The sequence below is a fragment of the Equus przewalskii genome, chromosome 17 (assembly GCF_037783145.1).
Source record: "Equus przewalskii isolate Varuska chromosome 17, EquPr2, whole genome shotgun sequence".
Classification (NCBI taxonomy): Eukaryota; Metazoa; Chordata; class Mammalia; order Perissodactyla; family Equidae; genus Equus; species Equus przewalskii.
In genome coordinates, this window is record NC_091847.1 from 36,436,508 (window position 1) to 36,508,596 (window position 72,089).

Sequence of the window (72,089 nt, forward strand, 5' to 3'; positions counted from 1 at the left end):
CTCACCAGCTGAACTCAAACTGCTTCCAGTGGAACTTATGGACAGGTATGGAGAAAAAGACTTTTGCCAGATCAATAGCTACATGCCAGATACCAGGGAATGTGTTAATTTTCTCAAGCAATAAAACCACATTTGGTATAGTAGTTGCAATTGAAGTTGGCACCTGGTTAATCTTATGACAATCCACCGTTGTTCTCCAAGATTAATTTCTCTTCTGCACAGGTCAAATAGCCAAGCTGAATGGGGATGTGGAGGGAATCACCACTCCTGCATCTTTGAAGGCCTTGATGATGGAACTGATCTTTGCAGTCACCGTAGAGTTCCAGTATTACTTCTGTTTTACTATTTTTCTATGTAGAGGCAGTTCTATTGGCTTCTATTTGCCCTTTTCTATCATGTTAGCCCTCATTCTACAAGCCAGGGAACCAAGATGGGGGTTCTGCCAGGCTCTAAATATGTCTATTCCAATTAAGTATTCTGGAACTGGGGAAATAACCACAGGATGGACCTATCGTGAGACTGATCTGACATTCATAAGCCCCAACTCTGACTGAAGGACCACAGTAACATTTTGGTTCTCCTGGAATTAGTGTCAGCTCAGAGCCAGTGTCCAGACTCTCTAAAAGGTCTGATTATTTCCTTTTCCCTAGTGCACAGTTACTGTGGTAAAAGGCAGTAGTTCCCTTTGGGGAAGGCTGGGGAAAGATCAACCGTATCAATATTTGGTAGTGCACTGAGATTCTTCATCAAGGGCACTCAGGCTCCCCTTCATTCAAGGGGTTCTGGGTCTGTAAACTGCTCAAGTCTGGGAATTGATTGAGGGACCCTGGCTCTTTGTTTTTATTATTTGGGTTAGAATACAAAGCCAGAGTAACCAATACGGTGTTGTACTAGCATAAGGAGCAATATATAGATCAACGGAACTGAATTGAGAGTTCAGAGAGAAACTCATGATATTGGTCAATCTATTTTCAACAAGGCTTACAAGACAAATTAATGGAGAAAGAATAATCTTTTCAACAAATGATGTTGAGACAGCTTAAAATCCATACAGGAAAGAATGAAGTCACACAAAGATCTCACACTATATACAAAATTCACTCAAATTGAATGAAAGACGTAAATATAAGAGCTAAACTATAAAACTTTTAGAAGAAAAATTGGCATAAATCTTAGTGATGTTTGATTATGCCATGATTTCTTAGATGTTACACTAAAAGCAAAAGCAACAACAGAAAAAGATTAATTAGACTTTATCAAAATTAAAACTTTTATGCATCAAAGGATACTATTATTTATTTATTTATTTGCTGAGGAAGATCAGCCCTGAGCTAACATCTGTGCTAATCCTCTTCCACTTTATGTGTGGGTTGCCATCACAACATGGCTTGATGGATGGTGTAGGTCTGCACCTGGGACCCAAACCTGCAAACCTAGGCCACCAAAGAAGATCATGCAGAACTTAACTGCTATGCCATGGGGCCAGCCCCAAAGGATGCTATTAAGAATGTGAAAATCCACCCCAAAAAATGGGAAAGATATTTACAAATAGTATGTTTGGGACTTGCACCCCAAATATATAGAAACTCATCACTCAATAAGTAAGGACAAATAATGCAATTAAAAAATGGACAAAGGATAAGAATAGACATTTCTCTGAGGAAAATATAAATATGGCCAATAAGCACATGAAGAGATGTTCAACATTATTAGTTATTAGGGAGATTAAATGCAAAACGACAATGAGATTCCACTTCATATCCACTAGGATAGTTGAAATAAAAAAGACAAACTTTAGCAAATGTGGCCAGGATGTGGAGAAGCTGAAACTCTCATACATTGCTGTTGGGAATGTAAAATATTATAACCACTTTAGAAAAGAATTTGGCAATTCCTCAAGAAGTTAAACATCAAGTTACCATGTAACTCAACAATCCCACTACTAGGTACATACCCAGGAGATCTAAAACTATATATACACTCAAAAACCTGTACATAAATGTTCAAAACAGCATGATTAATAGTAGCTGAAAAGTGGAAATAATCCAAATGTCTATCTATTGATTAATGAGTAATAAAATATGGTATATCCATACAACGGAATATTATGAAGCTAGAAAAGAAATGAGGTACTGTTATAGGCTACAACTTGCCTAAACCTTAAATACATTGTGTAAGATAGAAGAATCCAAACAAAAAAGGCCATATATGATTACATTTATCCGAAATGTCAAGAATAGACAAATCTACAGAAACAAAAGGTAGATTAGTGGTTGCCAGAGGATAGAGGCAGGAAGGAATTGGAACTGCCGGCTAATATGTGTGAGGGCTGTTTTTGGGGGCAGACTGACGATGATGGAAATGCTTTCAAATTAGACATGGGTGATGGTGGTACTATTTAGAGATATATTAACCACGGAATTATATACTTCAAAGGGTGACTTTTGTCTTATGTAAATTGTATCTTAATTTTTTAAGAAAGAAATGGTAGGCTCCCTAAGCTAAATTCCGCAAATGGACCTCCTACCTTTAATGCAAGTTAAAACTCTTATCATTTTCCTTATTTTTTAGTGTAAATTACCTAGTATTTATGATTATCAACAAAAAAAAAATACTGGTGTTTGCTTTGGCTCTAACTAGTTCTCTGTTACCTTTTATACTTAGCCTCCACTCACGTTCATTTTCCTTGCTTTAGTATACTTAAATAGTAACTTTGAGCCATGGAGTAAACATGGAAATTTTAGAAATTTAAAATCAAGTGGTGGACAATTACGTTGTGGAGTATTGAATGTCTCCGGCAATATATTCTTTATAAAATGGACTCTGTTTTGAGTAACTACTAGAATTTCGGGCACATTTTTTGATGTTCCTTATTTCTGGTCACATCTGTACTAAATAATGAAAAATTCTTTAGTATCATGTGGTTTAACTATATCGTCTTCTTTTTGCTCAGTATCTGGCACAAATTGCCTCCAATTGCAACGAGTTAATACAAAATTGTACCTCTGATTTCTTTTGGTATTATTGCATTCAACATATCACTTTTCTCATACATCCACTATTAAATCTGGATGATAGCAGGGTCTGAAAGAAGGTTTTGTGTGTTTGGTCAAGTGTTCTTTATTTTTAGAAAGTACTTCCCTACCTCACTTTCAGAATCAATATTTCAGAACAAAATTTCTCCACTAGATGAAATTTTATTTTAAAAGTATTCGTATAGTAGTCATGTTGTTTTCTATGCTGGTTTTCTCTATTAACATTTTCACATATTGATGACTTTCTATGTTAGAGAATGGACATGGGAGTCAGCCACACTTCGATTCAAGGTCTAATTACTCTATTTTTTTTATCACATCCTAGTCATTCAACGGTGAGGTTATGGGGATGGCTGAGCACATGACACCTGATATTAGATGGATGAAATCTACAGTGGGTTGTTAGCACACATACTCACAGAGTGGTCTGTGGCCACACTTTGATGACTGCTGTACTGGATAAATTCTCTTTAAAATCTAGAATAAGACCGTAATGAACATTGTATTGTCCAGCTTTGCTATGGAAACAAATTCTAAATTTCAAAATTTAATCACAAAAGTTTATTCCTTGTTTCACAGAGTTGGTGGTTGGCCTGGGCTTGCTGTAGCTGGGTCTGTCACTCGTGTGCCTTCTTTATTATGAAGCACCGCCCAATCTGGGGCGTGCTGTTCACATAGCAGAAAAGAAAAGAAAAGAGAAAATGAGCTACTGAAACCATACGACGGCTCTTAAATATTTCTGCTGTGAACAGGCATGTAGTCATTTCCACACTTACTCCAGTTGCAAAAGTGAGTCATATGACCAAGCCTGATGATCAGAGGGCTGGGAAGTACGCTCTTCTCACACAAATAAGCCTGCATCATGGGAAAGAGCATACACTCCTCTTTTAGGTTAATTGAGAAATCTAAGTCAATCTACTAGGCTCTGCATGCTTGATTACAAGTATTCATGTCTTTTCTTTCTGCACACAAAGTACATTTGCTTCCTAACCAAGGAAGACCCCTAAAAATTCTCATCAAATCACAGCACCACACTCAAAATTGCAAATTGTCTCTATTTCACGTCTTAATATGGTTTTTCTTAATCCAGAAACCTATGAAATAACAAACAAGGTTTTAATTCCACAGATATGACATACAATACTGGAACAGCACAGAATAATTTCGAAAAATCCTGTTTGGAAAGGGAAGAATGGATAAAAGGTTTATGGTCCACAGGTATACTGAAATCCCATGGGACACATATAGCAGGGGGCTCCTTTTCTCAAGACATGGAAACATTCTTTCATTAAGTGCCCTGATTTCCCTTCCAGGCGTTTGTTCCACTGTCCTTGATCTGCCTCGCTCTTGGCTTGGCCTTTTGGAGGTTCTACTTTTCTGTTACTTAGCCACATCTATGTTAGCTTTCAGTAAGTATTTTCTTCTAGGGGCGAGCAAACTTTTCGCCATTCTATGCCTATAGAAACTTGGAAACTCAAAGTTTATTTTAGATATAAAAGCTACAGTCTCACTTAGTGCTCTCTGAAAGTTTTTTGTCAGTACAACTTACTAAAACATGCGATCAGGTTTTTGTTTCCAGTTAGCACCGTAAGCCAATAGCTGTATCCGTGATAGCTATTAAGGATGCTTTTCTCTGGTCTTAATTGTTGGTACTTTGAGTTTACCCATTATTTTGTTTTTTCTGTACATACAGGGTCTAAAATGTATTGTTTGGCGTATATTAGACACTCAATAAATATTTATTAGATAAATGAATGATGAACAGTGAAAAAAATAAGAAATGTGAATGCTTAATATTTATTAGAAAATTATTTAATAGTATTAGTAGTAAAGAATTGTAAATTAATGAAACAATGAGATATTATTCTTTTCCAAAGATATTTGATCCATTGTGGACTAGAGTAATAGAGAAATGGATAACCATGGAGCATAAATTGATACTTCTTGGAGGACAATACAACAATGAATATTAAAATTCCTAAAACTAGGGTCCGCCCAGTGATGTAGTGGTTAAGTTCACATACTCAGCTTTGACGGCCTGGGCTTTGTGGGTTCGGATCCCAGGCGTGGACCTAGCACCACTTGTCAACCCATGCTGTGGCAGGTGTCTCACATATAAAACAGAGGAAGATGGGCACAGATGTTAGCTCAGCAACAATATTCCTTAAGCAAAAAGAGGAAGATTGGCAATAGATGTTAGCTCAGGGCCAGTCTTCCTCACAAACAGAACAAAACAAAACAAACAAACAAATATTCCTAAACCTGTTATATTCTCTTGTATCCTGGAAACTCCAATTTAGGAGATATGGGGAAAATATATGAACAAGGATATAATTTATAGTGCTGACTACCTTAGCCTACAATAAGGAAATAATTATGTGAATTATGTCATATTTATTTAATGGATTAATATGCAATCATTAAAACTATTTATTTAATTACATATCTCTTTCTCAAGGTATATACTATAAGTGCATATGTATAGTTAGTTATTTATGTATCTGCATATACTTTAATGTGTATACATATGGATAGATAAATAATCATGTATATGTGTGAACAAACAGAGAGAAGTAGTTGGGTGGTGACATTCCATTTTCATAAAAATGTATATAATTATATAAGTATTCATATAGAGAAAGAAAAAAGTCTGAAAACGTAAATATCTAAATATATGCAGTGGTTATTGGATCATAAATGATTTGCATTTTCTTTCTTTTGCTTTTCAGTATATTCTAACTTTTATAAAATGAGCATAGATTAATTCTAATTAAAAATTAAATAGATGTAAAAGTAGTAGCAAAATATTAAAAAATAATTATTGGGGCCAAATCCTCCATGATTTATTGATTCATACACATAAAATCTAGGTATGTAAAAATAACTAATATACCAACAAGCTTATTTTATATAATGGTAATTTATAAAGAGTGTAATCCCTTTTAACACCAAGAAAGTAGCATATAAGAGATTTCTAAATTAAAATTTATAGTTTCATGCATAACAATAATTTGGCTTAGGAAAACATATCAAAAATAAAAGACTCAAATTCAGATCACAGATTAGATTGTTTTCTGTAAAGAAGTTAATTTCACTTTAAACGCTGATTTTTCTTTACTTTAATTTCCATTGATGTTTTTGCCATTATCATTACAAAGGATCTAGATTACGAGTTGAGTGGATTTAAGTAACATTAATCATGTCTTATTTACCTTTTAAATCAGCACAGGCTGCAGTGGAACCCCTGTTCCTCAGGGCCCAAGAGCCACAGCAGTGAATCTGGACCAGGGTCCAGGCAGGCAGACTGAGTGTGAAAGAACAACTGTGAAAATCCACACAATCTCTTTCAAGGAATAATTTCAATTATTTCAACACTTCCTTGCATTTCCTTTCCTGCTCATTCCCCTCAAAGAGATCATATTTATTCCTGCTTTCAGGCTTCAGTTCAATACTCTTCTCTCAGGCAAATCTCCTCTATTAGTCAGTTCTCCAGAGAAACAGAACCAATAGGATGTGTGTGTGTAGATACTGAGGCTGAGAAGTCCCCAGATCTGCAATCAGAAAGCTGGAGACCCAGAACAGCCAATAGTGTAATTCTAGTCCGAAAGTCATCAGGCTTGAGACCCAAGAAGAGCCGATGTTTCAGTTCAAATCCAAAGGCATCAAAAGACCAAAGTCCAGCTCCAGCAGTCAGGTAGGAGGAGTTCCCTCTTCTGCTCAGGAGGGTCAGCCTTTTCGTTCTATTCGGGCCTTCAACTGATTGGATGAGAGCCACTTACACTAGAGAGGGCAGTCTGCCTGACTCAGTCTACTGATTCAAATGTTAATCTCATCGAAAAACACCCTCACAGACATACCCAGAAGACTGTTTGGCCAAATATCTGGGCATCCTTTGGCCCAGCCAAGTTGACACATAAAATTAATCATCGCATGTGCTGATTCCTATGCTTACCTTGAAATACTCATATCCTTCAAGGATATAAATTTATTTATACATATTTATTTCATTAACAATTAATGAATACCTCCCCTGTGCTATCACTGTCCAAACTCTGGAGACCCATTGAGAAATCCAGATCCCCACTCTGGAAAATAAATCATTTTAATTGCACCTTTAATGATGGAAATGATTTTAACAAACAATAATGGTGACAGGAGATAAAAGAAGGTAGGACCATTGTGTGCCAAGTCACAGAGGAGAGAAATACATGACATGTTCATGAAGAATAGAAGCCAGTCCAAGTAAACTGAAGTATAGGATGCCACAAAGGAATTAGAGGGGTTAAGCCTGGGAAGATAGATTTCGGTCATACTGTAGAGGATCTTAGTTATTAAGTTCAGGTATTTGGTATTATTATCATTAGCAGTGGAGAGCTATTGAAAGCTTTGATCAGCAGACTAGATTAAACAATGTCTTGGGAATATTGGGTGATTCCCGTGGCCGAGTGGTTAAGTTCACGTGCTCCGCTTCAGTGGCCCAGGGTTTCACCGGTTCGGATCCTGGGCACAGACGTGGCACCACACATCAGGCCTGAAGGAGCGTCCCACATAGCACAACCAGAGGCACTCACAACTAGAATATACAATTATGTACTGGGGGGCTTGGAGGAGAAAAAACAAAAAAGACTGGCAACAGATGTTAGCCCGGGTGCCAATCTTTAAAACAAACAAACAAATAAACAAACAAAAATCAATGTGTTGGGAATAATAATGCAATATTATGTGTAGAAATATTTAATAAAGAAAATATTAGGGGGAGGAAGACTAGCCCTATTCTTTCTTTTTTTTAATGTGCTTTGTTTTCAGTGAGGAATACTGTCCCTTACCTAATATTTGTTGCCAGTCTTCCTCTTTTTTTCTCCCCAAAACCCCAGTACATAGTTGTAGATCATAGTTGTAAGTCGGTTTAGTTCTTCTACGGGAGATGCTGCCACAGCATGGCTTGATGAGCAGTGTGTAGGTCCGGCCCAGTATCTGAACGGGTGAACCCGGGCCGCCAAAGCAGAGCACGTGAACTTAACCACCGGACCACGGGGCCGCCTAGTGGCCTATTCTAACAGGCCAGGTGAAAGATAATAAGTGCATCAAAAAGCCCTGGTAGTTAGTAAGGATGGATATTCCTTAGGTAAAATTAACAAATCATGACACTATGTTTTAAATAGTAGTATGAAAGGGAGGGAAGATTCAACTAGAAAGCTTAAATTACTGGAGAAGTGAACTCTTATGCAGAACAGAGAAGGCAGCACCAGTACCTTCTGACTTGTGGTGGGACCGAATATTTAATCTGAGTCATATTAAAGTTGCTGTGCTAGTAGTATATATAGGTAGACAGGAAGTCCAGCACTTAGGTGGTGACTTTGACTATCTTATGACTTTAGTAACACATCTATGTACACATATAAACTGCAGCCTTTTGCAACAATCATATTCCTCATTTCCCTCATCACAAACAGCCTGCCTGGGTTCCTTTTCCTCTGCTTTCTTTCTCTACTTCCAAAACTTCATAAGACATTGGCAAACTAGCCTGTGTGAGTAACTAATAATATACTTGCCTTATTCCACTAAAAATGGTTGCTTTTCAACAGAAGATTTCTGCATACATTGTTGTTGTGCTCCAAAAGACTGTTTCCTCTAAGCTGAATTTAGATAACTAGAAATTGTCAACAAGGAAAGTATTGGGGGGGCCAAAGATATTAGAGCTGTGTCTTGGTGCCCATTGTACTATGTAAAGTAAGCCACTGCTTGACTTACCTAGGGGTGACTCTTGCCATTGTAAGGTTGACCCTAAACTACACACCAAAGGATACGTATTTTACAGACTGTCAAAAGTCTGATTAATGTTTTTGTAATGAATCAACTTATTCTTATTTAGCTTGGAAGTTTAAAAGAATGTCATTGGATCCTGTCTTCATATGAATCAGTTAATTACATTAAGCCCCGATCTTGAGTGTGGAAAGGAAGAAAAAAAAATTGGATATACAGCATTAATTCAATTTTGTAAAAATTATATACGCATATATATTTGAAAAGATGCCCAAAGAAATATTAAAATTGGTTGCCTCTGAGTGGTAAGATTAAATGTGATTTCAAATTTATTCTTTATTCTTTGTGGTTCAAATTATCCATAATGAACATGTATTACTTTTATAATCTGAAAAAAATAAATTTAGAGAAAGCAAAAGGTTATTCATCACATAATACGTTTGTGGAATAGAATTCACTTGGCCTTAAAGGCATAAAAAGTTCCCACCCCAAAGTCAGCCTTGAAGGAAATGTATCAGTGCCAACACAGCAACCCCCGGACTTCTGTGTAGATTGGCACCATTGTGCGGTAACATTACCCTCACAACGACCTGCTCGGTCTCTCGTGGCAACTATTGAATTCTGACTGAGGCCACTCCTGTTCATTCTCTTGCCTACTAGCGTAAGTCACTTGGTCGGGCACAGCTTAATTCTTGACTATGGATTTCGTGAACTCCTCTTATAAAATGGTACAATTACTGCAGGTCATGAACATCAAATGCCACTAACACTTCCAGCTGTGACCACGGAATAGCCTCCCAACAGAAGTACTGCAACATGGTAATAATAACATCCCAGCTGTAGCCACAATCACCGAAATCACTGACAGTGTCAATAATGTATAAAACCCCATGGAAACTCAACGGTACTTGCCAAAAGGCATTCATCAATTTCACTGCCTTTTATCTACCATTTAAAATGGTCTGGTTTTAGTGTTAGAGTTTTAAAATAAATGACTAGGGTAAATAGGCCCTGGCTGAATTGCTCACTATCTGCTTTGAATTGCTTCTCTAAATGTTGGGGACGTGAAGTTCAGCCTTAACCACTCAAGTACATTCTGTAACCACTATGTGTTAGGTGATGGGATGTGAGCAAAGAGAGTTGAGTATCTGGAGAGGTGAAATTTACTAAGCCCCTTTTACAGCTTAAGTTCATTTAAAACGTCGCAAAGGACATGGCGAGAATACAGGAGAGAAAGCTGCTTTGATTTCTCAGAGGCCATTCAGCTTTTCAGAAAACCTAAGGGAGTGAAAATGTGGGAAGGTCTGTTTAACAGATGTTAGGAATAATCAACTGTAACTATCACTACACTCCAATAATGTTTTCCCGTATTTGCTCAAATACATTTAGCGGAGATAGAACAATTGCTTGGAATATTTGAGCAAACTTAAATGACTGTTACTGAAGACAGAAAACAGTAAAACAAAAATCAAAGAAAGGATTGCTTGTTGTATAAAAGAACTATTGACTATCATATACTGTCTATATGGTGGTCATTATTATTATTGTAATTTGAATTTGTATAATTGTTTAGCTTATCATAGCTCTTTCAAATATATTACCTAATTGATTCTTCATCACAATTCTGTCAAGTTTTATTACCCCCACATATTACCTATAGTAATATAGATAGAGAGGCTAGAATGATATGCTCAATATCACATGGCTAGTTAGAAAGCTTACTGAATGCATGAACGTTGATATTCCGTGACACCAACTACTCTTATCTCTGAAGTCCTCTCTTTCCTTGACTATGTGCTTCTTGTTGTAGATAAACACCTATCAAGCTTCAGAAAAACCTGCCCTTTGTAATCTCAGACTTTAGAATGTGACAGCCTTCAAATGGTTTTCTCTCCTCTGGGTAGAGCTGTGAACTCTTGGCGAGCAGGACAAATCTCCAGAGTGAAAAGCCAGGCAAAGATCCTTACAGAATAACACCAAGTAAGAAATAAAGAATTTCCAGAAAGAAACAATAGTGAATATACAGGTATTTGGGCAACTTTTTTATATATTCATTCATTTATTTATTAATCCTTTTAGTAAAAATTTACCGAGCAACTTAAATGACAAGGACTGCATTGATGCTGAGGATTTAATCAGGAATATGATTTTGTCTCTGCCTTTAGGTTTATAATTTAGAAGAAGAGATAGACATAAAAATAAATATACAAATATGTATGAAATTAAGAAATTGCAAAATTTGACAAAGCTATGAAGGAAACTGGTCTCAACAATAAAGAATAAAGAAGATAAAGAGCACAATTTTGAAAGGATAGCCAAAGAATGCATCTGTGATGGGCCGTCCCGGTGGTACAGTGGTTAAGTTCACACATTCTGCTTTGGCGGCCCAGGGTTTGCCAGTTCAGATCCTGGGTATATACATGGCACCGCTTGGCAAGCCATGCTGTGGCAGGCGTCCCACATATAAAGTAGAGGAAGATGAGCACGGTTGTTAGCTCAGGGCCAGTCTTCCTCAGCAAAAAGTGGAGGATTGGCAGTGGATGTTAGCTCAGGGCTAATCTTTTTCAAAAGAAAAAAGAAAAAAAAGAATGCATTTGTGAGAAGGTGGCTTTTAAGCCAAAATAAAAGATATTTACCTGAGTAATAAACATATAGTTTTCAATGGAGAAAATAAATTTTAAATATACTCAATTTTAAATGATTTCAAATATTGAAAATATATCTAGATATAATACAAAATTTTGAGAAGTCTATTGTGGAAGCTAAAATCACTTGATCAAAATACTCCCCTGGGACATTATGAATAAAAGTGTGAATTCTGTTAAATGTAAAGTTCCCTAAATGTGAAGAAATGGAAAACATAAAATTAGTGTCTGTTGTATCCCTTGTTAGCCCTCCCAAAACCCCAAATCTCCACTGCCAGTCAATGGGATCAAAACTGTTTCAGCTGAAAGCTTTGTATGTTACTTTCCTCCCAAGGGATTACTTCATTTCACGTGTCCCAGCACAGTGTTTCAAACGTGGTACTTTTGGTCTATTGTGTCTTAGAAGCTGTCAAGTTGAATATGCAATGTATTCCAATAAGAAAGAGAATTATGACTTATTTCCTTGAGAGAGTTATACTTGTCCTTGTGTTGTTAAAAAACAAGGACATAAAATTCTTATTGAGTTCATTACTCCAGAACGCAATGATCTTTTCAATTTACATGAATAACCTAATATTTGATATTATTTAATTATAGAAACTTCGATTATAAAGTTTTAAAAATAGCGTGTTCTAGAACTGCCCTAAATCCAAAGCTGAAATGAGCTAAGCTAATTACATTCCCCACCTTCCATAATATTTTCATGTGATTTGCTTTTAAATATTTTATTTGTTTCAAATTTGTAGCAAATTTCATGATCCTACACAACATCGAGCCCTGGCCACTGTCTAACTAATGTGGCAAATACAAATAGCTGAAATAAGCCAGAGAATTATTTATCAGAGTTTTGCAAAGATGAAAAGTCCATCTTGCAAAGTTGAGATTTTACACCCCGGATGTTTTCAAACACAGAATGAATGTTCATCTATCAGGGAATGAAAGTTATATTCTTCATGCTCTGAAGTTCTTTCTATAAGTCTGTCACATAAGATAAGTCTATTTGAAATTACACCACCAGTTGAAAGAAGAACAATGAATCATTCAGTAAAATATTTTTGAACCACTTTGAGCACTATGTTCATAGACATGTTATTATTTACAAAATTCAATCAAGTTAAAAATTTGATATATTAGTTTTAATAATGTGGCTCTATTTTAATTAACATAGAACACAGTAATAGACTAAATATGTCTCACCTTTAATTGTTTGTAATAACCAGTACAAGTAGTTACTTCTGAGATAAGATGTGCCAGAAATCGAGAGCAAAGAAGCATAGTACACTGGAAAGCAAAAAGATTGGCAATAGAAAGCTTAGTTTTATTTTTAGCTCTACCGTTGCTTAGTTTTGCAATACTGTGCATTTCCTTAACCTCTCTGGTCTTCACTTTGGGTACCTAGATAGGAGATGGAGGATGTCTAAATTTATTCCAGCAATGTGATTCTCAAAGGGAGAATAGAGAAGGGAGAGTAGAGATCTTTAATGATAAGCAAGGAAATAACTACTATGTATATGTCATTTTCTCTTTGATTTGATTTCTCTGCTTATAAGACATAGTATTTCAATTTGTCAGTAAGGTGTATGATTAGGAATATGGGTTATGGAAACAGACTACTTGGGTTTGAATCCTTGCTCGCTCACTAAATGATCACTAAGTATGACCTTGTATAAATTTCTTAATTTCTCTGCACCACAGTCTTCTGATCTGTGCCGTGGAGATAACGATACTACTGAATGCATAGATTGTCATGGGGACTAAATGAGTTTGCAAGTGTAAAAATATTTACATGTTTTCAGAACCACAGTAAGCATTCAATAAATGCGAGCTGTTTTTGTCTTTTTCAATGTTTTATTCTTTATTCTTATCTCATTTTAAGGTCAGAATGATATAAAAATGGAATCATGGGTTTATGTTTTCTTAAAAGCACTGCTCTATATAAACGAACCTGGGCATAAGAGATGATAATTTCATACCAAAGGACTTTAGGCCACTTTCAAACTAAGCATTTTAGCAGAAAGAATTTTTAAAAGTTAGTTGTCTATGCATCACTTTGTAATCAATTTTATATAAACATAGAAATTTGGGCTTTTTTTCTTTGGCCATAAAATGGACTTTAATTTCAAAAATATACTCAGAAATAAACTGATACGTACAGTGCAAAATACACATAAAACGTCTCCTAAAAACATTGCCTAGAAATAACAGCGCTACGTATTTATCTAAATTTGAATCAATTATTGTTCCAGGCTTTATAGTTGCTAATGAAAAAGAAGCTTTTTCCAAAAGCCACAATAACTTAGAAATGGACTTCAAATTGTTTTCTCTGGTCACGTGCCATATTTTCCACAAACACCACATGGTTAAATCCTTGAAATAATGCAGCACTTTTGGTCACCTAAAATAGACGCTCAAAAGTGGCAACTTTGTCCAAACACCTTAAATACGTCTTCTTTTATTCTCCCTCTCTTTTTTGCCCTGGCTCTGGCTGCCAGGGCACATGAAAGAAATTACAAAAGCTTCTCAGTCACAGCGACGCGAGTTCCTTTTGCTCTACAGCATTTGTCATTGCCAAAACAGCAGAGTTTAATTAAGTGTTGTGAGCAGCCTAGTGAGAAACACACTTTAAATTAAACCTCTGTACATGCAGCTATTGGTTCTTTACCTCCTGAACAATCAGCGGGGTGTTAGGCATAAATTCCGTCTCTCGAGGGAAACGCAGCTCCACGCACCTCTAGCGATTCATAAATGATCCTGCTTTCTCAGAACCATATCTTATTAAAGCACATTTAATTATTTCTAAGTTTTAAACACTGATAGATGAAGGCGATAATTAATGTGCCTACCCCTAAACATTTTATTTACTCTTGATATATTAATGGTATTATCAAGAAAATACGCTACAGTTTCAGGTTTAACAAAATTACATGGCAAATTATCTTTTGATGCATCAAGCAATCGTTAATATAATGGAATAAATTATTTTAACACCTCAGTAGTAATGGATGGGTAAAAGAATATAAGCATTTTAATTTTCAGAATGTTTTTGCAATTACACATTTCAGGGGACACAAATCAATGATGTAAGTGTTTAGAATTTTAGAAACAGAAACAAAAGAACAATTTAGAAGGGTAACTTGTGGGTTTCTTACATGCAAGGGATTTGTCAGTGGAACTGGCTGTCTCATAACAGCAAAGTTCTGGTACAATGTGTTAAAAACAAAATTATTGCTTCTTTAAATTAAATTCCTTTCTGTTCAGTCCTACTTAAACTTTCAGATTTAGATTTTTGCTTAAAAGGGAAAGGAGAGTGACGTTTATGTTTTAAATCCACTTGGTAAAATACAGTCTCCTATAAAATAATGGTGATGATTTTTCTGAACTGAGCAGAGCCTATCAGAGCAAGTGAATAGACAGGATAGATGACCACATCCATAAAACATTCTTGACTTGTTCCACAACACCATGGGGCAATTTCACACTCTGAAGGACATTTTCAGTATAGGCTTGTTCTACAAAGATGCTGAAAAGATGGAAAGATGATCTATTATTCGGTAGAATTAGGCACAAATATTTATCTGTTTTCCATTAATCTGGGTCCTATATCTTACCTTTCATGTTTGGCAAATTTCAATAAAGTTGATGTTGCTAAAAGCTTTCCGCTGATTAGGAATCTCTTGCCTGGAACTTTTAAACACAAGGAAAGAATGGAACATCGCCTTTTGTAAAATCATTTAACTATAGTTTTACCAGAAGATACTTCTCTAAAGTCTCTGTCGACACTGTGATTTTAGTCTTTTCATTCGACACTTCTTCCGAGTAGATGAAGTAGATTTCAGTGATTCTATTTAAATGTGCAGAAGGAGATACACATGCAGAAGCACTCACTTGAAATTAGACTGGACTCTGAAATATTTCAGGATTAAAGTATTGGTTTATCTTGTAGTGCTACTGATTGGCTTAATGTAATATAATTTGTCCTAGCGATCTGTAAGTTGCTAATTGAAATTAGTGAGTTTATATATTGTATTTCACTTCTTTGATGAGGACTTCAAAGAGAATATATATATATGTTTAACGATTTTAGGACTATATCCTAGACGATCACTGCAGGTGCTAAAACAATTTATGTTTTTATAAGATAGCTAATGTATTTATGTATCATTTCTTAACAGTTCTCCTCAGGCTGTACATGCAGTCCTCTCAAATGGCTAGCTTTCTTTATTTTCTTTGCATTCTCCATATTCTCATCTTTCTTCATTTCTTCTCCAGAATTTCCCCTCTTACTGCAATTGAGAATAGGAGGAAAAAAGCAATAAGCCCAAACATAGAAATTTAGATTGGAATATGCACAATTCAAACAGCTGTATAAAGGCAGGAGTAATTTAGGGAGCTATAGGTCACTCTGTTTAATGGGTGGCCCCTCCACTCAAAAATATTTCCATCTTAGATTCCTAAATTATTTCACTTGCTGGTTTTACAGAAAAGGACAGTTCAGCAATGATAGATTAATCTGTTTTAATAAGCATCCTCTTTAAAAATGGAAATACCTTTGGGAAGGTTTAGTGACTAATACTCCCTACATTAATATGAATAGGTTTAATTAGGCTGCTTCGTCCTGCCCTCCTAGCTGGTATCTGCTGCACTGAGAGAAAAGGCAGTTTGGGTGGTGAAAAATACATAGTCAGCAATCCTAAAACTTCATGATAGGTTGAAGAATGAGCTATGGACAATGGAATAGAAGGTGTTTCCTAGCATAGTGCCCAAGCACAGAGGGACTTGGAAGCTAGATTTTTCTGAGTTCAAATCCCAGCCCGACCACAGGTTAACTGTATAACAGTGGACTAGTTAGTTAGCTGCATTCTCCAAAGTAAAGTAGGAATGATAATAATAATAATGACCACTTCACAGGGTTCTTTTGAAAATCAAATAAGTTAATGGGTGTAAAATCTTCAGCACACAGGAAGCTTTAAAAAAATGCTAGCTAATTCCATTGGATCTTTTTGGTGAGGAAGTTTATTAGGCACTCATTCATTAATACTCTTAAGTCACAAGAACTAAAGATTACAAAAAACAAAAGCACTCATCGTTTGGGTCCTTCTCCAACCTAGCTCTCTACACAGAGTCATAGGTATTCCATGGCAAAGCCTTGCACGGCCTGCAGCCCTCTGCCTCGGTTCATTCTGCAATCTCTCCCACATTCGGTCTCAGATCTTAATTTCTATTACTGTCTTAGCTCCACCTCTCACCTCAACCTTGGGTTTGTCTTTCTCTAATATGTACCTTCAGAGGTTTCTCTTTCAAGCATTAGACATTGCCCATAGAGTCAGGGAAGCTGCAGCGGGGGCATAGGGATTAGATTGGTTCAGAATTGAAGGCTAGGTTAGTTTAGAGGAATTCAGGGCTCAAAATGAACATTTTCAAGGCCAAGTATCTGATATCAATAATGCTCTGCATTTCTCTCTTAATGATCACACTAAACTAGTCGACCAAGTGGGTAAATGTGGGTCAAGGTTGGGATCCAATCCAAGCTTTTCAAAAAGTACATTGATTCAAAACAACTAGCATGCTAGTGAAATTTTAGTATACATCCTTTTTATTTCTCAGAAGTGCCTTGATTTAAAGGATAAGATTCTAAATAACAACACTGGAAAAATTGATTTAAGGTTATAACATACAGCAAAAAGAACAGCCATAAAGCTGCGTATTGGGAAGTTGAGGAAATCAACTAGTAAGCTTTTCTAAGTTGCTCTTTTTACTCAGGAGTCAGTCTAATAAATCAGAAACTGTTCTTTAATATTTTGTCTCATAATTCTTCTATAGTTTCAACTCTAATCCAACATTATATGAACTCTTCTAACAAAAAGCATACCAAGATAGGGGCTGTCCTGGTGGTGTAGCAGTTAAGTTTGTGCCCTCCACTTCAGTGGCCCAGGGTTTGCCACCAGGATCCCTGGCACAGAGCTACGCACCGCTTAGCAAGCCATGCTGTGGTAGGCATCCCACATATAAAATAGAGGAGGATGGGTGTGGATGTTGGCTCAGGGCCAATCTTCCTCAGCAAAAAGAGGAGGATTGGCAGTAGATGTTAGCTCAGGGCTAATGTTCCTCAAAAAAAAAAAAAAAATGCATACCAAAATAGATTTTTCTTCTTTTTTCCCCAACTTATTACTTTATTATTCTTATTTTTAAGTAAAAAAATATTTAAGGCCAGTGAGATAAGTTAATTAATATAAAAGGCAAAGAAAGAGAAGTAAATAATAATAGCTATGACTCAATATTGCTACATGATCCCTAATTCCTGAAGTATCAAATGATGAGATCAGTGACATCTATTCACGTGTCACTATACTTGCAAATCCCACATAAACAGAAATATACATTTAAAATGTTTTAACAAAAATTAAACTTTAATACATTTTTTACTCTGCAACTTGCTTTATAAAGTTAATATGTATTAGGCATTGCTCTAGATCATTTCATGTAGCTTTAATTGATTTATATGACTGTAACAAAATTTATTCAAATATTTTCCCTTTTTAAAAATACTCCAGATGAGTCTAGTTTGGGACCACTGCAAAAAAAATCTTTTGTTTCATTTTCTGTAGGAGAGATGTCCTAGAGTGGTTTAAAAAATGGGCTTTTGCAACTGTGGTAGATATTATCACGTTAGTTTTCTAAGTTTGTAACAATTCATACTCTCTGGGTATTATGGGAAATTCCCAACTGTGAGCACCATTCCCAAAGCTAGCTTTGAAACAGTGATCAAGGCAGCTTCTATTAACTGACCTAAATACAGATAAAGAAATATTAAACAATCCTATTGAATTTTACAGCAAGTGCAATCTCTGACTTTGCTACAAATTATGAACACATTTCTAAAGTATTTCTCTTCATCCAAAGAGAAAACAAAAACATCTACCGAACCTTCTAGAGCTGGGTAACTATAGAGGTAAGAGGGAATCAGAGAAAAAGTTTAGATATTCTAATATTCTTTCATAGTGTCTGCGCTTTTAATAACCCAAATGACATGCAACATAAATAACTTAAATTCTTTTAGCATGACTTTTTTTATTCTAAGTAAATTCACTTATAAATGGAAAAGAGATGTTGAAATTTATGTCTCTTATTTATACTATCCAAGTGGCTCACTGTATCAGTCTACAACAAAGCTGAGAAAATGTGCTAGAACACAGCTAAGCTTTCACTATTATTTTCTGATCACTGAGGGAAAAAATAGTAAGACTGGTTTATGTTCTATATAGTCTGATCATCGAAAAGGCGATTTTATTTCTACAAAATGGGGATGTTCACATTGACCTACACTTTTCATACATATAATGAACTAATTAATGATCACTGAAAGCACAACATGCCATGGGTAGGCTAATTAATTATAATAAAGGATTACAACTAATATAAATGCAATGAAAATATATGGACAAATCATCTGATTTTCAATAGTATTAACCTTACAGAATATAAATTTATAACTATAGTTCCCAACTAAAACAAACAAGAAATTAGAACCATCTCTTCAGATTGTATAAACAGTTGCCATATAAGTTGCCTAGTTGCTATGATGTTGTATATTTAATGCTTATATTTATGACTGCTTTATACAAAACAAATTATTTCCATCACTCTTCAGATATTGAAGGATTTTTAATATTTTTAAAAATTATATTTTACCAAATAAAAACATTCATGTATTTTTAAAGGTTATATGCATATGTTTTAAAAATATATTGTATATAATACAAAATACGTTTTATATATATCCATATATGTTACATTTTTTTACATGACGATGACTTATTATTCAATAAACATCTATTAAAAATCATTGAGGGTGGGCCAGCCCAGTGGTACAGCGATTAAGTTCACACATTCTGCTTTGGCAGCCCAGGGCTTACCAGTTCAGATCCTGGGTACAGACATGGCACCTCTTGGCAAGTCATGCTGTGGCAGGCGTCCCACATATAAAGTAGAGGAAGATGGGCATGGATGTTAGCTCAAGGCCAGTCTTCCTCAGCAAAAAGAGGAGGATTGATGGCAGATGTTAGCTCAGGGTTAATCTTCTTCTTCAAAAAAAAGGAAAAAATCATTAGGGTTATGTTCCTAGAATACAGAGCTAAAGAAGACATGGCCCGTATGTTAAAGAACACACAAGAAGAAGCATATAAAATTTTTTTTTAATAAAATGTGAAAATGCTCTAAAGAGGTATGGTAGAATGATGACATTAAAGGCTTCAATTCTTTGCCCTTCCCTGAATCCACATGGATCAGGATTTCTCTGCATGAAGGTACAGCTGATTTCCTCATCTTGTGCAACTTATTTGGTCAATTGGTTGAGTTCGAAGTGACAGTGTGCCATTTCTGAATCTTAGTCTCAAGAAGTTGTGGATGCTTTCCCTTACTCTCACTTACACCTCTACCATTGTCATGAGAACATGCCCCCAGTCTAGTCTACTGGATGAGCAACACATGGCAGAGCTGAATTGTGTTAACCTCTCCAGTTGATGCCAGCCTACATTAGCTATCTATCAGCTGACCTTCAGATGAACAAGTCCAGCCAAGATCAGTAGAGCCATCTAGATGAATTGCTTTGCTGTCATTGCCACTGAGCTATTGTCTTTGTTTGCTATACAACATTATTATGGCTATGGGTAACAGATACAATGATTAGGGAATAATTAACTATCTCCAGGTTAGTTAGTGAGGGAGGATGAATGGGAGAGCACCAGACAGACCGGGGAAAGGGCACAGCACATCAAGCATAATGTGTAGCATGGTCAAAGCCATGACAATACCTCATGGCTTATTGACGGACAGGTAACTAGTTTCTTCATGCAGGAGGTAGTTGGAGGTGGAGGCCAGATTTCTGCAAATGGAACAAATCGTAGGATTTTGGATTATCATTTAACTATGAAGTAATAATGAAAAAGTTTAAGAATGAGAGAATCATGACCATATTTTCATTTTAAAAAGATCAGATTATTATTAGATGAACTACAAGGTGAGGCTGGAGTCAGGGGAAGCTGCTAATCATCAATATCAATGTCCCGTACACAGATGAGGAAGCGTTGAAGTAACGCAATAACAGTAGGAGTAGGGAACAACAAACAGATATGAGACATATTAAGAGATAAAATTAACTAGAATTATTATCTATTAGACAAAAAGTGGGAAGAAGAGAAAAGTGCCAAGGATGACTTTTGGATATTTATCTTAAATCTGTGAGGCAGAAAACATAGAAGGCTGAGTTCTAGAGGAAGAATCTTATCATGTTTATGAGATCTAAAAGAAGAAGCTGATGTCTTCATTGTTGAACATGATGAGGAAGCCTGAGATATTCAAGTGTATATGACATTGGGTCTATAGATCTGGAGAAGACCAAGGAGATCTGTGATTTGTATTAGAGAGTATTGAGTTTACAGGTGTAATAGTAGAAACCATGTGCTTCTACGAGATTATCCGGTAAGTAGGAGTAAAATGGAAATAAGTAATACAACAACAAAAAAAAGAATGTAAAGAACTGTGTATTCAATAAGAATCACAAAGACCTTTGAAATGCCTATACAAATTGCCCCACTGCAAGATATCAGGTGAAAAAAAAAAGACCAGATATTCATAGATGTTTTACCCACAAAGTTGTAAGAACTGCACTGTGGTAACAGCGTTATCCTTGTATGTCACTGTAAACTCCTTAATATTGAGTACAATTCAAACGTAGTCAAATCCAGTACTTCAGTATTTGCTTTCAAGGACACAGCTATCAGTTCTTGTTAGCACAGGGGCTTTAGCTGTGAAGTAGAATAAAGTTACCTCAAGTTCCACACGAGGGCTCAAATGCACAGACTTCCTTCCATATGACACATGTTCTCCCTAAGTGCTTAGTATAAAGCACCTCTTCTTTGACTGAGCCCCCAAATTCAGCCTCACAGCCTCTTCTTAGTTGTTCGATGCTTATCCCATGAGGTCAAAAAGTGTGTAAGAAAAATTTTAGAATTTTAAAATTTCAATTTTAATTAAAAAATTTAGTTAAAAAATTTTGAATTTTAAAATACTTAAAACTATATATTTTTCAATCTTTGTCAGATTTTCTTTCCTATGTGTTGAAGACTTAACCACTAAGCTCATCTTTTAGAGTTCACGTATTCTCAGGATCACTGGAGAGTGCCCCAAGAGAAATGTGTGGCACATTTTGCCAGAATATAGAAATTCTGTCAATACACTTGGTAGCAAAACCAGAGAGAGCAATCAAATCGTGTAAAATTTGCCTGTACTTTCTTAAAGAGAATTTTATTTACTGTATTAATATTGGCTTTCTGGTAAGTCAGTGGTCCTCAGTCGGGTAAGACTGTTTAGGATATTTGTAGGGTTATTTGTCCTAATGATGGGAAGACACTGTTTTCATTTGTGGGTAAGCTCCAGGGATGCTCAATATTCTATGATGTTCTCTTTAGCTCAGGGATTCCACAGATCTCCACAGACATTATGTAGGTGAAAAATACTTCTAATACTTAGAATGGGGGGAATTGCACATTAGCTCTGTACTGTAGTTGATAAACTTGTTTCCCACAGAGGTTGGGGTTAACAATTCTGATGCTTCTATATATGCATACTGGGACTGGATAATTAAATAAATGGGTAATGTGTGGTGGGAGGCAGCTTGCTCATTTTTGGAGTGGGTATGTACAGATAAGAAAGGGGAAGATGTTAGACTGATCCACATGGTAATGGATTAAAATTGGAGACATCAGTATGAACTCACCTTTAGTTTAATCTAGATGCACATTATTTACATTATAAATGTTTGTAGGAGGGCTTAGTATACACAATTTATTTCCTGTTTTGTCATCTGGAGGGCCTAGAAACAATGATACCCCAATAGTAACATGTATACCTAGTGCCCTAATCTTGTTCTCTAATACCATTCTCAACATAAAAGAAACCAGGGACCCTTGGAGAAATGGCTGATTCTAGGACTGGGCAGGAAATCTAGAGGTTGAGACTGGAGCATCTTGTGCTATAAAGTAAAGAATTCATACAGTGAATGTACCAAAAAAAAATGAAATTTGGTGTGGTAATGACAACACAGGGTGGAGTTGGCTTCTAACATGGTATTCTTCGGAGGGGAATCATTCACAACCTGACAACTTAGAGACTATTTTTAAAGAACTTTATAATTAGGAAGAACTCTGTTGTGAGATCATCTAGTGCAGTGCTTCTCAAACTTGAATGTGCGTATGAAACCTCTAGAGATCATGTAAAAATGCACCATCAGATCAAGTCAGTCTGAGGTGGGCCCAAGGTTCTGTATTTCTAAATTCTCAGGTGATTCTGGGGCTGCTGATGCTGCAAGTCTGTTCATCAGACTTTGAAGGGCAAGGTCTTTAGTGTGAAGGAAATGGATAGAAGGCTGAAGTCAATGAAGAAATTTCATTGCATCACCCTCCATCCTGGAGAACAAGCACTGCTTTAAGATCCAGCAGAGCTAACATTTCCAACAATTTCTGTAACAACAGAAAGAGCCTGACAATGACAACAGTTTGCAGAGCAAGGACCCAGAACCTTTAAGAACAGAGCTGGAATTCAAACTGTCATGTACTAATAGGAGCAACAAATAGAAAGTGAGCAAAGAAAGATCAACAAGGGAATTTCTACAATAACGTGTCTAAAGGGAGACAAAAACGCACAAACTGAGATAGAAAAATTCAGATTGGCAGAATGAGATCTCAAGGCCGTGATGGGTGACTATGTCCAAAGCACATTGTGAAAAGTAGTGAATGGGCATCCAGATAAAACAGCTTAACTGGCCTTATCCCCAGAGGGCAGGCCACTGGCTGTGCAGTATTCGGTTTTGAAGTTCACAACTATGGAAGCATGTGGAGGAAGTGGGAAGGATTGAGGAAATACTAACAGAATAGGACCAACTGGAGTGAGGCTGAAGCAGAAAAATTCTCACATACTTTATTAAAATACAAACGGAAATTTGCTTAAAGCAACCAGGAAAATCTAACACATGCAATTATGCGAACTTTATCTGTCTGCTCTCCTTCTTGTTCCTGGAAACTTCCACCAAGTTCTCCATTCAAGTTTTTTTGTCTGGAATCCTGCTCTCCTGATGTATGCTTGGTTCATTTCCTCATTTCATTCAGGTCTGTGATAAAATATCATACCCTGAGAGAGATTTTCTCTGACTGTGCTATCTAAAATAACACCACTTTCTACTCACTCTTTTGCTATTATACTTTATTATTCATTAGTGGATGATTTTACATGCGTGTGAATATGTGTATACACTCATGCTTACTTATTCATGTGTTTTTTTTATTAACTGTTTTTTGCCCCTGCTTGAATACAAGCTCCACGACAGCTAGGAAATTGTCTGTTTTTCTTTTCAAAGATTGGCACCTGGGCTAACAACTGTTGCCAATCTTTTTTTTTTTTTTCCTGCTTTATCTCCACAAAACCCCCCTGTACACAGTTGTATACCTTAGTTGCAGGTCCTTCTAGTTGTGGGATGTGAGACGCCGCCTCAACGTGGCCTGATGAGCAGTGCCATGTCCACGCCCAGGATCCAAACCCTGGGCCGCCACAGCGGAGCACGTGAACTTAACCACTCGGCCGCAGAGCCAGCCCCAGGAAATTGTCTGTTTTGTTCGCTACTGTCTTGTCAGCTTAGAAGAGCACATAGTAGTCGCTCAATAAACTTGTTGAACTAGTGAATGTATCTGTGCTTTAATATTGACCAGATGGTATTACAAATCAATCAAAATATATTAGTTATTGAAAAAATGTGGCAAATGTTCATAGGATCTGCTATCAGTATATTCATAGCAGGAAGACAAAATTTTAGCTAAATAATTATTCAGCTGTCTCAAAATCATTTTGTAATTCATATTATTTTATTTTATTGTCTAGAGCAGAAACTTTGGTGTCAGCAAATCTTGGTGTGAGAAGAGCTCTCAGGGTTACATGTGATAATATTCTATGAGAGGCTGAATTACAGACAACATACACATGTATAAGAAAGTCCTTTTTCAGAGTAAGTGTCTCATATTTGAACAGCTCCTAGTGGCTCCCAGGCTTAAGAGCTTGATACTGAATGTATTACTGAACTTGGGCTTCCTGCTGGGAGCACAGCAAGTCCTCTCTTTGAAAGTGAGGAGGCTGAGAATTGCATACCAAAGGGAATGAGTGCTTTGAAATTAACTGGTGTTTGGGAATTGATCTGATAGGTAATAATCGTCTATATCTAACTGGTGATTTATTCCAATTTTAAATTTTTAACACATACTCTCTGACACACAGATGACTTCTGCATTTGGGTAATGCTAGACCTGGCAACCAAAGACTTTCTAGTTTTCTCCCTTAGAAATGGATATGTTTTGCCTGTTAGCCATACACGGTCCTGTGGCAACTTTTGTATTTCAGAATTCACCAAGTATTAAAGACACATAATTTATAAATTATGCAATTACCTCCATAAGCCCAAATAAGATATGCACACTGTAAAATTATAATCTTAGACAAATCGAGGCCAGTGAAAAATGGCTAATTCTCCATGATTGCTACTTTTCCAGAAATCTGTTTTATTTACTTCTTAAAAATCAATCTGAAGATGGTCACAGGTTTTCAAGATAATTCGTTGTTGTGTTTTGTTATTGTTTGATCATTTTCTAAATTTGCTTTTTTGCTTGCTCATTTTGTGACAAATGGCTTTACACCAAGTAATGCCCATCAAACTGTGGATTCCAAAATATGAACTTGGCCTCTCACATGGGAATGTATGGGTCTTAAGCAGGATATTGCTAGCATTTCCCGTTGAAATAAAATTCTGGCAATGACTCCAGCTTGGGTCCTCAAAGGGAGACCTCCCTATTAATTTGTTCAGTCTACAAAGGAAGTGATGGGTGAAGGAAAGAAACAAGTAACTCAAACTCATAAATGTCCAATACATCTGTCTCCAAAGAAAGACAGAAATGTATTATATTTTTAGACCGTAACCTACTCCTACTGCCCAGAAATGCAGCCAGGGTTGAATAGATGGAATCTCTCTATAAAAATCACTGCCAATCTATATACTTAGCACCAAGTGGCATGTTTTCACAAGCAATTTGTTAACCAGCTTCAGGGTCAGCAAAACCAAGCCATTTAAATATATTTTTTAAATGAGAACAAATACTTAAAATGCCATCTTTTCCTTACTGGTTGGTTCTGACTAGCTCTAATATAGTCAAGAAATATGGCTTCTGTAGGAATTATCACCAAGTTCAGACAATGAACAACCCTATTATATCAACAGGAGGATGAATTTTCTTCCCCTATGTAACCAAACATAGTCAATGTATTTAAAAAGTTAATTAATTCACATAACAGGAAAGTAATTTCTTTTTACTTAGACAAAACAAAAAGAGGTATTTTTTTCAACACTGTCAATGGAATAAAATTTTCATTATTCAGATGGCTTATTTGATAACACAGAGACAAATATTTGGGATTCTGTTTCTTCAACCACAAATATGTATACACAGTGCTTATGTTCTTGCTTTAAAATGAGAGTTGTTGAAACACAAGCTAATATCTTGAGATAGAAACTACTATTATTGTGGCTGGCCCCGTGGCCGAGTGGTTAAGTTTGCATGCTCCACTGCAGTGACCCAGGGTTTCGCTGGTTCGGATCCTGGGTGCGGACATGACACCGCTCGTCAGGCCACATTGAGGTACCGTCCCACATGCCACAACTAGCAGGACCTGCAACTAAGATATACAACTATGTACCAGGGGGATTTGGGGAGATAAACCCCAAAACAAAAAAAGATTGGCAACAGTTGTTAGCTCTGGTGCCAATCTTAAAAAAAAAAAAAGAAATTACTATTATTATTATCATGGGGCCATTTATACAAAAATATTTCACAAAGAAAGAAATCGTCACAATAATCATCATCTGTTTTAGTTATCTTGTCACATAACAAACCACACCAAAACTTAATGGCTTAAAATAATAACCATTTATTTATTCATGACTGTATTTTGGACTGGGTGAGCTGGACTGTTTCTCATCAGTTGCTTGGTGTTACTCTTATGGAAACAGTCACTTAGAGGTTTGACCAGAGATGGATATTCCAAGATGGCCTCCCTCATGATTCTAGGGTAACTTAGCCTGTCAGGTACAAGCCTAGAATCTTCTCTATTATAGCCTTTCTAGCATGATAGCCCAGGTTTCATACAAAGTGGCAGCAGTATTTGAAGAGCACAAGCATGGAAACCTTAAGACCTTTTGAGGCTTAGGCTCAAAGTCACATGAAGTCACTTCTGCCTCATTCCGTTGGTCAAAACCATTTCAAAGGCCAGTCTAAATTCAAGGGCTTGGGAAATAGATTCACTTGATGGGAGAAATGGAAAATAATTTGTGGCCATATTAAATCTTCCTCATTTCCTTTTATTTATTTGTTTTTGTTTGTTTATTTTCTGTGAGGAAGATTGTTGTTGAGCTAACATCTGTGCCAATCTTCCTCTATTTTATGTGGGATGCTGCCACAGCATGGCTTGACGAGAGGGGCTAGGTCTGCACCCAGGGATTGGAGCCCACGAACCCTGGGCTGCCAAAGTGGAGCACTCAAACTGAACCACTATGCCACTGGGCCAGCCCCTCATTTCCTTTTATTTTGATACGAAGTGTTCAAATAATTTTATTTTGGAAATTTTAAATTCACACCATAAAAAAGGGGACAGGGAATAATATCATTTATTTGTTATTTAGCCACTCTTGTGCTTTACAGTTTTTCAAGAATAAACACAGATAGTATTTGAGGCGTTTACTTATTGAGAGGAGAATATAAGGGACAAGGTCATAACTTGACAGTAACTGGCTTATGGTTAATGAGGTGTAAGTTAGTCACTTTTTGTGTAGCCCTAATGACAAAATATAATTTTGTAAAAATGATCATTACAGAAAACTGGATTTTAATGGATCTACAAATATTCCTTACATGCTCATAATATACCTTAATATTATATAAAGGAAGTATTCTGGTTTTAATGTGCATATGGAGGACCTTGATAAATGATGCAGCTGATTAAGCCTAAATATTTGCAATTTTGTTTCAGGAAACTGATGCAGTTAGTACCTGGACAGTATTTTGAGAAACACTGATGTAAGGAATATGCTCATCAGAAGATAATCCCCAGAAACATAAGTAATAAAAATAGGAGTTAAAACAGACCCATTTTGAATGGTATATGGTATGCTGTTTAAAAGATTTTTCAAATGTTGTATCTGTTACTACTATTACAAAAAATCAGTCATAACAAATTTAAATGTGACTCACGCTTCTTGTAAGAGGTTGAGCTAAAAAGATAGAAAAAGTTCTTTCTGACTTTAAGAATACGAGATTTGGGAAATGGCTAAATGAATTCTTGTTTTCAGAATGTACCACTATCATCTAAATATCCCAATTTAAGTTTCTTTGAAGGTAAATTCTAGATACATATTTGTAAGATCTACTTACGAATAATAGGAACCTAAAATTAGCTCAAGTTGTGAAAACTCAGTTTCCTATTGTCTGGGTCACTTACAGAAAACCAAGACTTCATTTTGTTTATTTTTTATTTGCATTATTTGCTGATAAATCAGTTATTCTTTATGGAAGTTAAGGAGATGAAATGATGAGATTTGAAGATATAAATGACCAGACATGAAAAAAAAACTCCCCAAGTTGGAGCAGATGTTGTATCCTTGAACCCTCCCAACGAGCACAGGCAGCAAAGCAGCCCTAGTTCAAGCCGTGTTGGCGACATGCCTTACGGGCTGCGACCACCAAGTCCAGAAACACAAGTCAGGGAATGAAAAAAGATAGAAGCTTGAAGTTGGAAATCCTGTAACTTTAGTTGTTTTCAACCCCTCTGGGCTTCAACAACATTATTTTCACATGTTAATTATCCCAGTGTTTGTGCCTATGCTTAAACCGCAAATACTGTTATTTCTTCCCACTTTTTTATTTCATCATAATTAATAACCATCCAAAATGTCTACATTGCCATTCTCATTGTTTTTGGAAAGTTAAATGAAATGCCATCATTAGTCAAAAGTTGTCAATAATTATCTTTTCCAGTTTTGCTTTATTTATATATTGTATGTGTAAGTTGTTTTTCAAAAAGGCTTTGTTTTCTGAGACAGAAATGTTCGTCACTGTAACCAAAAGCTTTCATGTAAGCAAGGCTTTCATGCACACCAACAGATTTAAATGCAGCCTTAAATAGGCCATCATCTCCAGATCTTGCATTTTAGTATAAGACATTGAACATGGCAGCCAAGTTCTTGGCAGACTTGGGGTTAAAAAAATACACATGGCCGTTTACGTGAACCTTAAACAAACTTGCAGCAGCATTTTTCTTTCAGTCGGCTGACATTTTTCTTTATGTTTCGTCAGTTATATCTGAGTGATCAGACAGCTACTACACGTGGTACACCCCCCAGGATTATTATCGAGACCAAAGGCCCAAAGCTCATTGTAGCAGGCATGTAATTCTTTACAATGTATGCCACGTTAACTGTGTTGGGTTATCTATTCAACAGCTGACTGAGCTGGGCTCTCAAGCTCTTCTCAACAACCATGTAAGAAGCGATGACAATTGTACTACTTCATAACAGCTGCGTGGAGCTCTGACACACACTTCACGGCAACCAGTCATCTATATAAACCAATTTCAGGAGCAAAATTGCATGGTGCCTTCACTCCGTTATAAACACAGTGATATCCACTCAAAGCTGATAAATGCACTACATTTCTCTGGAGCTTCAAAGAATAAGTTCTTTGCATCTGAGATTTCGTTCCCGCAAATTAAGCCTCTTTTTGTCCTAGCCATTAATTTAGAACTTTACAAAGAACCAGACAATTTAGATTTCGAATATCTGTAAAATAAGGAAACTTCAGTATTAACATTCTGGTTCTTCAACTAAATGCTCTTTCACATTTTTTTAAGTGTATGTGCCAGACTTTCCTAACTGATGATCTAAAGCATAAAGCAAAAGAGAGAAGTAATTAAGGTTTAAAATACTTACCAGTGCTGTGGCAATTTGCCAGTTAATTGTAGCATCTTTTCATAGAATTAGACACAACAAAAACTTATTATTGAATAAAATATATCTATACATATAGATATATATTTATATATCTATGTAATTAATATCGTTTCAGAGATTAGGAAATATATACACATTTGTATTTTCATTTTCTTTATCCTAATAATTCTACAAGAAGTCAGAAGAATGGAATATTTGAGCTAAGAAAATAGAAAACATACTTCGTTTCATAGGAAACATACTTCAATAAGTCATAATTTATTATAATGCTGGAACTTCATTACAGGGAAGAATTCAGTTTATGCCTAGTGGAGTTTACTGCTCGAAGAATTGCAAGGACTGTGTTACGTACTATTTAAGCTATATGGGCTTATGGAGTAATAGTTGCCATTGCCAATTTGTTAATGTATACTATCGGCTGACATAATTTCTGGCATCAGTTTATAATGCTTATAAGTTATGACGCTATCCTATAAGGATAAATGGTAGTTTTAGAAATGGGGTCCCATGCCAGGTTTCTTTTAAAGAGCTTCTCTGCTTTGAAAAAACAAGTGTGAAAACAAATTATCTAACACATAAGATCTAACAAAGCTGAGTGATTTTCCACAATCACCTGCCAAAGTTCTGATTGCGTATCCATTCTTCCTTTTTCTTTTTGAGGAAGATTAGCCCTGAGCTAACATCTGCTGCCAATCCTCCTCTTTTTGCTGACATCTGTGCCCGTCTTCCTCTACTTTATGTGTGGGACACCTACCACAGCATGGCTTGCCAAGCGATGCCATGTCCGCACCCAGGATCCGAGCCCTTGAACTCCTGGTGGCTGAAGTGGAACATGAGCACATAACAGCTGTGTCACCCGGCCGGCCCCTCAATTATTCTTTTTTTTATTATTGAATCTCCTGGACTACTATGATCAACTCCAGCAGAAGGAAATTAAGGCATGTGGAGGTTAAGCGACTTTCCTAAGATGAAACAGATAAGTAGCAGGGCAAGGAGAAAAAAACCTGGTTACTGACCACTAATTCAGGGTTCTATCCACCGCACTATACTGTCTTTAAAGGGGCAGTTGAAGGAAAATTGAGACCTAAAGACACAAAGAAACTTAGTCAACATGAGTTAATTGCAAAAATTTAGACAAACTCAGTTACTTAGACACCCAAGCAGCCAGTGTGTTTTTTACTACGGCAAGTATTTTTCCCCCAAGAATTGAAAATAATTAACTGGAAGGAATACAAAGTTTTCTCACGGAAACCAAGGGCTGGCAAGCTAACTGGACCTCCCAAGGAATTCAACCCAAGAACTACAAAATCAGGAATGGAGGTTGCTTTCTCTGCCTTCTCTCTTTCTATGGAGATGAGTGTTTTTGTGTTAGTGCACGCAGAGTCCACCACGTTAATGTTAGAGTCATCCAGGACGTTAGAGAAAGGGTATAAATGGGGAAGGAGATGGTACAACTACATGACTCACAACTCTAAAGAGGCGGGGGAGTTTTATACAGTTAAAAAAACAATGGTCGCGATATCCCCCTCCACAAAAGGGCCAATTAGGTGAATGAGACATTTATTTTGTTTCAAATGGCTTCCTGATTGTCCAATTGTCTTCACAGCCAAGTGTTACGTAGGCAGGAAGAGCAGGATCTACACGTAGGTAGGCTGCTGGGGCAGCGCAGTACTTAAAAAAGAGTAGAGTTCCTAGTAAGTTTGAGGTAGAAAGAATGTTTCTTGCAAAGATTGAGGATGAAAGGGAGTTTTTGCAGACAGACTAAGATGAGAGTTTGAGGAATTCAGACAAAAGTGTTGGAAGAAATGTAAGCAGCAAGTAGAAGTCAGGGAGGAGCAATATAGAGAAGAATAGGGAGGATTATTACGCATCAGAAGGGCCAGAATTTTGGCCCGCGGCCACATATGACAGGAGCATGAGGCATGGTTGACTTTATCATTCTTGAGATTATGGCCCTGTGTAGGCTGAAGCCCTGCAATTGTCAAAACTTGTTGAAGTAAGAAAGTTTGGCTTTCAAGCAAGACTTTATTCGGATGATGTCCTACTTATTACTGACTAGAACACCCCATCTGCTTCCCCACCATGATTTTGCATAGACAAGGGGACTGTGGAACAGCTTGGGGGAAATGGTCTTTTACAGATGATTTTTCATATATCTATCTGACTGGCAATTATCCCTCAATTATCCTTGTCACTCACTGCATTTTGTTGTGTGGTTGCTGTTTTCAATTGTTTATTTTTTTGAGTAGGTATCATGTTTACAAATACATTGTAATACCAGCACAAAATTGAAAAGATACAAAGGAACTTAGAATGAAAAGAAAATCTCTTCCTACTCTCTGCCAGCGTAGTAGATGTTGTATGTTGGATCTCCACCTCCACCCCCTTCCCTTGCAGGACTGAGACGTTCATTCTCACAGCTGCTAGGAGGGTTGGCCCCTGACAGCTCTCTCAGGTGAGCCCCTCTCGTGGACTTGCCCTCAGCTGAATGTAGCCAACTTACTCAAAGTCACACCTCCTCCTGAGGGCAGCCTGCATCTAATACTGTTGAGGCCAGGGCTATCACGGCCCAACCCAGCCTCCTTGTATCAAGCTGAACAACTGAGGAGCCATCTCAGTTCTTGAGCGTCCTGTGGGATCAGGTAAAGCCTCTGCATTTTTGTGACTAGATTGCAAATTGCCTAATTTATTTCCTTCACTCCCTTACACTTCCTGCCCCCTAAGAACACTTCTTGCTCTTTCTGTCTCAGTTTCTGTTTCTAGGACAACTCAATTAAAGACACTCAGTACCACACTTTCCTTTCAGAAACAACCATTATTAGTTAGTGTTTCAGAATAAGAAAAAGAGAGGAAAAAAGTTTCTTTAAAGGGATTTTTCATGAGCTGCTACAAACAATTTTGCAAGAATTTCAAAGGAGGAAGATTGCTTCATAAATGTGTGACTATAATCTTAGGATAAATTCCCACTAGTAGAATTATTTGGTCGAAAAGTATATCCATTTTAAATTTTAAATATAGCACTCTAAAGAAATTGTAACCTCTCATAGCAGACCCTTTGAGCTTTGTCAAACTATAGATGAAGAATGGTTCCGTAATTTTATTTTGTAATCTCATTGTAAGTCATTTTTAAACAACATTTTCTATGATCATTTGTATTCTTTTCATTAACTAGGTACAAAATTTCTTATTGTGTTGTTGATCTTTTTCTTATTAATATTCTGGGTCTTTTTAGATTATGTAGACTAAAATTCTTGTCATTTAATATACAAGGTTTTTCTTTGATTTTAATTCATATGTTGCCATGCAGAATATTCAAATTGCTTTTGTATTTATGGTTATCAGTCTTTTCTTTTATGCCTTCTGAGTTTTGTTTCATAAATGGAAAGGATTTTCCCACTATGTGATTATTTTCAAAATCTAGTATGTCTTTTTATAGTTCCTTTATAGATTTTCATTTGATAAAATGTGGTGCATCTTGAGGTCCATCTTGAGGTAGTGATCTAACTGTACTATTAAATTCTGCTTGCTAAGACTTTGTTTGGAATTCTTATACCAATATTTATTTTATAGAAATATTTTTATACTCTTTTATGTCTTATATCAGTTATATCAATTGTGTCACAAATGAGAATATGGAATTTTTTCTGTATATCCTAGAACAGCTGGTTCGTTTGAGTTTTGACCTTTTAAGGTTTAGTATAATTTCTCTGTGAAACTAACTTGGCCTGGTATTCATTTGATGGTAACTTTTTGACCGCAGTCTCTATTTTTTATATGGTTACTTGTCTACTCAGATTTTCTTTTTTCTGAGTTCACATTTAACTATTGCTTATTTATATGAATTTCCTCTATCATTTTTCCTTGAGTGTTGTCTCTTATTTCATGTATATATATTTTTTGTCAGTTTCTTTTTAACTATGTTGGCTAAATATTTATATTTTATTGGCTATTTTTGAAAGGCAAAACTATTAGATTCATTATTGAATTATTCTCCTATGTTATAATATTAATCTCTGCTTTCTGGGGCCAGCCCGGTGGCGTAGTGGTTAAGTTTTCACAAGCCAATTTGGCAGCCTGGGGTTTGCTGGTTCAGATCCTGGGTGGGGACCTATACACTGCTCATCAAGCCATGCTGTGGCAGCATCCCACATACAAAACACAAGAAGATTGGCACAGATGTTAGCCCAGGGACAATCTTCCTCAAGCCAAAAGAGGAAGATTGGCAATAGATGTTAGCTCAGGGCCAATCTTCCTCACTAAATGAACAAACAAACAAAAATAATAATATTAATCTCTGCTTTCTTCTTTGTTGATTCCTTCCTTATGATTCTTAAGGTTTATTTTGGTTTCATTCTTTTAAGTTCTTTAGTTGAGCCTTACTTTACTCTTTATTCATATATTAATACAAATGTTTAAAGCATACCTTTTTCTTTGAGCATTACTTCAATTGACCACAGAGTTCTGATGTGTAAGTTTATGTTATCATTATTTTCTAGGTGTTTCAAAATTATTGCTTGGGTTTTCTCATTGGCCCAAGAGGTATTTAGGGGATGGTTGTTGTTTTTCATTTCCATGTGGCATTCAGGGAGTGAAGTTGTTTTTTCTGCTAATTAATTTTACTACTCTGTATCTGGGTGTTGATTGTTTTGCATCTTTTTTTTTTTTTTAACAAGATATGCCATTTTAATTTACAGATTTAGATTTTCTGGATTTCCTTGCAACATATTTTAGTTTTTTCTCTTTCTGTTTCTGTTTCTCATTGTCATGAACATCAAATATGTTAGCCATTTTTTCTGACTGCATATATGTATACATTTTCTCTAGTTTTTTAAAACACTTGCTCATTTGCCTTCTATTTCAAAACTCTTTTATCTCCTGTCTACTGTGCCTTTACTGTTTTTTATTGTTTTTTTTTTCCGAAATGGAAATCTCCTTTGAGCTGCTTTCACAATGGTCTTCATTACATCGCACTTTTTTTTCTCTTTCTCTACTCTCTAAATTACTACCAGCTCAGAGTTAATATTAGTTTTAAATCATACCTTTCCTAAGCTTTTGTACATCTGCTTTGGATTCTTGGGTTATAGAGACAAATACTTTGCTAAGGTTTTTATTTATTTATTTAACTGAGAGCAATATTTTGTTGCAATTTTTGTCTGCTCTGTGGCAGTGTTTTCCTGGCATGTGTCTTTCATCTACCATTATCTTTTGTTCTTTCTCATATTTTCTCTTGCAATATCTTCTTATGTACTAGTTCCCTGTTGATTGTTACTCGACAGAGCCTGTGTTCATTTCTCTTTATTTATTTATTTTTGAATGAATTCTTTCTGGAGAGTCTCTTTGTAGGAGATTTATGTAGAGAAAGGACCAACGATATCTTCCAGGATAGCAGGAATTTTCCATATGACACAAGATTTTTTCTTTTTCCTTTTTCCTAGCTGCATATACTGGCAGTTGTAGCCTTCTCCCCAGTGCCAGGTTTCTCTCTTGCTCTGCCTCACTGTCACAAAGTTTTTGAAAATATGGGTCTCCACGCAATTCATCCCTTATATCTGTGATTCTTTGTCATTCCAGTGTAGGTGCTGGCTACCACTGCCAGCAAGCACACCCATTCCATTACTCCAAGCTGCAGCTTGTTTGATCTGCTCTCTAGTGTGAACCTTTCTTTTTAGAGAATTCTGCTCCGCCACTTTGAGATCTGCAACGACAGATTTCTGCCAGCATCTTCACATATCTGTTTGATTTTCCTTCCATTTAGCTGTGCTTCTTCGTAAATTGTGGTTTGAAGTTATAGTTGTCTCCTAGTTTGGTCAAGGAAGAGCATGTTTCTGTTTCTAAAAAGAGAAGGGGATATTTTTCTTCTTTTTTAAAAGAGGAAGTCCCCTCTATTTGATTTGAAATGCACTGTTGGATTTTGTTTTGATTTTCACATATATAACTTTATTGTTAGAATTTCTTTCTAAGATTTTGTGCCCTGAGAGTAATGGGCGATGGTGAATATAGTCCACTTGATGACAAGGCTGGTCTGACATCAAAATAACTACAGATAACTTACTAGGTGGGCAATTGTTATCGAGATAAAAGAAATGTTTCTCTTAGCCTTAGCAAATATTCGTTGTAATTATATAATTTAAGTCATTTTTAAGACTACTCTACTTCAGTAGAAATTTAAACTTGATGTATTATAAAGACCATAATTTCTGTGATATATCATATATACCAAAACATAAGCATTTGCAAATGTTCTTTAACTCCTTTAAACTCTAATTTATCTCACAGTGAATATTTAGATGCTTAAGGAAAAGGCAATCTGAATTATTTCTTAGGATGATGTACTGAAGAGAATCTGCAAAAGACACTTTCTACCTCATGCTAAGAAATGGTCAATGTTTATTCATTCTGGGTTTATTTGCAGGTGGAAATAGCTATTTTTGATGCACAACTTTATTCTCCCCTAACTATTGATTCCATGCATCACCTCTGGAATTGAGGCGTGTATTCCATGCAGTTGGTGGGTGGGGTGAAAGAAGGGTGTCATTTTTCTCTTTTGTGATAAACTATGTTATAGCTATGCCTTTCATTAACTGTTTGACAGGAGGAAAATGACTTACCTCTCTACTTTCTCATCTAGATTGAGATACTTTCTAAGTTCCCTGAAAACTCTAAATTGATAATGTCTCAATGATTCAGAGTAAATCCAATTATTTCCACTAAAAAAAGTACTCAAATTTGGATTAGAACCATATGGTTTGGATATTAGAGTTTTGGCCCATATATAACTCATAATCCTTTCCTCTTCTACCAATGTGTGCTAATTTACATTTCAAAACAGGGTGATATTTTAAAATCCTAAGATATTGCAAAAATAGGACTCAACTGAACCAAAGTCTTTCTAAATTGAAAAAAGATGGATAATTTAAAATGAGAAACACTTTAAAGTTTGGATGCAACTAAAGTAATATATTTTTTCTTTCTTAGAGTAATATATTTTTTCACACCAAAATCATTACTATGTATCAAAATGCTAGAAACTATAATTCTGATGTGCTGTAGTATTCCCAAGCTGGATAATATTTTACCTGGTTATAGTATTAATGGGGTTTTTGCCTCAATATGTATTTTATTGACGGCATTGTCTTTCTATTTGGAAAATAAAGGATCTTGGATGACAAGTTATTTTTTTATATAAGTAGAAAATCTTCCTAGAAAGTAAAATTTTAGAGAAAAACATTCTAAGAACTGTACCTTTATAATTAATGTCAAAACATGGTCCCTGATGCTTTTACTGTACATCTCACATTTTTTTCTAAGTATCAGTCAGAATAAACACTGGCTTTGTTGTAGGACAGGGTGATATAAAAAGCTAAATGTGTTCCAATGACACAGCACAAGGAGACAGACAAATGCCTTTGCTATGAATTTCTTTTGCTTTTTTACTTTAATTTAGCTTGCTCCCTGAATCTACTTTGTTCCTTTTCTGGTTAATTTAAATCAGTCCCTCTTGCCAGCCTGTACCTGCCAAATAAACATCCCAATCAAAGGTCTGTTATGCAAAGCAGAAAGGTTTGGTCTGATCCTGGCAGACTTTTGTTTTATTCCATCTCTATAACCATAATACCTAATTAAAGTCTATAAAATCTTTACTAAGACATGATAGGTCAGGTATAAGAAACAAGAAAATGGAAAGTCAGTCTGTTATTATTACCAAATTGGCTGTCAATGGCACAGAACTTTATCAACCTGCTTTTCCTGCCGCTGTCAGGTCCTCCCAGGCCTTTAGCACCTGGTACCATCGGATCAGTTGCTGGTTCACTGGAGCCTGTACACTCCCTTTTTGCAAGTTCTTAAGGTTCAACTGTACGATGAATTCACTGTGCCTTCTAGTCTTTCCACAGTAACATATTTAGTTAATGAACACAAACTCTTAGGGCAAGAAAGTGAAGGTAAAGTAAATAAAGTGCCTTAATAAATGATTAAATTGTCCTCCAGGCATATTTTTCATATGAATAGTAAGATTAGAATTAATAGGTTATCTAGCACACTAAAAGAAGCCACAAGCGAACAACGTCCAGTAATATTGGATTTGCAAGATACTTTGGTTTTGAAGGAATTGTTGCGACCTGTTAAGCTTTACACAACTCTGGTTATCAAGTTCATGGCTGGGTGAAAAGTACACACCTTCTTTCTTGTGCTTAAATGTTCTTAAAAGGCTGCAATCAGTTTTGATCTTTTCTAAGTATACAGAGAACTATATGCTCCACACTCCAGGATGTAATAGTTCAATGGATGCTAGTGAAATTCTCAAAAAGCAATCTTTGCCTCACTTCGCATTGCATCTATTTTCCTCTAAGTGCTTGTGGACTGATGCTCTTTAGTATGAATAAAGAGAAATAGATGGTCTCCTTCCAATGAAGTCGATGAGGAATTATGGTTGCTAGAATGCTAATATATAACCAGGAAATTTTATAGGTGATCTGATCAATGGCAAAAATACTTTTTTAGGAAGTTGATTAAGAGTAACAGATGGCAAAACAATTAATCTTATTCTATGGTTTTGTGGGGTTTTTGTAATGGGTGCTTCTGCTGCTATTCTCATAGTTTACTGGATAGCCACAAATTTAGCAAAGCTCTACTTGGTATTGGAGTTACAAATATGGCCACAACTTTTAGATATATTTGAAATATTCATATAGGCAAACAGAAGCAAAATAAAGAGACATAAAGCTGAGCAGGTGTTCCATTTCCAGGTCTGTTGAAAATGGTGAGTTTCCACTTCATGCTTCCTATTTTGACACCATTAGTAGGTACGAAATGGTCATTAATATTCAAGACACTAGAAAAACTCATCCACTAATAGTGGATGAATAAAATTCACACTTTTACTCTGAAAAAAACCTTCATTAAAGATCTACGAAGCATAATGAATTTCATTTATAGTCAATTCTCTTCCAATCAAAATACAGGTATAATGTAAGAGTTTTAAACTTGGAATAAAGATTATGTTCTTCGTGAACAAGCACTGGAGTTTTCACTTTAAGTAGTCAGAGAAGATAGTGGCAAAGAAAAATATTGTAGAACCTTAAGAAGGAATAACACATTATCATAAACAAGGTAAACTTTTTTTCCTGAATATCTCCAAGCCTTCCTGTTTAATCTAAGGCTTAGCTTTAGAAATATTTTATTAGGTACTTGGGAGATATGTATGCACAGATAAATGGTTCATCTCTGCAGTGGCTCCACCGTGATGTCGTACCTAAGCATTTGTAATAGACTTCTAATATCCAAGATAAATGGATGACCTTGAACCTCTTCCTCCTCGAATGTGCCCATCTATAAATGTATCATTTTTATTATTTCCATTATGAAGATTTCCCAACTCATGTCCCTCTTCTCTCTCAATGTCGTGTGAACTTTATGACTCCATGGCTTTATTGATCCTCTTCTGCACTGCTTGAACTCCATTCATTCTTTAGGCTAGTTTGCAAAATCTTTCTTCAAGAAGAATTCAAGCCAAATGTTACCATCTATAATGAGAACTTCCCCCAATCAGAATGTTTTTCTATTACTTCATTTATATTCCAATTATAACACTGTAGCTCGCTTTCTCACATTTTATTTTAATTGTGTATATTCTCTCTCTCCTATGGCTTTAGTCAATTGGACCTGAATATGAATTCCAGCATCCCCACATTTTAGCTATGTGGCTTCAGGCAAATGAATTAATCTTTCAGAACCTCAATTTCTTCATATTTAAAATAGGAATAACAATACTAACTAACGTGCTTTTGGAGAAATTGGATGAAATTAAATATGCAAAATTCTCAGCATCGGACGAGATATCATGCAATTTAACTAGATTATGACCATCCACATGTCAAGGTCTACGTCTTGTGTACACATAGGTCTCAAATGCCTAGACCAATATCCTGAATATGTCTGACTCATTTATCTTCTTGGAAACCTCAAAATCTCCTGGAGAATATAAGAAGAATTCTAACCCATGATCATGAACAACACCACAACCCAGAAAAGAAGAAACACGATGATGTTAAGCCACTAGATTGGTTTTCCAGAGGAAAAGATAAAGACTAAACTATGTGGACCCACATCCTTAAATGCCTCGCCCCACTACAGGGTTATCTATCCAAATAAGTCAATGGCAATAACACTAAAGAATGGCACAAGAAACCCATGCGTTATGCCTGGTTCTGCCATTTCACGGTTATATGATATGCTACAATTTCCAGTCCCTCTCAAAAGTTCTGTCATTTTCATCTATAAAATGGGTATTATCACTTATGCGTGGACTTATGATATTGTTGATGGGATCAAATGAGATAATAATTACAAATATATTTGGCAAACTGAAAAAGAAACTGATACTCAAAGCCAAACTCACCCAATCTTATACTCAAGTTTTCAAAACTTATTGGCAAGCAACACAGAATGTTTCTACATCTGTAAATACAGATGATAGTATCTACTTTGGAAAAAAATTAGGAGTATTAAAGTTAATATACATAAATTTTATGTTACATAGTAGTTGCTCAAATGTGCTATTGTATATTATAAGGCATTATTTTATTATAAAGAATATACTCGGAATAACATAAGTATAACAACTTTGATATTTTATATATGTTTCTATTAATATTTTTTTTTGGCATGGATTTAGTTCTCAAATTAAGTAAATCTGGTTTGACTATTTTAACTTTCGAAACTTTACTTTTCTCTTTTCTTCTACCAATGACAAGTGTTGTGAATCCTTAAATTTATCATCAGTAACTCAACCAAGACACTTCACTCTGTCCATTTAGAAGAGAGAGTGTTTAGGTTATCTTTATTTTAGCACCTAAAATGTACCACCTTGCTCAAAGAAACTGGCTTCTATTAGGAACTAAACCTGAGGGGGAGGTCACTGCAAGCAAAGCTTTAGCACCATAATGGAACTGAGCATTTCATACTTTAATTCGGTCAGGTGGGCCTGTACCCTGCCAAAAGTACTTTATAACTACTTAATATTTCCCAGTCATTTGAATGTAAATAAGCTTGTCAAGAGAATTTGGATAACTTTTTTTATTTTTATTTTTTTTAAGTAACCATGTTTGGCAGGCACATTTTCCCAAGATCACCCAGCTTTAATTTTAAATTTCAAAAGCCTCACATTTAATCCCTCAAGCTGGCCTGGTACCTTGCACCATCTGTTCCCATGGTTTTGTTATAACAGCAAGCACCTGCAGAGTTTTGCAACATTCAAGCTGATTGTGGACAAAAATCAAAATAATTATAATTTTCATAAAGTAAAGACTTCCATTCAGACACTACAATCCCATCTAACATGGATTTTGGAAAACCAATCTTGTTCATAATGTGTTTCATATGGATAAGGGTAAAATTTATTTCTATTTTGTTTTTATAGAAGATCAATCTTTTAAAACGCATGTGCAATCAATGTGGAATTCTCACATTTCAGCCGCATCCAGAAAACTCTTCTGTAATCCCAGTCAGTTCTTAGATCAGGGCTTCTTGCACTGATTTTATCTGAATTTTGATCAGAAAAGGCCATCAGCCAATAGCAATGATAAAGTTAGTCTTCTTTTTAATTGTTTTCACTTTTTGTTGTTTTTCTGTTTATACTAATAACAATGAGATAACATTTGGACTTCAAATATTTACCATTATCAATAGGATGCAAAACATTCATGTATTACCCATTAGAGACAAAAAGTAAAAAAATTCAGTGACTGCTCCTTCTTTCTACATCTCCAGGATAGAAAAGTAATTCATATAAGCACAGAATTCTGCATTAGAAAGCCTGGACTTTTGACAGAATCAATGTCTCCTAGTAGCTACATATCTCACCAATAGGTTGACCGTCTACAGGCCACTAGAGAATTTCTTATGCAGGATTAAGAGAGATCTTATGAGATAGATACCCAAATATTGACTTTTGCTCTTTGTCTTGGTATTGAGAAAGAAGTCTCATTGAGTTGTAAATGATGCCCAGCCTTTCATCTTCTATTTAAAAGTATTACCCTTTTATTCACATTGCATTTCTAAGATTCTTTAAAACCTTAAAATGTTTCATTTGAGTCCATTGATAAGGACCTAAGTATGATAAGTTTGACCTAGTTTAGCTAGATGTTCAAAAGGAAGTAATATTTCTGTAGTATGAGTATTATCTCATTAAAACATGATCAGATACATGGTAAAGTGTTGTAAGAAAATTGAGAGTTGTCACTCTGTAACATTGGAGTCCAATTAGTATCCCTCACCGACACTCCTTAAAAAATGTTAACAAATACAGAGTATACCTCTTGGTATTGTGGGAGAACAGTATAGACACCAAAAGTGAAATGACATTCCTAGAGGAGCAGAAGGAATGAATATGCTGCTCAGCTGAGACGAGTGGATAACATGGGGATCTTATAGAGATGGCTATGCTGGTGGTGAATTGGTAGTAACTGCAATGCTGGATAGAGTGGAGGCAACTACCAACAGGGGACTGCCATGCTTGGAGGGGCATCAGACAAGATAATGCTCAACAGTTTAGGCAAGAGTTGATCATAGCAGAACTGTAGCAGAGTATGTAAGGGAAACGTTGGCACCGCTTGGAAATATTTTGGAGAAAGAAGCATTTTATAAGGGCTGAATTTCCAATGTCAGCTAACATGAACAAATAACTTACAAAATTTGAATATTGTTTTAATGCCTCCTCGTTTGCTCTCAAAGGTTGTAAAGCTTGGGGAAATTTCTATTACAGTAATGAGGAAATTTTTTAAATTTGAATTAGAAGTTTTATTTAGAAAGCTGTCATAGACTAACTCTGCATTTAACCTAACAATCTGAATAACACCTTTATTTCATTGTTCTCTGGGACATCATTAGACCATGAAGTTATCTTTTAAGCCTACGTTTCTTGCCTTCTTCATATGAAGAATATAAAGGTGCTGCTAGTATCTGAGAACTACATTCCCTTTAAAGGACAAAAGAACGTAAATACTATTGACTGGGACAATTATTTTTTAAGATATAAACTAATATGTCACATACAACGTCATTTCTAAAGTATTTGTCAATGAATACAAATTGGAACAATTCTTCTGACCCCCAGGACCAGAGCACTAGAAATATTATTAAATTGGGAGTCAGAAGACTTGAGCTCTTCTTCTAATTTTCCATTTTTAACTGAAGGACCTCTAGAGATGAAAAGGGTTAGAAAAGTCACCTAAACTCTTTGGATTTCCTCATCTTTTGAAACTATATTATAAGCCTCATGTGGGCAGGGATTTTATTTGTTTTCTTTACTGTATTCCTGGAAAACTGTGTGATAAATGAGGGTTTGGAAAGATGATCTCTTCAATCTTTGTTAGCTCCAATATCCACACAATAATATGTGATTGTATGTGACAACATACTACACTGCACCATGCTATGCCATATCTAAGAGAAGAGTGTTAGAAATGACAGAATGAGAGTTGTCTCTCATTTTAGAAAAATTTTTGCTTAGTGCAACGAGTCTGTTTGCTCAAGCCTTTGATATTTTGATCCCAGACTGATTGGGTTCCAAAGCCACAAACTTTTTTTTTTCACTTTAATTAGAAGCCTGGTTATATGTAGATCTCTTGTAAAGTAGATGGCAAAGTGTTATTTAAATTGCCATCACTTTAGTCATCATATACTAAATGATTCTTTGATATTGTTCTTGGAGTTCAAATCTACAGTTATGGCTTGATTTGATAAGTGGGTGGAATTGGCCATGAACCTTCTCAGAAGTGACACATTTTCGTGTGCCAAGACAGGTGACAGTCACTTCTGAGAATTCCACTTAAATTTTCCTGAGTTTTTTAGGTCACAGATAATCCTACGTTATGTAATAGAGGATAATTATGTAAAGAAGGATTAACACAATGTATTAGAAACACACACAAAGAAAACCTATTTCAATATGTCAGGTAAAATGTAACTATATGGTTTGACTGAATTATTAATTTTATAAATTCTGAATATTTTTTAAAAATTAGAAAAATACCTTTATTTTTATTTTTACCAACATGATCATAAAATACAGTTTTCAAGCCTCTAAATCAGTTATCCTAACTTCATATTTTATCCCCCCACTATCAGATCACTCTCCTTCTCCAAAAAAAAACTCCTCCGAAACTCTCTCACCATTCTTGGCTAGAGTGAATTCTTAATTTTTTCAAAGGACAGCAAGGAAAGAAGAAAAATAGTTTCCCTTCCTTTTAATGTCACTGCTTTCCCAGGATTCCTCATATTCCTTACCCCTCTTCCACCTCTTTTTTTGTTGTCATTCTTTTTTCCTTTTTTTTTTTTTTTAAGATTTTATTTTTTCCTTTTTCTCCCCAAAGCCTCCCGGTACATAGTTGTGTATTCTTCGTTGTGGGTTCCTCTAGTTGTGGCATGTGGGACGCTGCCTCAGCGTGGTCTGACGAGCAGTGCCATGTCCGCGCCCAGGATTCGAACCGACGAAACACTGGGCCGCCTGCAGCGGAGCGCGCGAACTTAACCACTCGGCCACGGGGCCAGCCCTGTTGTCATTCTTAATTGCACTTCTCATTCCACAGATTCTATCCTTAGAACATTGTCTTTCACCTTCATAAGACTTGCCTTGGAAGAGTCTCATCTTATTGTGCCAACTACTACTTTCACACCCTCAAATTTATGCTGGCCATTGATCAGATTGCTATTACTCATATATTTACTAAAAGTTTCCTCAATTTAAATTTCTTTGTTCTGGGATATTTTTACTTCATTTATTTGGATTGTTTTTAGGTATGTATGGCTGGGTGTATTTATTTTTTCTTTTGCCAGGTATCAAGTTTGGCCCTGCTGGAATTGTCTAGGAGCTTTCCTTCTAGGGCATAAGGTGTTGGCATTATCTTCCTCCTGCTGAGGAGAGAAGTGGTGATGCTCCTTCCATGAGTGGGACTGATCAGTCATCTTGGGAATGCGAAGTCTTTCTGAATTTAGGATACAGTACTCACTCATGGAAGAAGTTACATGGAGACTGAATTTCTTCATTAATAAAAGCCATACCCAAATCTTTCCTGAAAAATGCAACTGTACCTTCAGTCTCGTTAAAGTGAAATGATTCATCACACCACCATGTGAAATGGCCAGCTCAACAAGTCCAAGCCAGTCCACATTGGTATCAGTTCTGATACAGTTGTCTTATTTCCTCTAAATCTCTCAATTCTGAACACCTTGAGACCGGAAGCTGTTTACTGTTGGCTTGTATATCTCAAGTTGTCTAGCATATTACCTTGAATACAGTGGCATACAGTATAGTTATTATGGTGACTATTTACTGAATGAACGTTTTAAAGTGAGGCAAAACCTGAGAAAATGGCGCACTAAAGGGTGGCTATTTATATAGAAAGCCATGGGAATTTTAAGTAGGATAGCCAGAGATAATTCAATCTCATTTTAAAAATTTTCACAAAGTGTAATTTATTGCCTAAGTGAACTCATACCTCCACTTACATAAGTCTTTCTCTTTCACTTTTTCATTAGTTTTAGTAAAAACTAAAAGTGATTCTTAAGCTTCTACAGTCCTCAGAGTGTATCTCCTCTTTGTTAAATCTTTCATTTCCTAGTTTACTCTTGAATTGCTCCATATCTTTGTCCACTTACTAAATTGCCATATACATGAAGCAAGCTCTTCTTTAATGTTTTATGAAATAAACAGCACAATTCCACTTTAATTGTAAAAAGAGTTTCTTGTGGTAATAGATTCTGAAATATATTTAAGGCCAATTTTTAATTTGTAACTATAAAATTGAGTCCCCATCTCTGGAAAAAGGAAAATAAAAAGCTTATTTCAATGAAAAGAGATTTTTCTCTAATTAAATATTTTCCTGTTTTTCAACTGATTTTATTTTTCACATGGTTTCTTTGAGATTATATTTAGGTCAAGGTTAGAGAAGTAACTGATATAGAAAGGAAAAATCCATGAGTTATATATAAAATAATTTTTAAATAATATCGCTTTTAAAAATGGAGGATCTGAGTCTGACAAAAAGATTGTTCTTTTTTCAACCAAGCAAGCTTTCATTTTATTATCTTTAATATGTATTTTAAAAAATCTAAGCCACTTAGTTTATAAAAAGATGATAGTAATGGCCAATTGAATTTTCATTTTATGTGTGTATCAATTAACTTGTAAATTGAAAAGTATATATTAACCATATTAAATCTCAAATTTTTAAGTTCTCTAATTCTTTAAACCATAAATGTTGTTAAGATATTAGCTTTAGAGAAAGAACACTTAAGCTAAAATCCTACTTCTATCGCTGTGACTTAGGCAAATTATGCAAACTATCTGGCCTCTCTTTTTTCATGTATAAAATAGAATAATAGCAGTATTAACTGATAGCTTTGTTGTAAGATTAAATCAGCTAATATACATAAAAAGCTTAGAATAGTGTCTGGAACATCCTAAAGTCTCAATAAATGTAATTATTTTACTAATACCTATAGTCACTTAAGTGGTCTCTCCTGTGAGACAGGTTTTGATTATTGATTTTTGATCTTTGATTATTTTTTTGTTTACTTCATTTTGTTCACAAAGACAAATTAAGTTAATATAAAAAAGAAAATTAATTACTGCCAGCAGTAATAAGCTGGAATTCTGTGTTTAGTAATTTTGAAAGTTTATATTCACAATAAATGGTAAAAAGAGACATCACATTAATTGAGCCCTTACAGATTGCCAAGCACAGTTTTAGTCACTTTCTTATTGATCTTTCTTATTGAACTATCCCTAAACTAGAGTCAAAACAACTGAGGCTTCCAAAACTTAAGTAGCATACAAATGGAAGTGGCATCAAGGCTTCAAAATATTTGTCTAACTCTACAGCCAGGAATTTTTTGTAAAACATAAACCAAAGGATGTCACTCTCCAGCTTAACACCTCCTGATGGCTTCCCACTGCATATAGAATATCATCCAAACATTTTATGGTCTAAGTGCCACATTCCCCCCAGCTGTTGCCTGTCTCCCTGACCTCATCTGGTATCTGCCTTCTCCTCATCACTCCAGTTGTTTTGGAATATCAGGCTTGTTTTTTTCCATAGCAGGAACTGGGAATGGCTGATCTAAAATAATCTGGCCCCATATCTTTGCATGACTGGTACGTGTTCATTATTTGTCTCAGCACCATATAACCCACACAGGAAGAGGTTTTTTGACCGCTCAGTCTAAATCCAGCCCTTAAAATCTCTGCTTTCCTCTCTCTAACACATCATCCTACTTTGTTTTCTTCAAAGCACTTATTACTATCTGAGATTGCCTTAAAATCAATTTTAAAATAATTTTATTGTCTTTTAAATTTTAAAAACAATTTTATTGTCTGTGTTCCCTGATAGAATGTAAGCTTCAGATGAACAAGAGCCAGGGCTCTCTGTTTCCTAGTAGCCAATACATATTTACTGGGTGGATGAGTGAAAAGCGTCTCTGTACTTTTACTTACAGCATTCCTGATCACATGGCAATTCTTGCCTATCAGTTTGGCCTCTTTCACTTATGACAGCATATTGAGACTTTGACCACATATTTTAAGTCCAGACAAGTTTTATGTTCTTTCATTCCACCTGATTTTGATACTTGGAGATACAGAATTCAATAGTAAACTCAACAAGTAAGAATCCAAAATTAGAATCTTGAAAATAAAAGCACCTGGGTTAATTTTTATAAAAATACACTTTTATTAAGCACATAATTTATCTCTAAAAGTTATACATTTTATTATAGATTAAATATGTACAGGATACCTAAGTTTTAAGAAAATAAATGTTCTTAACTTTGAAGCATTCATTCTCTGTGCGAAAGCTTGCACAAATAAAATATTTTGAATTTCTATTGATCACAATGTTAAAATTAAAATATAAAGAAACTCTGGTTATTTAAGGCAATATATAGTACTTTGATTAATATTTTAAATTTGTAAAATTGCTCTATCAAAGATTAGTGTGTAAAACAATTTTTAAAATTGGCATTATAAAAGAGATATCATTACTCATTTTAGTGACTATTTAGTGCTCGTCCATCCAACAAAACTGCTAAATAATCATTTTAAATTTAATTTATAAAATAAAGGACTTTGAAGGTCAGCATCAACATTTCAAGAATTAAATAACAAACTGATTGTAAAACAATTTAAAAAATAAACTGAAATATCGTATTATTTATCATATAGTACACTCCCAATCTTAAGCATTATATTTTAAAATGTTTGCTTTTACTGCTCTTTTGTAGAAGTGCTGCTTAATGATTTCATGCATTAGATATTTGGAAGTGAATTGTAAATTTAATTATTATAAAGTCATTAAATAAATATAACATTTTATTTTGAAATGAGTATAAAATTTAGGTAAAATTTCCTCTGTCTCAATGCGGCGTCACTGCTTTTTATATTGAGAGTCTTATGATGGGCTTACCTTATACACTTAATACCAAAGTGTGGTTTCGGGTTAAAATGTGCTACAAGTGCCTCTGCTTTATCAGAATTTCCTCTTAGGATTTATTGAGAGGGAGGCATTCAGAGTGTCGTAAAAAAATAAAACTGATGCTTTGTTATTGTTGGGCTATAAACACTCTACTTTGGTTGGTTATAATGCTACCAAAATCCACACAGTACTTAATTTATCTAACCTTCTGATAGTGAATGAACAAAGGTAAAAATAACAGGCTAGTTATAAACTAGTACTATGGTGATGACATTGTGAATTATTTAAAAAGGGCATATTCAATGTGACCATAGAGCCATCAATCATAATAGACATTGATGAGAAAAAGAGGTTTCAGTCACTTCCTATCTGCAAGGAGAACAATTCTATCTCACAGGTAGCTATGAAGTGCTGGGTGACCTGATGTCACTTGTATTGTTGCTCTACCCTTTGAACGGAGCGAGGAGATTCTCTCAATATTAGAATCGAATGAGTAAATAAATTCGCAGTTCACTGCCACTCTCCTTCCGAGTGCACACTTCAATTTGTCTAACAATAGAGAGGACAGAAAAGCAGAAATCTCTTAAAGCGCGGATGAATTTTTTATGGAATGTTCAAATCCAGCTGCAAAGGATGGGGTTTTAAATGGTAGCAGACACTCTTTTAGAGGGAGCCCCAAGAGACGAAATCTTTTGGAAATGTTTTGTACTGAATTCATTCCTTTCCACGTACACATCCGTAGCTTTTCTTCTTTTAGCCCTGCTTTTACTAAATTGTTCCACCATCGAGTTCACATTGATCATTGAGACGCCAAATAAAAACACTTCTGTTATCTTTAATATACAGAATGCAGTAGAATTTCATTTTTAAATGCATAAGGACAGTTTTTAAAGTGCATGTGTGTAATACTGCTTTGTCTACTGCCTTCAATAGGAAAATTAGCTTTGCCGGGGAGGAAAGAGTTGGCTGGGTAAGGAATTTAAAAAAAAAAAAAATACTGATAATTTTAACATTTTTTTTCTGTTGAAGTAATCAGAATAATTTCATTTACCACAATTTCACACCTCAGTTTTCTACCTGAATGTTAACATTGCATGCATTGATTTATATTATCTAAATGTTTAAGTATAACTTTTCCCCAGTCACAGAATCCTGCAAAATCCTCTGGCATTTACAAACCACAAAGCTACAAAAATGTGCATTTTTCTTCTATATAGCTATATGGTAAAATCCACTACTTGCTCTAGCACATTCACATTGTATGACATAATCCGTGAATGGTATGGATTTTTTCTTTGCAAAGATTCTCTTAAAAATTAGTGCGTGTAGGTAAATAAGCTTTCCTCCTCTCCCTCTAGCCTCCCTCACCTGCCTCCACCCACAAGATAGTCCCCTGCCCTATGAGAATGGAAACATGAAACGTGTTTGCATTGCAATCTGCATTTACAGCACGGGCTCTGGAAGCATGTACACTTCTCATTTTTATTCACTTTTCCTCTGTAATATATTCTGGAAGCATATTCATCTCAATGGAACCTCCACAACCACTTTAAAAATGTGTACCACCACTTAATTGTTAATAACAGGTAAATCAAAGGTAAAAGATAACTAATTAATTTTCTAGCTCAGTTTTATTTTACTGTTACTGTTTTGAGAAAATATAACAAAACCCCATTAGTGTTAAGGTAAGCCCATGAAACAACATAATATAATGCAAGAAAGACATTTAATAGTGTAGAGGAATGTTAAATTACTAATTAACTCCAAGTTACTGTATAAGAAAGCATAGTAATTTACAGGATTATTGCAATGTGCAGCTTGGATTGCCACGAGGGTCAGCTGGGGAGCATTTCTGTCTATTTCTCCCCCTTAGTGTGGTGGTTACTGTAAAAATCTTCTCGCATTAAAACGCACTGTCCTACCCACAGTTCATTGCTGCTAATTAGCAGCAGTTGAGATTTTGCTAGCAGTCATTTTTTTTCTATGTTAAGCTGCCAAATGTTACCAACTGCTCAAGATTCTCCACACACAAAGTGTCCAGCTGCCCGGCTTGCACCACAATGCTGTGTCTTTCAGCTGTTTCCTGTCAACTTTAACACCTGTGCCACGAAAACACTAATCAAATTATCTGTACTGGCTTTTGTTATCAGAAGGAAGGTTATCAAAAGTGTTCTGGATACTTCGGCACATGCTTATCGTCTACTTCTAGAAAATTGCACTGAACACCCATGCACATGCACACACACACACACACACACACACACACACAACACCTTTTCATCTAAGCCTCCAGTTAAGACCAGTGGCTCTAAGACTTAAATCTCTGCAATATCTGCCACGTCAAAGTCAAGTGTTTTCAGTCTATTTAAACTTTTATTTAAGCAATAAGGCTCGGGAAAGTCATCTTTTAGTTTTACCTAAATATATAAGAAGAATGCCATAACTTTGATTAATAATTGATTAAATAAACCATTCCTACATCAAAGACAGGAAGAAGAGCTGTTCACTGAAAGGCTAGACTATCAAATAGGACTTTGTTGTCTTCAACATTGCTTTAGAACTGCAGCATTACAGAGTAAGAAGAACGTTAATCTTCGAGGCCTTAAATAATCATGTAAAATAAAATTTGCTCCTTTTTCTCCTTAATTAAACACTAGCAATGCTAAAACACTATAAATTTAGAAATAATCATAGAGCCTAATCATTTTCTGTCTGTTCCATTGGCTTTATGACTAATTTATATTTAACCTTCTTGGGAACCTATGATCAGACTGTACTTTTTTAAAAAATTCAAAGCAACTGTCACTAGTGTCTAATACCTGTGCAAAGGCGAATAGGAACTTAAAAATCTTTTAAAACTGAAAGATGATATATAACGGACTGCACTGCTTATATGATTTAGTAACAAAGTAGCCACTTCTTTCTTACAATTCCTGAGCAATTGATAAACTCCTAACACATTTGCTCCTATTTTTTATTTATCTGGATGAATTTGATGTTAAAAATGATCATAAGTGTATAAATGTGTGTATTCGCATTAATGTTGGCACTACAATAAATTTCTTCCAGCACGCAGAATTGAAGGGGCTGATTTTGGTCCATATGTTATATGTTTGATACCATTATTTTCTTTACATCTTAGTTGAAATATTATATTATAACTGAATTAATTCTTACTTCATTTGTACTTTAAAAAGACAAAAGGATTGTAAAATTTACCTGTGACATGAGTATGAAATTCATTGCCCTGACAGGAATGAATCCACTCAGACTATGATCAAAACTGTAGCCCTAGGGTAACACAGAACGAGTGTCAACTACGTTTTGCTCTTAAGTTTCACAAGAATCCCCTCTAGGAATTTCAATCACAATATTCTGAATCTATATTTACGTAACCCTTACAAAAAGTAAGAGAGAGGGCACATTAAAAAGTATAAGTGCTTGAATTTTGAAACCATAATTTTTTGATTTAAGAAAAAAATATTCTTTTAATTTTCTTTGTTTATGAAAAAATAAAATATCATTCAGTATTTAAGACTATCTTTGCAGAGATCTATATGTAATATTCCTGCTAATATAACATAATTCTCTTTTCCCTGAACCATTCAAAATTTATTCAGCCAAAATGATCAAATAAGTACGTAGGGAGAAGAGTGTCACTATGATTACCAATCAAATACTTCTTTCTTCTCTTTCCTTCAGCCTATGCATGTCTGCACTTGGAGAGAGAGACAATTGGTAGATGGATTTGAAAGGTTGCTCTTTAATTCATGGCAACACAAATGATTTTACAGGTACTGTTTGGAAAATGCACAAAAATATGTTATTTAAAGTCAACATTGATTCTATTTGTTCAAGTGTCTGATTTTTCCATAAGCAAGTAAAGGCCTTCAGATTATGAAGCAGAAATTTGAACAAGTTGGTTAATCTCACTGAACCTCGGTAGCTCAGTCTGTACAGTGGGGATAATGACACATACTTGATAGTTCTGTGTTGATGACTAGGTTGACCAACAGTCTCAGTTTTAAGGAGAATAGAAAGGTTTTGTACGTTTCTAGTGGGTTGCAGATCTTCTTGCTGCAGAAGTGGTCAAACGCCATGAACCCGTGCTGGCCGTGCTCTCCCTGATTTATTTTTTATCAAATCTTGCATAGGAAAAATTGAATAGAATAAAGTATTTCAAGCTGAGGTATAACTCACTGAGAAAGACAAAACCCAACTCCCACAGACACATTTTTGTAGGAGGTAAGACTAATTGATCAATTGGACAGTTGAAAAATTATCCTGTGCAAGTGGGTTTGGTTGGGAGGGGGTTAGCTGTTTGGAATTGATGTTCTCAAAGCACCACTGAAATTTCACTGTAGAATCCTAAATAACATCATCTCTTCTCACATACATGCTTGTAAATTTGACTTTTTTAAACTTTCATGTGTTAGTCAGAAATCATTTTCTCGGAGGCACTATTAGAATATGACATATTATTATTTTATGGGCTTTGAAGGGGAATAGAAAATAATTTAAAATGGCTGCTAAAAAAGTAAATATGTGTGGCCTGAAGAGCCTAGAGGCTGATAATAATCTCTGGTTGGATTACTTGCAATGAGATGTGAATATGTTTTCTCTAGGGAAAAAAGATGCCGCTAAATAAGCTTTGATTCTATTTTCAGACTCTCATTTCCTCAAATAATCAACTTCATGTAATTCTGTACAGTAGTAGCTGTGTTACATTTTTGGACAGGGCCAATCACCAAGTAGTTACTAAGGACCTACAAAAGAGAAATAATATGATACTGACTTCACATAGAAAATAAATAATGATGCCAGGCTGCATTAAAAAGATGGTGTTTGATGAATGACAATGATGATGTTGATGGCCACCACTTGTGAAGCCCTTCCTTGGTACTAACCATTTATTCCTTCAACAAATAGTATGGATTTCCTACTCTGTGCCTGACATCAGTCTAGGTGCCAGGGGTAAAAAGCAACTAACAAAATAGACAACATTTCTGCTATCTTAAGCTTATAGTGAAGAGAGAGAAACAATAAATAAAAATAAACACACTGAGACAAATAATTCAACTAAGATAAATATTTTAATCTCCATTCTGAGGATGAGAAAACAGAGGCAGAGTATGAAGTCATTTGTCTACACTCCAACAGCTGGTATATGGCAGACCTGGGATCCAACATGTATCTACAAGATTCTTTTTAATACATTATGCTGAATCTCAGAAAACACCCGCCACAGGTAAAGGGGTAACAGATGACTTTATGTTGAAATTTGACCACGATTTCTTGGACAAGGAAGTCTCTGGCTCTGTTCTTAGAGGAGGCAAAGCATTTAGATAGAATGTAGATTGGGTATAATCAGAGGTATTGCTGAGACATACACTGGCCTGTGTTTGGATGACAGGAGATTAATTTGTCTACAATGGAAGGTAGAAGGATAAAAGGAGAAGGCAGTTAAGGTCCTCGTTGGAAGAACCTGTGCAATTGATGAAAGGATCTTGACTATCCTTCCTGCAATCCATAGACACATTGAATTTTTTAAGTCAAGGAGAAGTCTAATAGTTGTATAATACAAAGATTATAATACAAAGATATAATTAATCTGGTCAGCGTGAAGGAACAAGAGGCTGAAGGAGTGAGAGATTGCATGTCAGTGTATCCAGTTAAAAGGCTGTGGTGATGGTGTGAAAACCAGTTAGGGTGATTGTGGTGGAATAAAACAATGCAGAAAAATTACAAATAACATAACTAGAACAAGTGATTAACAGATAAGATTTGGGGTGGGAGGAGAAAGTGATAAGGAGTAAAGTAAAAGATGGCTTGAGCCAAAAGCTGGAGAAGAGTAGAGCTACTTGAAGAAATTACAAATCAGGAGTAGGCCAATTTACAGAAGAAGATGCTAGGTTTCAGAAGTACAGAAACTGAAATGATCACAGTCAGGCTCGAAGTCGGCAGCCTACATTCTTTACCTTCACTTTCTGACAGCAACTGTCCCTTGTCTTTCCCGGGCCACCTCAAAATTCTTCCCAACAAAGAGAGGCCCTTTCATGATTCTAACTCCCTGAAAAAACAGAATAGGGTCATCTGATTCTTCATAGATTTTATCTTCATCTGGAAAGTCAACTTTGATCAATCCCAGCCCACTTGAATCCCTTTTTATTTGTATATCAGAATCCCAGCAGAGATGTCAGTAGCCGTAATTTTCCGTTTATGGTCTTATTTTATTGCATAAAACAAGTAAAACAACACAAAAAATAAAAAAGTAAGAAAATACGCTTCATAATATTAATACCAAAACACATTAAATGTGTTTCTTTGTATCTCTTTCAAATTCTGTTAAGGTAGCAATGTTTTTACATAGTTGTATCCAGTGTAGATAGAATTTTGCATTTTCTTTTCAAAATGAAGAGGTCATTTAGGACCAAGTAGGATGGGAAAGGTGAGAGCTGAGAATAACCAGCTCCCTTTGTTTATTTCTGGCATGAGGAAGAGGCCAAGGGCTGGGATTTTGAAATGCAATCTCATCCCAAAATTTCACTACTCAGTCAGTAGTGGAGAAAATCTCAAAGGAACTATTTCTAATTCACACTGCCTCACTTCTTGGGTGAAAGTGACAGTCTAAGAAAAAAAAAAAAGGTTTTTCCAATTCCACTCACTGAGAAGTTTCAAACTATTGTGAAGTATCTCAAATAATTATAAAGATATTCCTCTTTTCTTATGGTATACCACTAACAAGTTCATATTCTTTTTTAGGTCTCTATAGGATAAAAATCATCAAAAAAATTCATTGAGTACTACCCTACTTTCTTACATAAATGTTATTGAATATAATTCAACTTTTTATTATTAGTTTATAATCTCAAAACATCTTTTACTGTTCTGAATGGTTATTTAGCTCTTCATTCAATTTTTCAGGGTTAATTTATTTTTCATTACCTTTATGGATACGTTATTTTTAGTTTTAATTTTCTACTGCCATTACTTCTAAAGCCTACCGAATTGCTTCAAGCCGAATCTGGTGCGATATGGTTAAACTCTCACCACCGCCCTAAACTAGGTTTAAAGGGAAAGATGGACGTATGTATATCAATTAGAGTTGGGGACTGGGTAGGGGTGAGGGGGCAGGTCAACAGGCTGAAACCCCAGGCAGGGGTTAATGCTGCAATCTTAGGGCAAATTTCTTCTCTGAGGAATCTCTGTTTTTGTTTTCAAGGCCTTCTAGCTGATAGGGTGAGGCCCACCCACATTATAGAGGGAAATCTCCTTTACTTAAAGTGGACTGATTGTAGACATTCACGACATCCACGAAATAGCTTCAGAGCTACACCAAGATTATGTTTGGTTAAATAATAGGGTGCTTTAGCTTAGTCAACTTGATATGTGAAACTATCACAGATGGATTTAACAAACTGCTTTTATGACAATTTTTGGGTTTTCAAAAAGTAATTCATTGAAAAAAATATTCATTGAGTACCTTTTATGTGCCAGGAAGTAGTGTGGATGTGAATTTACAGATATGAAGAAGGCTAAAACAAAAGGTGCCTTCAAGGAACTTACAAGATTCTTAGAAGACAGATATATTAATGAATTACTATAATGCAAATTGATGCACCTTAGTTTTATACACAAGCCGTGTAAGACGGGAGCATAGAGGAGTAGAAATTTTTCCTGAGCAGTTGGCTAAGGGAAGGCTTCCTGGAGAGAGCGACATCCGAACAAATTCTTTAAGGATTCTCTACCGAGGAGCTCTCTGCTGAGCAATATTCGTGGAAAGCTGTTATGCTAGGGGTAGTTCTGGGGGCTGAGATTTGATAGACAAGATCTCAACTTTAATAAAGCTAATCTCCTGGGGGAGATTGGTGAGGTAGATAGCAAAACAAGCAACAAATAGTTAAAATATCCAGTAGTGATTAGGGCTTTTTAAAGTTTATCAAGGTTATGTGATTCAGCCTCCTCTTTGCTGCTGTAATACTTGGGCTGAGGCATAAAAGGCAAGAAGAAAAGCAATCGGTGAAAAGAAAGGCATTTCCAAGCATAGAAGACAACAAGAGCAAAAGCAGGCAGCAGCCACAGCCAGAGCAACACAAAAGAAATTTATCTATTTAAAATTTGGGTTTGAAACATTTGATCTAGTCTAATTGTCACATTATATTTACATTAAATGTAAATATCAAACAATATATTTTAATTAGTTTAAATGCTTTTCCCTGAGCTTATAATAACTTTGCCTTCTCTCTTTTCTCCTATTTTCTTTCCACTACTCTTAAGGTGTTGCACATATGTGTGAATTTTCTATACCTGGATTACAAACTCTTACGTTATTGGGAGACTTTTTATCTGGTGCACAGTTTAAGCGATCACGGAACACTAAATACACATTGTTGAATAACTGAAGAATGGACGTGGTAGTCTGATAAAGGCTCCCAAAGATATGTCCCTGTCCTAATCCTTAGGACCTGTGACTACTGCCTTACATGGTGAAGTTTTCACAGATGAGATTAAGTTAAGGATCTCAAGATAAGGAGATTGTCCTTGATTATCAAACTGGGTCCTAAATGCCCTTGGAAGAGAGATACCAGTGGACATAAGGCACAGAAGAGGAGGAGCAATGTGACCATGAAGGCAGAGATTGGAGTGGTGTGGCCACAACTCAAGAAATGTGAGCAGCCACCAAAAACTGGGAGTCAAGCAGCAGAAGCTCTCCTAGAGCCTTTGTGGGGTGTGTGGGCTGCCAACACCTTGATTTTGGTGCAGTGAAACTGATAGCAGACTTCTGGCCTCCAGAACTGTGAGAGAACAAATTGCTGTTGTTTTTAGACAGCCAATTTGTTTGTAATTTGTTACAGCAGCCACAGGAAACTAATACAATGGATTTCCAGCATATCATACAACAGAAGAAATGTGGTTAGAGCAACACCTACTGGCTGGAGGCTTCCTCTGAAGCACAAGAGAGTAAAATGTTGGCTAGAGCGCTGACCATCTCAACTCCTGCTGTGCTCTCAGCCACGCCAGCAAATTCTGGGAACACATGTACACAGAAAATGCCACTGACAATTTGAATATTCTGATTTGGACTTATTAGGTATTCTACTCCAGAAATATTTATGACGAACTAAATATATCTTCATGTAAACCCTATGCTAGAGATTTTTAAACATTCAAGCAAAGAAAAATATCATCATTGATGTCAGAAGTGTGCTACCCACACTGATGTTAAAAATTAAAACCTGTAACACGTTTTAAATCATATTAAAGTGTATGTTACATATAGTCTTAAAAACGAGTAGGGGAGGTTTATTTCTCGGGGATTCATAGTATTGCACATATGCATAAGACTACATGTATATATGAAGCTGCAGTGAATTTTGGTGCTACCAAACACATTACTGTGTTCAAAAATGTAACCAGAAATGAATCCACATGTTCTGAAGAATGAAATATAGCTTATGGTCTCAAGATTTTGTTTTAACATCTCGTAATTTCAATGTCCATATCTCAACCAAATCAGGGTACCATTTGAACTAACATGCTTAACTATGTAGATTTACCACCGAGTAATTGCATTAAGTACAAATTTATCTTTAAGATGTATAAGTTGTTTTCACTGAAAAAGGTAGTTACTTTAATGACATGTTAACAAAGCCCCCAAATTATGACTGTGTGTTTATGCAGGTATATATGTATAATAATTGTAGAGTTGTTCAGCTTTCATATTTGGATTTTTCATGTATGTGTCTGCTTTAAGAAACACAAACAATAATATAAAATCCTAATTTAATAAAATCAATATACAAGAAAGATGCATTATAAATCATAGAACTTTGGGGCTGGCCTGGTGGCAGAGTGGTTAAGTTCACACATTCTGCTTTGGCGGCCCGGGTTTCGCCAGTTCAGATCCTGGGTGCAGACATGGCACCACTGGCAAGCCATGCTGTGGTAGGCGTCCCACATATAAAGTAGAGGAAGATGGGCACGGATGTCAGCTCAGGGCCATTCTTCCTCAGCAAAAAGAGGAGGATTGGCGGCAGATATTAGCTCAGGGCTAATCTTCCTCAAAATAAATAAATAAATAAATCAGAGAACTTTAAGATGATCAAAGGGCCTGTTGATCATCTAATCTAACACCTTGTTTTTATAAAAGACTGGAGACTAAGACTCAAAGATGTAAGTGATTTGACTAAGCGCACATTGCAAGCTATTGGACAAGACAGGAACAGAACCCAGGTCTTCTGACTCCTGGTCTAAGACTCCTCATAAGCCCCAAGACTGCTTATTTCCATTCTCCAAGACCCTGGTACAAGTTGTTAACTCTTGAAGTGGCTAAAAGAGGAAAAGAAAGGTAGCAAAACAGAGTGAAAGTGATGAGAAATCACTGAGGATCAGTCTGTATTAAAGATAGATAATCTACGAGATTATAAATAAAATACATTCTCTGAGCATATAGGGCTATAAAATCAGTTTTATAATAAGGAAAATCTATTTTATCTTTCAAAACAGATTCAGAATTTAAAACAGATTTTAAGGCATCAAAAAATTAGTCTAAGTTTAGATTTTCTAATACTGTATCAGTCATTACTGAGAAGTACATAGAAAAGATTATTTTAATCTTCCTTTATATCAACTCTAAAATACTAGAGTACACTCTGAAATAGTCTCATTTACTTTAATTATCCATTAAATGTCCATGATCCATTATGTATGTGTATAATGAAAGGGAACATATTTCAAACATAGAGGACCTACTTTTGGCCTTTACTTTGAAAAATCCCAACTCCTTGACTCTGTTTTCTTATCTATAAAATGGGCTTTTGAGAACATCCAACTGATTTGTAATTATGGTAAGAATTCTTATATGAAAGTGCTCTGTAATCTGGCAAGCACTCTGTATGTGATGTGTGTGTGTGTGTGTGTGTGTGTGTGTGTGTACTTGTGTGTCTGTATTTGTGATGATAATTTCTATTCTCTTGCCTGTCAGGATCTAGTGGGGAAAAAAAGAAAAGACGTGTCTATTAAAAAAGCAAGAATTCAGAAAAGAGAGGAGAAAAAAGGAAAGAAAAACAAGCCCATGCTTCCTTCAAAGAAAAGTAGATTTAAAGTGAGAGATGACTATATTTATTCAAAACTACAACTACTGCTTCTCATTGTCAGGGAAATTAATATCTCCAAGAGCTGCATGTGGAATAAATGCTTAAATAAATGATTTGGGGTAGATAGCTATGTACTCTGACTAATGAGAGATGGGGTGACCTTTAAAATGACTCAGATTCCAAAAATACACTGACGTTTTTATTTCTACAATCTGTGTTTTCTTCTGTACAAAACAAAACAAAACAATTAATATAGTTAGGAGCAAAATTGCAAACCTAACAGAGAACAGGACTGGGAGCCAGGGGACCCAGGTTCTACTCCTTGGTCCTTTACTCGCTCTATGTGTGACCTTGAACAAATCACTTAATCCTCCTGGGCTTCAGCCCCATCACTTCCAACAGGCAGGGGGTCTAAGGTCCCTTCCAGCTTTAACATTTGGTGACATTATGATTCCAATTCTTAGCTTCTCTCTCACTATATTTGACACTTTGTTGACATGCTGCCAGGACACTTCACACATTTTCAGAAAGCCATAACAAAGCATTATCAGGTCATTAACACGCATTTTTAAGAGAAACTAAAATATCTTTCACTGGATGTTTGTTATAGCAGCTATGTTTATGATATTAGTGTCCTCGTTGAAGACATACATATAGATACAGATATACATCTAAAAAGTCAGCCTCATTAAGTTCATATATATGAGGAATAAAGTTGTAATACAGCTACGCATGACAAAAATAGCCATTTACTTCTCCACAATGATCATATAACTAGTTAATTAAAAACTAAAAAAGATAAATATTTCTGGCCTTACGAAAGTTGTGCAAATTTCTTTCTTTTTCCATTGCCTCCATAAATGGTTGACATTTATGTGTATATCTCATGGTGTGTGTGTGTGTGTCTGTTTGTGTGTATCAATTATATCTGATGTTTATGGAGCACTGAATGTGTCCCACGCATTGGTCTAAGCACCTTTCTTATGTCACCCAGTACCCCTGAAACCCCTGTGAACATTCTCCTCACTCCCAGATACTGATGGAGCTGTGCTTCTGAAGACCTGTTTTTTGGTTTTTTTAACTCCTTATTTTGTAACCAGGAGAATAAACTGTGCTTAAATTGGCAGATTATTATAGTCAGTTCACCCGACCTCAGGCAGGTCTGAAGATCTCCTTTTACAAATTCCTTTCTTTCCTTTTCCTGGGCAAAATTATCATAGTCCTTTGCCTTTTCCACCTTTAATCCATATTTTTTCCATCCTTCCCACTGGATACAACTTTACTCGTTCTAATGTACCTGACGATATTTCAGCAACTGTGTGTGTGTGTACGAGTGCACCATTATCAAGCAGAATGCTTTCCAAATTGGAGCTGAAGAGGGGTTTTGCTATTCCTCCTATAGTATTTACTTTAAAACCCAAATACACCACTGGAATATATCAGTTTTAGAAACAGAGTTACTACTACATCCAAGTAGAATGTAATCAGAATACTGATTTATTAATCATTTATGCTTTTTATATTAGTAGTATAAGCCAGTTAAGAAGTGTTTCTTTGACAGTGTATGCTAGAATCTCTGGTCAGGCTCGTTAGCCCATATTCTGGGTCTGGGAAGAACCAAACTTTAACCTCAGAATGATAACAATCTGCCATTTTCTTAAAAACATCTTGAGAAAGAGGTTGCCTTATTCTCACAGATGAATTACTTTACAGCACTTTAGTGAAGGAAGGAAGATGTATTATTTAGCAGCTCACCAAATCATAGTAAATGAGCTTAAATTTATTAATTGATTTTATCCATTTTCCTTTGAAAAAGTAAATAAAGTAAAGTAGAATAAATGAGCCATATAGTTCCAGCCTGCTGAATATTTTAAGCCAAACTGGAAATTAATGAGGTGATTAAGGAAAAAATGGCAAAAGGAGGAGAAAAGAGGCCTTAAATACTTAATCTGGATGAACACAATTGTAAACACTTTCTTATTCCATTGAGTAAAAACAGGAGTGTATTGTTCCAACGTACACCCCTCCCCCTGATCACTGCCACCTAGTAGGGGCTCTTTGAGTGACAGCCCTGGTCCCCAGAGTGGACCTTTCTCTGACACCTTTCTCAGCAGGCCTCCACCCACCAGTGGGCCTGCAGGACTTGCTCCTGCTGAGGAGGCCACACACACAGTTTCCCTCCCTTATCCTACTGTGGTCATGCCGCACCGGCGTCCGGGGGGGAAAATAAGCTAGAATAGCAGAGATAACATCTCACGTGAAGTCCTGGGCTACAATTGAAGTGGCAGAGACATCGTTGTCAATCAATACCATTTTCGCTTCTTTGTAGCCAGCTTAACACAGTTAACTTGGGCAATCATTCCCCCACTGGGACAAATCAATTAGGTCTAGAGATTCAAATCTATGCAATTTGTAAACAATCCCCCAAAATAAGCAGAAGGCTAGCATAGTTACCTATCTCTTCACATTCAAAAGGGTTTTCACATTCAGAGGCCCCCATATGGACAAACGATAACGCACGTTGGAGAGATTACGGCAGCTGAATTTTTAAAAAACAATATTATTAATAATGTTAATCATTAATTCTAGCTTAAAAGAAAAATAAAACTGAAATTAAAAATAAATGCAAACTTCTGCCTAAAAGTAGTGTCAACACTGTGTTTTATCATGAATCATTCTAAACTTCCCTCACACTGCAAGTCTCTTCACAAAATGAAACATTTGCCAGCTAATGTGGAGCTGATGTAGCTGTTCTAGTCAGAAGGTCAAACAGACTGAACCTGCTGCCAGAGCCAAGTTCAGAGGCAATATGAAAAACACAGAAAGTAAAATCTTACAGTGAACTATAAATACACATAAGCACACAAAATTTATAGTTCATTATGCTCCTGTTTTGTCCTTTCTGCCAAAGTCAAAAAGCACAAGAACCTTAATTTTAAAAGAAATTTACTGTACATTAAGGAACAAGCACAGGGTGGTCCAAACACTCCAGCTCTCAGCAGATCAAATAGGTGATGAGTGCAGATTTGAACTAGGTTCACTGTACTCAGTTTTATGCATGAACATTGCACTTTTTTTTCCCCTAAGGAAGATTTGCCCTGATCTTCCAATCTTCCTCCACTTTATATCTGGATCACTGCCACAGCATGCCTTACAAGTGGTGTAGGTCCGCAGCCGGGATCCAAAGACTTGAACCCAGGCTGCCAAAGTGGATTGCACCATACTTAGTCATTATGACATGGAGCTGGCCCCTGAACATTGGATTTTGAATGCAGAGTGTGTATGTGTGTGTGTGTGTGTTTATGTACACTTTTAAATCACTCTCCAAAGTCACTATTGCCAGAAGTTATCTCACCATTCAAATAAGTGATAGAGAAATTGCCAGTAAGATTTTCCAGTTTTCTGGTCTCATAAGCTATGTAAAAATATCCACTAAAAAGGAACTGGAGCATCTATGACAGTAATGCTAAGCACAGATACTTTATACAGCTCTGGACTCTCAGGTAAAATCAATTTTTAAAGTTCTAACTTGAAACATTTTTACTTTTAGTGCGATGTTTTAAGATTACTTTAGGTATGAACTGCTATTTCTTTCAGTGTCGAGCTGTTTCATGAATTTATTTTTAGTTTAATTCCGTTTCATGAATGTACTCTCTATAAAAATAAGCCTCTTCTATGGAATTGGAAATGCTTTAATTGCTTAGTATTTTTGAAGAAAAATAATAAACATCACATACAGCTTTGCTATTCAAAATGTGATCCAGGGACCCACAATATTGGTCTTTCCTGAGAGCTTATTAAAAATGCAGAATATCAGGCCCCTTCCATAACTACTGAATCAGAATTTGGATATTGACGTGGTTCCTCTGTGACTCTTGTGCATACTGAAGTTTGAGACACTTGGATATAATATAGTAGCCCGAATAGCAAGGATATAGAAAATATCAAGTATGTTCTTAGGAAAAAAGGCAAAATTATGCTTAAAGTCCAACTGATGACATTGAAACACTTTAATTTCTGGCCACAAAAGAATAAGGTTCATATTATTCAGAATTATTTTGCAGGGCACTGATGAAAATGTTTTTTAAATGATAGCCCACAGGATTTAATCCTACCCCCACAACATAATCTTACATATTTTCAAGAAAGGTGACTTTTGTCTTAACAACTATGTAAATTAAATTCAGACATAGAGAATCAGGTCCTTCATAAATCCTACCAACTAGAAAATTTGCAAATTTCCTCTACAGAGACATTTAATCTCACTAATTTATCTAACAGATTTGTTTTGCTTTGATCTTGCTTTCTTTATAAGTGCATTGTAGCCACATTAAAAAATAAAACACTATTCTATCATAAAACATGTTATTTCATTTCTTAAAGAACTGTGGCCGGTGGATATGAAGACTCTACCTTTCTTCGACAGAAGTTGCCTCTCTGGGTCGGGTCTGAAATCCATGGCCCGGCAATGTGGAGGACTGCCTGGGAGGCTTCCTGAGCTTGTACCTGGCCTTGTACAACAGAGATCATTAATCTCCAGGTCTTCCAATCTGGTTCTTCTGAAGAGCTACAAGCATACCTACCGTGTTAGCCTTTCCACAGACATTTTGAAAGAACTACTACCTACAGTGTTCTAGCCAGATCAGACAGCCCAATCTGAACTGTACCTTCCATCTAGAGTTTACTCTCCTGCCACTCATGAATACCCTACTCAAAAGGTCCAATATCTCCTTCAAAAACCCTAATTTCAAAAACAAAGACTGTCAGTTTATAAATGTATCACACATCACGTTTGTCTATCAAATCTCCTTAATCTTTTAGGGGGTGTATTTTGTGGACTACTTTGAAAATCTGACAAATCTGAGATTTTTTTTTTTCAGATAACTGCCCATGTTCATCTATCCTGAAAACTATATGTACCATTTCAAGGATTTCACTGGCCTTCAAATGCCTATTCCAGGGACTCTGGTTGAAGAACCCCAGCTGGATATGGTTCACCAAATTCTGTGCAAAGTTATCAAGCCCTTATATTCAGTGAAAGAGATTTTTAACTTGCAAAATACCTCTAGCAAGCATGTAGACGGTATTTCTCCTTTGATAAGTGTGCTTATCTTCAAAATGGCTCTAGTGTTTGTTAGTTTGTTTGCTTGTTTTTCAGAGTGTAAACTCTTAAAGTTGGGAATAGTTCAGGCTTGAACATTAAACATTCTGAAAGGAATTATGAGTTATTTCATCAAAACTCTCTTCCAAGGGGCTGGCCCCGTGGCCGAGTGGTTAAGTTTGCGTGCTCTGCTGCAGGCGGCCCAGTGTTTCGGTGGTTCGAATCCTGGGCGTGGACATGGCACTGCTCATCAAACCATGCTGAGGCAACGTCCCACATGCCACAACTAGAAGGACCCACAATGAAGAATATAAAACTATGTACCGGGGGGCTTTGGGGAGAAAAAGGAAAAAAATAAAATATTTAAAAAAAAAAAAACTCTCTTCCCAAATATTAATTAGAAATACAAGAGTGACTCTCCTTTGGCTCCTCAAATTTTAGGATGGGGCTATAAGATGCAAAAATGTTTGATACCTTTACATAAATAGTAACTGAATAAAACAAGTTTAATTAATAGCAGCATAGGAGGAAAAAAAAACACCAACAACCCAGGAATATACTAGATTGGTAGCTCCTAGGAGGTGTAAGCAAAGCATTCTGCTCACGAGTTCATGACTATCGAGGTGGTGGGGAAATGACGTGGAGTGGAATTATGGCAACCTCATTTATGAGCATGTTGATTCTAGATCCATTTTCAAATCAACATTGATTTTATTTGGGTTAGCCCATATTAGTGTCCTTTGAAAATGCAGAATTTTGACTGTTGTGAAAATGAACATGTCACATCAAACACAGAAGTCTTTTGTGGGTAAAACATATCACTTAAAGTCTGTTCTGGCCTAAATTTTCACAATGTTTCCTTTGGCTACACCTCAGCTTGAAATGAACCATAAACATAAAGCAATTTTACACCATGGAAACCATCAAATTCAAGACAAAATTCCTGCAACCCATTTCAAGAAGCAGTTTCTGATGTATTTTAACTAGTGGAGAAGTAATAAGGGTTTGGGGAAGGAGGGTACTCCGTAAAGGATTTGGCATAAACATACATTTCAAAACAACTGTTTATTCCATCTTTCCGAGAATTTTTAAGATGACATTTTATTAAATTCATCTCTGTAATGAAGCTGGCAATAGAGCTATTTTAAGCTTAGGTTGCGTTACTAGAAGCACTATAACCAGAAGCATGGTGGTGATAATGCTGACCAACCTCTGGGCTTTAAGTCACACAACTGAGGCATTCAAAACATTATCATTGGGGCTGGCCATGTGGCCGAGTGGTTAAGTTTTTACGCTCTGCTGCGGTGGCCCGAGGTTTCCCCGGTTCAGATCCTGGGCATGGACATGGTACCGCTCACTGGGCCATGTTGAGGCAGTGTCCCACATGCCACAACTAGAAGGAGCTGCAACTAAGATATACAACTATGTACTGGGGGTATTTGGGGAGACAAAGCAGAAAAAATAAATTATCATTAACAAACTGAAATTCAACTAAGTGACAACCAGATGGTGAAGGAACTTCAACTTTGAGGACCCAGAGGAACAGAAAACTGTCTTCAATTATTTGAAGAATTATTCAGTAGAATAGAGATTAGATTCCTTCTGTATGGCTTGGAGAGAAGAGCATGAACCAATACGTAGAAATTCTGACTATATTATAAAAATGGAAAGGACCACTTTGTAGGAGTTAGTTTCTCATCAGTGAATTTATGTAAGACAAAACTAGGGACAGGGAGCTAGATAAGAAATTGTAAATCCCCACAAGTCAATTCATATCAGGTTTTTGCTTGTCAGACACAAAAGTTTTCACTTTATATTTGTCAAGCAATACGATAGTAGGATAACTATTTTGTCCCTGATCACATTATAAAATAGATAATGTCATAGATGCCTGTTTATTATTCCATCTCTTTGGTTTATATGGTCATTGTACACACCTTTCCTCTAACGGTTGAGAGCCATGATCTGGCCACTCCAGCTCAGTGATCCCATTATTTCCAAAGAAAACATAGAACTCCATTCGATTATGGTGCCTTCTGCTCTTATCCTCTGCCTACAGAGAACAGCCATGACTTAACTTTGCAAGGACCCTGGGAGAGTTTTCCTGGCCGCATCTGAGAAATTCTTAAGAGGACACTGAGTGGGTCGTACGTCATAGATTTATTCCAGCATTCCTCTCTTCCTGGCCTACAGCATGCCAGGAATATGCCAGAATTTAACCTCATTGATTGTAGATCATTGTTAAATGCAAGTTTAATTAAGCAACACACAAGACTGTTAAGGCCAATGCCAGGTGCTCAAGTCAAGTCAACATAATGAATTCCAAATGCCAGGAGAGTGCATCTATATCAACGAATTCTGCCCATTCTAATCTAATATTTATCTCTTTTTTCTTACATGCTTCAAATTACCTGTCTTTCAGGTACCCGAGACTCATGCTAATTTGTTTTGCAAGAGCTTGCAACTTTTTAATATGCAGGCCACCTCATTCTGGATCAGGTTTTGTTTCTCTCTATCTGGGTTATGTTTGGCTCTAATTTTCATTATGATTATGGAAGTGCAGTGTTAAGTGTTTTTAAAAAGAGGAAACAACACTTGCTTATGAAGCATCTCTCCCACATGAAAGCATTATAGATTTATATACAGATAAGGGATGATTTTCTAAGATTGGTGGGAGAGGCCTTCCATCAATGAGGAAAATTGGACAATTCAAATTCTCATCTTAAACACTATATTGGAAGTGCCAGCTAATTCAATAAGACAAAAAAGAAAATAAAAGGTATACATATTGGGAAGGAAGAAAGAAAAATGTCTTTGTTTACAGAGGACACAGTTACATCTGGAGAAAATCTGAAAGAGTTAACAAAAATCTTCTGGAACTAATAAGTGATTACGACAAGGTTGAAGAATACGTGGTTAATATATGTAAAAGTCATCGCTTTCCTATGTACCAGCAATGAACAAGTGGGACTTGAAATTAAAAACACAATATCATTTACATTAGCACCCCCAAAATTGAAATAGGTATAAAGCTAACAAAATATGTATAAGATCTATGTGAGGAAAACTCACATACAAAACTCTGCTGAAAGAAATCAGGAAGAATTAAATAAGTGGAGAGAGAGTTCATGTTCACGGATGGGAAGACTCAGTGTTGTCAAGAGAGCAGTTCCTCCCAAATTGATCTATAAATTCAACGCAATCCTGATCAAGGGCTAGGGATATACGGGAACTCTCTATACTTTCTGCTAATTGTGCTGTGAACCTAAATATACTCTGAAAAATACATTCTATTTTAAAAAGATATTGCCATCCAACTCCACAATTTATTGTAACCACCATTATTGTCAACATGACTAAATGCCACAGACACGTGACATTCCAATGACTTGCCCTCCACTTGCACTCCATCCCATGCCACTGCCAGTTGGAGTTGAAATAATTGGAAACTATCGCATTTTATAAATTAGCAATGTCTAATTTGACGCTGGAAAATAAATTATCATCAAAATAACTTGCGTATCAAATATGTCAGTGAACCAATCCCAGGATCCACTTTTGAGGGTCTCTGTCTTGAGGCTAGCCCGGAATTAATGTGTTAGTTAGAATCCCAACAGTTCATTCAAAGGGATAATGGAATAGTTTTAAATGTTGGAAATATTTACAAAGTAATGGGCTGAGTTAAGGGAACCAACAAAGGAAAATAAAGCAACCTATGGACCTACAAAAATAGGAAGTTACAGTTAGAAGGCTTAAGCAGTAATCCAGATAAGACAAAATTTAGAAATAGAACTGTAATGGCGTCATTGGAAATGAATAACTCAAGATATACCTAGGAGGTAAAATCATTGGTAACTAGCACTAGATATAGGAGAGAAAGATGAGAGAGAAAGATTCATGGCTGTTTTATTAGTTTACTGGGACAAGAAACTGATCTCCTTATAACTAGTCTGTTCTCTCCAAACTGTCCTCTAAACAGCATCCTAGATGAAAATTGGAGCATATTCTTCCCCTGCCTGGAACTTTCTAGTGGATTCCTATTGCTCGTATGATATGGAAGGATATATTCTTTCAGGATAAAATAAAAATGTTTAAAATAGTTTACAAAGCTCTTTATACTCTGGTGCCTCCTTACCACTCTAATTTCATTTTGTACCACTATTTCCCTCAATTTTGTTTCTGAACATGCACTTCCTCTTAGTTCCTTAAGACATTTGCCTGACAACATTTGGGTCTTTGCACATGTTGTTCCTTTTGCCTCAAATAATCTCTTCTCCCACCCAAATTCATCCTCTCAATTTTAACTTACTCTTCAGATCTCAATTTAAACAGCAGAGTTTTCCCTCAGCCGTGGAATGAGTCAGTTTCTTTTGTTACACGCCCTCACAGCTCTCTATACTTTTCCTTCAGATTATATTTATCAAAGTCTGAAATGATGATCTATTTCAGTAAATATTTATGTTACTAAACTCATATATCAGTTAGGAATCTTTTCATTACAAGTTAAAGATGAGAAAATGGGGATGTGAGTGGAATGTACTAGTTATGTAACTGAAACGTCTAAGATTAGGACTTGAGACAGTGTTTGACCAAGTTATGTAAACTACTTTCTTGTTCTGCTCTCTGTCTCAGACATCTTCCTCTCTTTTAACCTAATGGCTTCCCAGGAGTTCCCTGGACATCCTTTTTCACGTGCAGTGGAAAAGAGAGAGAGCCTATTTTTAGCCAATGGGAAAGAGAGAGATCCTACAGGAAAAAGAATATATTTTTCTTTGCCAGAAGCTCTAGCCAAGGTCTTCTCACATCTCATTGGCTTGGACTCAATCTAGTACACATTCTCAAACAAATTACCCATGGGATGTATGGATGGGTTCATTATGTGCTATTTTGACGGCTGCTATAACAAATTACGACAAACTTGGTGACATAAAATAACACACATTTATTCTCTTAACAATTTGGAAAGCCAGAAGTCTGAAATTGGTTTCATTACACCAAAATCAAGGTGTTAGCAAACCTGTGCTTCCTTCAGAGGCTCTGGGCAGAATCTATTCTCTCCTTTTTCAGCTTCTAGAGCTGCATTCGCCACATTGGCCCTTGGTCCCTTCCTCCATCTTCAAAGCCAGCAGCATAGCATCTTGCTTCATTGCCTCCCTCTTTTCTGTCTGTACTCAAGTCTCCTCTGCCTCCTTCTTGCAAGGACACTAGTGATTGCATTTAGGAACTACATAGATGATCCAGGATAATCTCCCCGTGTCAAAATCCTTGAATTTATCACATCTGCAAAGTTCCTTTTGCCATAAAAGGTAACATTCACAGATTCAACAAATTAGGACCTGGATATCTTTCAGGCCACTATTCAGCCTACCGTACTTAGTAACTATAATCTGAGTACTTTTGGCAGGGTAAAAGGAGAATGAAAGTAAACAATGCATACAACCAATGTTCATTAAAATTTAGAAACAATTTAAAGAGTTGTTTTGCCTAAGTGTCATTCATTTCAAAGTTAGAGAGCTTAATTAATATTAATAATAATAATATTTTGTGTAACCCTTTCATGGTATCGAAAACTACAGAAGCAGATTATGAGGTGGAAAATGCTAAAGGAAACACATTGCCCTACAGCCATTAAGACATGGACAAGTGTTGACTTCATGATCCCAGGGAAGCAATAAAAAGAGAGGAATCTGTTTAACCACAATACATGCTTATTCATGCAAATCTTGTGTTTGTCAATGTGTTTTCATTGATCTGAATTCCAGAGTTTTCCTTTGGTATCACCAAACATAAAATATTAAAAATGTTTTTCTCCTGTTGGATAAGTCATAAACAAGACTAAAAATTATTATACTTCTTCAGACAAAAAAACAGAAAAATTCAGGTAATTGTGTAGATAATCTAAGGAAAACAAAACAGCCAGAAAAGTTTAAATTGCTTACACTTTTCAAAAAAACATGTATTTTTCCAAAATTAAGTGAATAATTGATTTAATTCTTCACTAACTATGAAGAACTGGCCTGAAACCAAGGTGTTTTCCAATTAAATGTTTCAATAAATGGAAACCTGGAATTATAATATTCAGAAGCTTAGGGTATGCTTCTGTAGTAACCTATTTAATTCTCCTTCAAAGTTTTTGACCTGTTAAACATTCTTAATAATAATACTGAAGTTGTTTTTCTGATTATGATCAAGAAGCATTTTCTCTCATTAACATGCAGCAATGTTTGGCATGGCAAACATCAGCCAACTCTTTAATAACTTGTCATTTTTGATTATTATCTACCCAATTGATTAAAACGTAGCAATTATTTTCCAAAGATTTCTGGACAAATGTCTTGAATTAGCTATCTTGTACTTCAGTGTTAAGTGAGTCTTTCTTTCTTTTTTATTAACACTCAATATTTTATATACTGAATTATTGTTTTTATCAGTCTCTAAGGGTACTATTTAAATCTATAGCATCATAATACTTTCAGTTCTCTTGTTTGTTTCAATATACATGGTCCTTACACAGGGGTTCAGATTTAGTATTGTTCTCTGCCTTGTTGAGATACTAGATATGCCTTGAGGTTATATTCTTTGTTTATTACTTATTTTAATATTTCTGCCACCTTGGAAAATATAATTTGTCATGTTGTTGGCACAGTTTTTAGACTGATGATATCTAACTCTATTTCTTTATCATCACGTTTCTTATGTAGTTACTATAGGGGAATTCTTAGCCAAAATATTTTAATTTCACCAAGATTTTTCTATTAATACCTATTCATGGAAAAAAATAGACATAGTTATTCATAAGGAGAGGTAGGAAAGTGGGTGGGGGATAGGTTTAAAAGCCAGCCTTTTCTGAATGTACTTTGTTTTAAATTTGGAACCATAATATAGGTCACATAATTTTTTTAAATCCAAAAAGAAAATTAAAAACCATCCCTAAAATTGGAAACCAAACTGAAAAAAAGAAAATGTAACTATACATACATCAGTTGCATAACCTTCAGGGAGAAAAAAATTTTCAAACCACTTTTAAACAAAAGTATTTTCACTATAAACACCTACTAAGATAAAATGCAAAGTCAAAAAGGAAAACAAAAATGCCTTCAAAGAAATTTTAACTGCCATCAGTAATCTTATCATTAGCAGCTATATTAGTATTGCTAAAAAATGAAAATATTATATATGGATTGAATAATTAAATAATTTTAAGTTATTTAAGTAATTTGTAAATGCCAAGATTTTCAACAATAAGGAACAAGAAATATAAGTATGAAATCAAAAAAGATAACTAAAAACACTACCATCTTAAATTTGATTAGGATATACAAGTAAGACTCATAATATATATTTTTATTTCAAAATTCTACATAAAAACTAGCCTTATCCATTGGAAAAGCCTAGAAACAATGAAACCAACAGCAGTGAGCAATGAGAGACTTCCCCAGAGCTCAGATTGTGGCCTCTAAATATTTTCCCTATATAAAGAACCAGAGCTCCTTAGAGAAATGGCTTATTTCAGGCCTGGGGCAGGAAAAGTATAAGATGAACTTGGAATGACAAGTAAGGAGAACTACCGGGTCATATCAAAAGAAGCCAGAGTCAAATCAAAGGGGCTTACTCTGGATGAAGATGAGAATTTGGTCATCAAAAAGAAAAATGGCTAGAACTGTTTTAACACGTAAAGTACACAAAAATCAAAGAATTTACGATGACATTTACACTAATTATTTGTTACAAATAAAGATTGGTAGGTCACTAACTTGTTACTCTAAAAAGTATTAAATAAAGGAAAAAAAAATCAAGCATTATTCCTGCCTTTCCTGTGCAAACTCTATTTCAGGGTCACAAAATAGTTATTGAAATAAAGTTCATTTTATCAATGAATTATAGCCAATAA

The 72,089-nt window shown here is 35.7% G+C and overlaps 1 long non-coding RNA gene across 1 annotated transcript; it reads right to left on the minus strand.

Annotated features, from left to right (window-relative positions):
- Nucleotides 1-13,325: 13,325 nt before the first annotated feature.
- Nucleotides 13,326-20,351, minus strand: LOC139076705 (uncharacterized). The gene is made up of 3 exons (XR_011528593.1): nt 20,254-20,351; nt 19,357-19,524; nt 13,326-15,726 (listed from the first exon to the last, which is right to left on the minus strand). It is a non-coding gene; the product is annotated as an uncharacterized lncRNA (long non-coding RNA).
- Between the last annotated feature and the right edge of the window lie 51,738 nt (nt 20,352-72,089).